This window comes from Lathyrus oleraceus, chromosome 1 (assembly GCF_024323335.1).
Source record: "Lathyrus oleraceus cultivar Zhongwan6 chromosome 1, CAAS_Psat_ZW6_1.0, whole genome shotgun sequence".
NCBI lineage: Eukaryota > Viridiplantae > Streptophyta > Magnoliopsida > Fabales > Fabaceae > Lathyrus > Lathyrus oleraceus.
In genome coordinates this window covers 310,300,634-310,372,722 of record NC_066579.1, presented here as the reverse complement: position 1 = coordinate 310,372,722, position 72,089 = coordinate 310,300,634, and the positions used below count along the sequence as shown (strand labels likewise).

Genomic DNA, 72,089 nt, shown 5'->3' with positions numbered 1-72,089 from the left:
AATTTATGATGAATGGTTGAGGAGATATGATCCAATCATTGTCAAGTGTGCATGGGACTTCAAAAGGCCATATCTTTTGACTCATAACTCCAAATTGAGTGCTCATTTTTGCCAAATTCTTCTCATGACATGAACTTTCCAAATCATTCATCACATTGCATAATAATTCATCACATGATCATATGCATATTCATGCTTATTTTGGAGGGAAATTTACAAATTCAAAATTGGTGCATTGCATGAACTATTTTCCATTACCATTGTGTTGATAAGATGATTTTAAGTGAAAATGCATGGTCATTGGTTACTGTTCACGTGGGAATGCTTCATGCACCTTCCAATTTCAATTTTTGGTCACACACCCTTATTTTCACTAATCTCCATTTAACCATGCTTAATTTTAATTAGAATGAGATTAGGACAGAGTATATAAACTAAATCCTAACAGAATTTCACTTCAGCTTCATCAATTCTAGATCTAGATCTCAAAATTCTTCTTCCCTCCAAAATTTTCTCTCAATCCAAATTCAAAATTCTTCCACATAGCACTGAGTTTTTCTTCCATATTCTTGTTATGTGATATTGATTTGGTGTAGATCAAGCATTGGATCATTGATTTTGGCCAGAATCCATGCATACTCCAAGCAAGAACATGAAGATGGAAAGTGATATTTGAGCTGGATCTAGCACTTGCCAAGCCTCAATTACTGCACAAAGCTTCAAGTTATCATCTCAGGAGTTGATTTGGATCATTTGAAGTCTTGAATCGTGCGTTTCCAGAAGCTGCTCTTCAAGAGGTTAATTTTTCGAATCTCATAATCCTTTAATTCATTCGCATGTTAGTGTAGATCTTTGAATGCTGATTCTGCTGATGCTTTTAGAATTGAAAATGATGAACTATTGGCTGAGATATATGTGATTGAAGTTTTGAATGCATAACTTACTTTGCTTCGATTTGCATAATTTGTGATGAATTAGGATTAGTTAATGGTCGATCTGTGATCTACGTGTTATAAGCGTTCAAATGATATAGCCATGTTGAAATTCTGCAAAAAAAATTGTGCATGCGTATTGTTCCTCCACCGTCTTCGCGAAGAAGACGGTGTTTTCCTCCGCAGCCGCCGCCGTCTGTACACACCTGGTTGGCTAGGGTTTTCATGCCACACAAGCATCCACATGCGCGCCTAATAGTAAAACGATTGGTCACCGTTCCTTTGACCATGCCACTTAAGCCTTGGACCGCTGACTAAGCCTGCCACGCATTAAATGAAGCTGTGCGTTTTGGCCCTCCCTCGGTTCGATTCCCAGTTCCATCGTTTCTGTATTTTATTTCTGTTTTAGCGCATTTTCAAAATTGCAACATGGTTCGATCCTGGCTGACTCCACTTTTTCAAATTAATCTTCATTTAACCTTTCCCTCCAATTTCATGTACATGATCATTTTAATTCAAATAATTTTTTTGCCAACCTCTAAAATTCATATAAAATAGTAAAATCATCCAATTAATTCCAGGTTTTTTGCTACTTGATCCTTGAAATGTCTAGAATTTTATGGTGTTGATTTTATGACTTTGCCATTTCTGGAATTTGAATTGTGATTGGTTGATTGATCATGTATGCTTTTGTGACATTGTCTCATTCTTTCAATCATGAAATGCTTGATATTTATCCAAATGCCATGAAATTTTGCATGATTGTTCCCAACATGTTGATGGATGTTTGAGGCTTGATTGTTCATTTTTCTCATTTTTCATTTCTATTTTATGTACATGATTGCATGGTGTGACAATGAGTGTCACACAATTTGATGTTCAACTTGTGCATTTCCATATCCATATCAAATGAGCTTCTCTATTTATGATTTTTGGCATGATGATTGTGCTTGATGTGATGTATGCTCATAAAAATTTCCAGAATTGTTTGAGTCATTTCTGTTTTGATATGGAATTTTGATTCTTAATGTCCATTTGAATGCTTTGAATTTGCCTTTGACTTCTCTTGCTTATTACATGACTTTGCTTGGTGATTTTGATTTGGTCCTTTTTAGGACATGTTCATGATTGTTTAAATGAGCTTTATGTTGAGTTTTAGTTGTTGTTTTGACTTTTTTCTCCATCTTTGACCCTAGGCTTTGCCTTAGGGGTTTGGACTCACATTTTGAGTTGTGCATTTCAGGTTTTCAAGCAATTAGCCACATTGGTTGATATGATCTCATCACTTGAGATACAAGTTATTTTGGTTGACTAACCTTGCTGTTTTGTAGGTCTTTTGGATGGTGAATTAATTTAGTTTGCTTGCACCTTAGGCCTTGCACTCTTGTTGTCTGATATTGGTTGTCTGACTGTTGTTGATTGTTTGATTTGTCTGAATGTAAATATTGACTGGTTTAGCCTTTCTTACAGGTACTTTAGCCGCTTTAACTCATTGTTTGAGTTGCTTTGCTTGTGGTTGGCATACCACTTAGGTAACTTCCTTAAATTCATGTAGTCTGGAAGACCTGTCATGTTATTTTGGCAGGTACATGTAAAGACCTCCTAAGTGAAGAGGCATTGGCAGATAGAAGGGATGGGCAATCCATCCCCTTCTATTCAGTTGAGTCATTCATCTTGCTCGCACTACGTGCTGATGCATTTTGAATAAACACCCAAAATCTTGTATATAGAGTCAGTCATTGTGGAATAGAGTTCCTCATTCTGAACTCCCACATTTTCATTGATTGAAGCTCATCTAGGCCCAGGTTAAGAGCTATGAGGTCTTACCCTCATTACCTTTTCATCTGCTTCACCCTAACTCTCAATGTTAGGGTTAAGAGCTCAAAACACCCATAACAGAACCGGATTGTTTGTCGAGGTTGATTTGACCCCTTGACTAAAGTCCAACCTTGTATGAGCCACTTGTTTGCATATAGTGTGTGTGCTTGCTCTCCTGTGCTTGTGTTTGCTTACTTGATGCTTAGGCTAACTCGCTTCCTGTGCGAGTTAGGTTATGTTAGATACCTCAACCTAGGACCATTGTGGATTGTATGACAACTTTTAGGCTCGAGTTAGTCTCCCTTTTAGTTTGTTATTTCCCGGTCTCTGGTTAGGAGAAAGTTTCTCCCCTGTTAAGGGGAACTACGTCGCCCTGATCCTCATACCAGATGAGATACGTAAGTAGGAGATCGTGCGAGATCTCTCCGGGCACCCTTTTTGTTTTTTAACCTTTTCTTTTTGTGTGTGTTAGGAGTTGGATGTAAGACCAGCGATTGGCATTCCGTTTCTTATTTGTTATGTGCTTGGAGTCTGATGTAAGTCTAGCAATTGGCATTCGGTTTCCTGTTTGTGTTTCTTTGTTTGGAGTCTGATGTAAGTCTAGTGATTGGCATTTGGTTTCCTGTTCGTGTTTGCTTTGTGAGGAGTTGGATGTAAGACCAGCGATTGGCATTCCGTTTCCAGTTGTGTGCTTGCTCTGATGTTTCAGCGTCTTTGTGTGTGTTTTGTTTCGGCGTGCGTTAGCCAAACTACGGTAGCTCTGATTCTCATTCCATATGAGATACGTAGGCATAGGATGCGATATCCTAGCGAGCCCTTTTCCCATTTCCCCGAACTACGTCGACTCTGATGTTTGTTTCTGACAAACTACGTAGGCCCAGGATGCGACATCCTGCCGAGTCACTCTTCCTCCACCCTCTTCCGCCTGTTTATTCCAGCGTGCGTGCATTCTTTGAGTAGTTATTTAGCAACCTTATTCTATTCTTCTGAACGTGGATCCCGTCGAGTACGACGGACGTGAGGGGTGTTAATACCTTCCCCTTGCGTAACCGACTCCCGTACCTTGCAATCTCTGGTCGTAAGACCATTCCTTTCCTTTTTTCAGGTTTACTTCGAGCATTTCCTTTCCCTCTTGTGGGATAAATAACGCACGGTGGCGGCTCTGTTTGTTTTTTTTTCCCGCCGGTTGTTTTTCGCGTTGCGACAGCTGGCGACTCTGCTGGGGACTATAGAAGTTGACCTCTTGCTGGTCCATCTTCCCTAAGCGAGTCAATCCTAGCGCTCTCTAGGGTAGTTTTGGTTGCTTTTATTGCTCTGTTTATTGCATTTATGATTATTATACTGTGATTAATTGCATATATGTTTGCATGCATCATATTATCATTGTGATGATTCTGTACAGGTTGGTTCCTCTGATTTGGGGTGGGTGTTCTGAGTGGGGCTAAAACTCAGGCCCGAGTATACACCTAGGATTAGTGTGGTCTCACGTTCCTCACATGTTGGTTGGGCATGTTGTTGTGACGTGACATACCACGAGCCGGACGAGGTTCATCTGAGAGAGTCCTTCCGGGTGGAGTATTCCACTTTGGTTGGGTTACCTCTTTTGAGCTATTGACTTCGGTGACCGTTCTTTCCCGGATCTTTGGTTTAGACAATCTTATGAGAGCTGCAACGGCACACCCGAAAGGGCAAACCCGTTAAGTATCTTGTCCGATTGTTGAGACCATTATCCGCCTTAGGATGACCTGATTAGAATTCACCTGTGAGGGGGGGGGGGGGGGGGGTTGATTCCTACGGATGCATGTTCTGATGGTGACTTTTTGTTGGTGACTGTTGGGTCCTATTTATAAGTCGGATTTATGGATATTTATTTTTGAGACGCCGGAGTTCTGTTCGTGCTATTTATCAGTGGGGATCCGTTTATTTCAGGATTCCCTGGGTCGGTACAGATGATTTTGTTGCTATCAGTTCAGTGGATGTTCCTATGATGATGGTGATATATCCTACCATTCCGTTTATTTCGGAACTCTCGAGTTGGGTTTATGGTTGCTCAGTATCTCAGATGGTTGTGATCAGCTCAAAGGCCGTAACTCAGTGCAATGGATGTTCAGATGACTTGGAGGATGGCACAATGCATTGCATTCATGCATCAGTATCATTCTCATTTTGCATTTATCCGCATCTAACTCATGTTTATCCATATGCAGGGGATATTCTTGATTGAGATCCTGGTTGAGAGACTTCTCTACTCAGATATGAGGCCTGGTTTGAAGGATGATGTTGTCTATAGTTTCTTTGATCCAGAGATCGGTGTGCTAAAAGAGATGATAACATTGATTACGCCTGACCATGTGGGGATGTTCCGTGAGACTTATGGTGGTATTCTGAAGATGGTTTTCAGGCTCACTGACAGGGATAGGAGTGTCATCCATACTTTTCTCTAGTTTTATGATCCTGGTTTGAGATGCTTTGTCTTCCCGGATTACTTGTTGGGGCCTTTGATGGAGGACTATGCTGGTATCTTGGGTATTCAGATCAGAAATCAGGTTCCTTTCTATGCTACTAAGGAAGAACCTGATGTTGGTGGGATCTCCCGTGCTCTTTATTTGAGCCCCGAAGTGACTAAAGGAGGTCTGAAGGAGAAGGGAAAGTTGCCTGGTTTTCATCTGAGTTTCCTGGAGGCTAAAGCCAAGGAGCATGCTGTTTTGGGTGATTGGAAGGCTGTCTGTGCTTTGATTGCTGTGAGCATTTATGGAATCATCTTGTTCCCTAATCAGAAGAACTTTGTGGATATTAATGCCATTCGGGTGTTCGTTCAGAGGAATCCTATTCCTACCCTTGTTGGGGATGTCTATTACTCGGTCCATAATCGGAACGAGAAGAGGCGTGGGGGATTGATTAGGTGTTGTGCTTAGCTACTATACAAGTGGTTCATGGGGTATTTGCCTTCCAGGGGTGCTTTTGTTCTTCTTGACCATACTGTGAATTGGGAAACCAAGTTGATGGGTTTGCGAGCCAAAGACATAGCTTGGACTCATAGTAGTGGGGCTGGACAGGATTTCATTTGCAGTTGTGGGAGCTTTCCCAATGTGCCTCTTATAGGAGTTCAGGGTTGCATTAATTATAACCCGACGCTTCTTAAGAGACAAATGGGATTCGCTATAGAGGTTCCTCCTCTCAAGAGTGAGATTCAGGAAACTTTTTACTTCCCAGTTGAGGGTAACCAGTCATCGTTGAGGCAAGTGTCTGATGCATGGCGCCGTATTCAAAGGAAAGGCAAGTTTTCTTGGGGTAGAGCTAATAACAGGTCTTTTCCTCCATTTGATGATTGGCTCAGCAAGAGAGTGGAGCTCACTCGTTTACCATTTCCTGTGGGTGATCCTTGGTATCCGTTGATTGAGAAATCCCATTCTTCTGTCAGTATGGAAGAGTTCCTAGAGATGAAGAGGGAGAGAGATCAGCTTCACGCAGAGAAGACTGAATTGGAGATGAGTGTTGCTAGAATCCAAATGGCTAATCAGGAAATCAAAGGGAAAATGGAAGACCAGGATAAGAGACATGCTCTTGTGGTGAAGCGCTTTGAGATAGACACCGCTTATTATGGCAAGGTCAGCCAAGCTTTAGAGTCATCCACGATGGAGCACGACATCACCAAGGAAAGGTTGGCTAGAGCTTCGAAGGTCATCGAAGATGAGAAGAGGAGACAAATCCTTGTGAGGGATCAGAGGGAAGACTGAGTCAGAATCCTTATCGCCGAGTGGGAGGCAAAGCTGAAGATTTAGGAAGCAAAGAACGTGAAGATTATTGATGAGAGAGATCACTATCTTGCTGAGAGGGATCATTATTTCCGACAGATGAAGATTCACCAAAAGGAGGTGGGAAGATTGCAGCAGGAGAACATTGAGCTTAGGTTCGCCGTGAAGTTTACCAGGATGGTTGATGATGTAGAGCCGTCTGTGGGACCTTCTTCAGTGTAGACTTTTGTTGTTGTGTTGGATTACCGTCAGGCTTGTTGACGGAATTCACTTGCTTGTATTTTCTTTCTGATTCTGGAGAATTGTAATTTGATTTGTATCAAGCCTGATGTATGACTCTGGCACGTGTAGTGCACTTTTGATATACAGTGGTTGTTGTCATTCAGTGATTGATCTTCAAGCTTTATTTGCTTTCCTGTATGCACTCACATAGCACGCACATGGTTGGGTGACATCTTTTCTAAATCATAATTCTCTGCTCTGTATGGTGAAACCAGATGATTTACATCAGAATGTTGCTGTCAAAATTATTATCTGTCTCGATGAAACCAGGATCGAAAGACAGAGTGTTCCTCATATGGATAGACATTGCATTCATGCATGAATCATAATAACTTGTCTTTTATTTTGCAGGTGTTAGTTTCTAACGTGCTTGATTGTTTCAGGAATCATTACTCGCGCACGTAGAATCATTCCCTTGCACGCAGCACGTCCACACAGATACCCTACTAGACGCAACACATCCAGGCTGATGGATCTACCCATTGCGGATATTCTCGAGTTGAAGGAGAAAATGGGTGAGCTGATAAAAGTCATGCAAGGGTTGGCATTGGGACAGAAAGCACTTGCTGATAAGGTGGAAAAGCTCGAGCGGGCTTCGGCTGCCAACAATGGTAATAATTAGGAGGGGGTGTCCAACAATGGTCTCGGTGGATCAAGAGATGGAGGAGATCTCAGAAAGAAGACTATTGCTGGGGTGGTGATCAATAATGGTGGTGGTTTTGGTGCTGCTACAGGCGGTGGACCGGGTCCGGTGAACAACAATCTGAAGGATAGTCTGTTTCCTCCTTTCTTCGGGGATGAGGAGGATAGAGAGGAAGACAAAGAAGCGGATCAGTTCTCCATGCTGAATGAACAGTTTGGTCAGTGGGGTGTCCAACCACCAAACAAAGAAATTCAGGTGCTAGCCGAGAAGATCAGGGCTCTGGAAAGTTATGCTACTCCGGGGGTTGTCAACATGTCGAATATGGGGCTGGTTGAGGGGATTGTGATCCCGCAGAAGTTTAAAGTGCCTGCGTTTGACAAGTATAATGGGAGTTCTTGCCCGGAAAATCATCTCCAGGCTTTCGTCCGAAAGATTTCTGCTTATACAATGGACCAGAAGCTTTGGATGTATTTCTTCCAGGACAGTCTGTCTGGTGGGTCTCTGGAATGGTATACCAAATTGAGGTCATCTGATCTCAAGAGCTGGCAGGATCTCGGAGATGTGTTCTTTAAACAGTATCAATTTAATGCTGATATGGCCCCTAGCCGTACCCAATTGAAGGGTATGTCTCAGAAACCTAGTGAAGGGTTTAAAGAATATGCACAGAGATGGAGGGAGTTGGCGGCCAGAGTCCAACCTCCGTTGGTAGATCGGGAGATGTCTGATCTGTTTATGGGTACCCTTCAGGGGACGTTTGCAGAGAGGATGGTAGGATGCCCGGTTACCAACTTTACTGATATTGTGGTGGCTGGGGAAAGAATAGAAAGCTGGTTGAAGCTGGGGAAGATACAGGGTAACGCTTCGTCGTCTGGGTCGAAGAAGCCCTTTGGTAATGGCCAGAGAAAGAAGGAGGGTGATACAAGTGTTGTGTATACCCAAAGAGGACAAGGTAGGGATCGTTACTACCAGCACACTGCTGCGGTAACAATTCCTGCTGATAATCAACCTGCACAACAACAACAATAACAACAACCGCAACAACAACGACAGCCATTTCAACAAAGACTGCAGAGGGCCGGGTATCAGGTGAGAGGGCGAATGAATGATCGTCAATTTGATAGGCCACCTGTGACGTACTCGTTCTTGTTGAAGAAGTTGAAAGACTTGGGGTTGGTTCAATTGAGGACTTTGGCTCCGTTGAGACCTGACCAGAGGCCGACCAGTTTTGATGAGAATGCCAAATGTGAATTCCACTCTGGTGCCCCTGGACACAATGTGGAGAATTGTAAAGCTTTTAAGCATGTTGTCCAGGACCTGGTGGATTCTAAGGCTATCAATTTTGCACCATCTCCGAATGTGAATGCTAATCCCATGCCCGCGCATGGTCAAATGGGGGTGAATGCAATTTCTGAGGATAAGGGTCGAATCTGGGTGACGGATGTGAACCGGTTAAAGACTTCATGGGCTGAGGTCAAGAGACAATTGTTGAGGAATGGGGTCTTCCCGGGTTGTGATGATTGTTGTGCTGCATGCACTGTTGCTACCAATGGGTGTGTTTTGTTGAGAGAGGTTGTCCAGAGGAAGATGGATGAAGGAAGCCTCAGATTTGAGAAAGCTGATTTGGGGAAGGAGGATGTCTCCACCATAACCATTTACTTTGATCCTGTCGATTTGTCAACGCTGGCAGATGCGGCTCCAGTTACTATCACGGTACCTGGGCCAATTCCTTATGACAACGATGATGCTGTACCGTGGCATTATGGTGGAGAAGTTTATTGTAATGGGGAGAAGTTGGATGATCAGAATGCGGATGAAACCACCGTTTCAAAGGTGGATAATGTCGGACCCAGTGGTTTCACTCGTAGTGGAAGGTTGTTTACACCGGATACTTTAAGGAGTGGAGAGGCAGAAAAAGAAAAGAAAGATAAGGCCGAGGCTTTAGCCAGGGCAAGAGGGAAGCAGGTGGTAAATGAGGGTACTCCTGTGGTGACACCGGCGCCTGTTGGGTCGGAGAAAGAACTTGATGATGAAGTTGAAGAATTTTTTAGAATCATCAAGAAGTCAGAGTATAAGCTTGTTGAACATCTGCAACAGACTCCATCCAAGATCTCAATCTTGTCCTTATTGCTGAGCTCCGAGGGGCATAGGGAGGCTTTGTTGAAAATACTGAAGAGAGCCTATGTTCCCCAGGAGATAACAATCAATCAGTTGGAGACGGTGGTGTCAAACGTCAATGCCAGCCATGGGCTGGGATTCACTGATTTGGATCTGACTGTGGATGGGCGGAATCATAATAGGGCATTATACATTGCAATGGAGTGTAAAGGAGTCGTGCTCTCGCACGTGTTGGTTGATATCGGCTCATCACTCAATGTGTTGCCGAAGAAAGCCTTGGCAAAGCTGGATTGTGAAGGGTTAATCTTGAGGCCCACTGACCTGATAGTTAGAGCCTTTGATGGTTCAAAGAGGGCTGTGTTTGGAGAAGTGGAGCTCCCTGTGAAGATCGGGCCTGAAGTGTTTAAGTCTGTGTTTCATGTCATGGATATTCAGCCGGCATACAGTTGCCTGTTGGGTCGCCCATGGATACACGCTGCTGGGGCAGTGACTTCGACTTTGCACCAGAAACTGGAGTATATCTGGGAAGGGCAGGTCGTCACCGTTTGTGGGGAAGAAGATATCTTCGTCAGCCACCTATCATCGTTCAAGATGTTGAAATGGACGGTGAAATATGGGAAACACCAAGTCAAGCATTTGAAACTGTCAAGGTGGAGAATGCCACTTTTGTCAAAGAAGAGGAGAAGCCGTCCATTTCTTCGTACAAGCAGGCCGCCGAGGTGGTGAAGAGTGGAGAAGCTCCGGGCTGGGGAAGGATGATGGATATCGCCGCCAAGAAAGACAGGTTTGGGGTTGGTTATCAGCCGGGCCGAGGCTCGTCTGGGCAGAACAGGGGTCATCGTCAGCCTTTCATGTTCACCAGTGCTGGAATGCTGGATCTAGATCGCATTTGTGCGGTGGGTGAAGAGGTCGACAGTGATTGCGAGCTAGATCAATGGATAAAACCGTGCGTACCCGGGATGGAGATCCAGAACTGGAAGGCCGAAAAGATCATCACTGTCACTCTACGTGAAGAGTAATATTTCCTGTTTTTCAATTTTTTCTGCATGAAAGCCATACGTTTTGCCCGAAACGTAATGGTTCATTGTAAGGGCCACCTCATATGTTTCATTTTTGCAAAATTTGCATCATTAATAAAAGGATGTTTTTCATTAAAAACGGTGTTCCCTGTTTTTCATTTATTTTTGCAGTTTAATAAAAAACAAAAATAAAAATGGCAATGTTTGTTTTCATTTTCCTTTTAATTTGCTTTGCTCCGGTTCTAAAGCAATGCATGAATCAACATTCATGCAAATGCGATCTTTCTCCGGATCTCATTGATAACAATCCTGTTACACCCTCGTATGACTTCGACAATCCGATCTATCATGCCGAAGAAGAAGGCGAAGAAGATTGTGAACTGCCGGAGGAATTAGCCAGGTTGTTGAAACAAGAGGAGAAGGTGATTCAGCCGCACGAAGAGCAGGTTGAGATTGTGAATCTGGGTACCGAGGAGGTCAGGAAAGAAGTGAAGATTGGGGCCGCTTTGGAGGCAAATGTCAAGAGCAGAATGGTAGCCTTGTTGAAAGAATATGTTGATATCTTCGCCTGGTCTTATCAAGATATGCCAGGGTTGGATACCGATATCGTTGTGCACAAGCTACCATTGAGAGCAGACTGTCCTCCAGTGAAGCAGAAGTTGCGCAAAACTCGACTCGAAATGGCCATGAAAATCAAAGAGGAGGTGCAGAAGCAGTTGGATGCTGGTTTCCTCGCTGTCACTAATTATCCGCCTTGGGTCGCGAATATTGTGCCGGTCCCGAAGAAAGATGGGAAGGTGAGAATGTGTGTGGACTACCGGGATCTGAACAGAGCTAGCCCGAAGGATGATTTCCCATTACCTCACATTGATGTGTTGGTAGATAATACAGCTCAGTTCTCGGTATTTTCCTTCATGGATAGCTTTTCTGGCTATAATCAAATTAAAATGTCTCCAGATGATATGGAGAAAACAACGTTCATCACACCGTGGGGCACTTTCTGCTATAAGGTGATGCCATTCGGTCTCGAGAACGCCGGTGCTACTTATCAGAGGGCCATGGTGACTTTGTTTCATGATATGATTCATCATGAAATTGAATGTTATGTCGATGACATGATAGCAAAGTCCCAGACAGAAGAGGGGCATTTGGTAGATCTGGCCAAGTTGTTTGACCGGCTGAGACAGTTCAGACTGAGGTTGAATCCGAATAAGTGCACTTTCGGAGTGCGGTCCGGTAAATTGTTGGGGTTTATTGTGAGCGAAAGAGGAATCGAGGTTGATCCTGCTAAAGTAAAAGCAATACGAGAAATGCCTGAACCGAGAACAGAGAAGGAGGTTCGTGGTTGTTTAGGTAGATTGAACTACATTTCACGGTTCATATCTCATCTAACAGCCACGTGTGAACCGATATTCAAGTTGTTAAGAAAAGATCAAACGGTCAGGTGGAATAATGATTGCCAAGCGGCATTTGAGAAGATAAAAGAATATTTGCAGGAGCCTCCGATTCTGATGCCTCCTGTGGAGGGACGACCGTTAATTCTGTACTTGACGGTCCTTGAGGGGTCTATGGGGTGTGTACTGGGGCAGCATGCCGAGTCTGGTCGAAAAGAGCATGCCATATACTACCTTAGCAAAAAGTTTACCGACTGTGAAACAAGATATTCATTGCTCGAGAAAACTTGTTGCGCTTTGGTATGGGCTGCTCGCCGACTGAGACAGTATATGCTGGTTCATACCACTTTGTTGATTTCCAAGATGGATCCGATCAAGTATATCTTTGAGAAGCCAACATTAACCGGAAGGGTTGCGAGGTGGCAAATGATTTTGACTGAATATGATATTCAGTATACCTCTCAGAAAGCAATCAAGGGGAGCGTATTGTCTGATTACCTCGCCCAGCAACCCATTGAGGATTATCAACCGATGAAGTTTGAATTCCCTGATAAGGATATCATGTTTCTCAAATCGAAAGATTGTGAGGAACCAATCCCAGAGGAGGGGCCTGGCCCTGAATCCGAATGGATTCTGATGTTTGATTGGGCCGTTAACGTGAATGGTAGCGGAGTTGGTGCTGTTTTGGTTACGCTGAAAGTATCCCACATTCCTTTTGCTGCCCGGCTAACATTTGAGTGCACCAACAACGTGGCTGAATACGAAGCTTGTATCTTGGGGATTGAAGAGGCGATTGATTTGCGAATCAAGAACCTTGTCATTTATGGAGATTCAGCTTTGGTTGTGAATCAGGTTAACGGAAAATGGTATACGTATCAATCTCATTTAATTCCATACCGGGATTATACGAGGAGATTGTTGACGTTTTTCACCAAGGTGGAATTACACCATGTGCCGAGAGAAGAGAATCCTTTGGCAGATGCTTTAGCTACTTTGGCCGCCTTGATTAAGGTGCAGTGGTGGAATCAGTTCCCCAATGTTGAGGTGGGACGTCTGGATAGACCGGCTTATGTGTTTGCTGTCGACACAGTGCCTGATGATAAGAAGCCGTGGTATTTTGATATCAAGCGCTATCTAGAAACCCAAGACTATCCTGAGGGAGCATCCAAGAAGGACCGAAAGACTCTGCGGAGGTTGGCCATGGTGTTCTATTTGAATAATGGATGGGATTTTGTACAAGCGTAATTTCGATTGGGTTTTGCTCAGATGTGTTGATGACAAAGAAGCGAGCCAATTGATGAAAGAGGTTCACGAGGGGTCGTTCGGTACCCATGCCAGTGGGAATGCGATGGTGAAAAAGCTGTTATGGGTTGGTTATTATTGGATGACGATGGAGGCCCAGTGTTTCAATTTCGTGCGGAAGTGTCATAAATGCCAGATTTATGCTGATAAGGTGCACGTGCCTCCTAATCCGTTGAGTTTGATGTCGTCTCCGTGGCCATTTGCTATGTGGGGCATTGATATGATCGGAAAGATTGAGCCTACGGCTTCGAATGGGCACCGGTTCATATTAGTGGCTATCGATTACTTCACCAAGTGGGTGGAAGCAGCCTCTTACGCAAATGTGACGAAGCAGGTTGTTGCCAGATTCCTGAAGAGAGACATCATTTGCAGATATGGGGTTCCCGAGAGAATCATTACTGATAATGGTTCTAATCTCAATAACAAGATGATGGCAGAACTGTGCCGGGAATTCAAGATTGAGCATCACAATTCTTCTCCTTATCGTCCGAAGATGAATGGGGCGGTCGAGGCAGCCAATAAGAATATAAAGAAGATTGTGCAAAAGATGGTAGTGACCTATAAGGATTGGCATGAGATGTTGTCGTTTGCGTTGCATGGGTATCGAACCTCGGTGCGTACATCTACTGGGGAAACGCCATTCTCGCTTGTGTATGGAATGGAAGCCGTGTTACCAGTTGAGGTTCAGATTCCATCGTTGAGAGTCCTGATGGATGTGAAATTGCAAGAGGCTGAATGGGTAAGGACTCGGTACGAAGAGTTGAGCCTGATTGAGGAAAAGAGGATGGCGGCCATTTGTCATGGGCAGTTGTACCAGCAGCGGATGAAGCGTGCTTTTGACCGAAAGGTGCGACCTCGGGTATATCACGTAGGAGATGTGGTGTTGAAAAGGATCCTTCCTCCTCAAAACGATCGTAGGGGAAAGTGGACACCCAATTATGAAGGTCCATTCGTGGTCAAGAAGGTTTTCTCTGGCGGAGCCTTGTTGTTGACGACCATGGATGGCGAGGATTTTCCATCCCCTGTGAATGCGGACGCAGTTAAAAAGTACTTCGTATAAGAGACCCGTTGGACGAAAAGAATAAAATAGTCCAGGCAAAAATGGGCATCCCGGCGAACCAAAGAGAAAAATAAAAAGGTTCGGGCAAAAGTTAGGGAAGAAAAGAAAAATTATACACCCGGCAAGTCGAAAACCCCACAAGGGCGGCTTGGGCAAAAAAGGGTATCCCGGTGGACTGAAAACCCGAAAGGGCGGTCCAGGAAAAAGAGGGATTGAAACGAACAACTGCGTCTAGCATGATCGTCTAGGCTTTGGTTAAGGCACCTGGATAATCTCCAGCAGGGATCAGTCGGAAGCGTCTTGTTCAGAAGGCAGAAAGAGCGGAGAGTCTTGAGGACATATGGGGTGTAACCGAGTTGGAACTCGATGAGATCACGGGTTCACATTGCCATTAGGATAGATTTTTCCTTTTGTGCGCAATTACCTCTTTTCAGGAATTGCTTCCTCTGTATTGCTCAGTTTTGAGCCGCCTTTTTCAATCAATAAAATGCGTATTCAGTCAAATAATTTTGTTTTTGTTTTCATTACCGCTTTGATTGCAAAAACGTCCGATTATTTTGATAAAGAATCTTTGCATTTTGAGACATGGAGATCCCTTCCAATGCATGTTTATAAGATTGAAAGCTTGAAATCTTATTCGGAAGGTGGAGTGACCCAAGTGTTGAAATCTTGGCACGCCTGGGGCATGTTTTTATCTAACGATCTCTTTTGCAGGTGCTTAGATATTTTCACTCACTTGCAGGTTGAAATATGAAGCTTTGACAAAAGATCCCCGTGGAGTCCAATCAGGGACAAGGGATTGAAGAATGGTAAAAGGACAGCGAGAACGTACGACGATCCTGGAAGATTAATCAAGAAGACTCTTCAAAGTCTGAGGACTGGAAAGTTTGTATGAATCCAGGGAGTTCGATCTCCGCGGAGTACGGAGAAGGCAAGAATACAAGGTGATGAATCAGAAAAGTCCAACGAGCCTGGGAGCTCTCAAAAGTGGAAAGCTGACACTGGATTTAGATGTTGAATACCAAGGTTCGACGAGTCGACGGGTGTTCTGTGCCAGACTTTCCTTATTTCAAGCAGAGTCGGGATTGTTACCTCCTCAGCAGATTCAAGGTCTGTGTTTTCCCTAGCAGAGTCGAGATTGTTATCTCCCCATCAGTTTCGAGATCGGTATTTCCCCAGCAGCCAGGCCTGAAGGTTGCTATTTCCCCAGTAGAGGTGTCTGTTGGTAGCTGTTTCCCCTAGCACGGCGGAGCTTGTTAGTTTCCCCCAGCAAGTCGAAGATTGTTGTTTTCCCCGCAGAGGGTGTGGGTGGTTGCTTCCCCAGCGAAGTCCCCCAAGCGGATTGGGTTCAGCGGAGGTCATCCCTGGTGAGGGTGGTCCTTTCCCCAGCAGCAGTGTTATTCCCCAGCAGGGTGGAGATTGGAGTGTTGTCGAGTTCCTCAGCAGAGTGCCTCGAGCTCCCCGGAAGAGTCCCTTGAGGGGGATACTTTTTATGCATTCATCATTTAGATAAGCATGGCATATTGCATAGCTAATTGCGTAGCATTTCTATGATTATGGAGCATTACGCTAAAAAATCATCATGCATAAGCATTGCAAGCATAAACTAGTCTCAAGTCGTGGTTACTGTTTGAGGATTGGTGTCGCCAGATGGTGAAGATGTTACTATGAGGAGTTTATCATCATGATGTCAAATCAATGATATTCCCCAGTAGTGTGATATTGGAGGAAGAGTTTCTGTCGGGCAGAGATGGAAATAATAAAAAAAATCAAGAGAAGTTTCGGGGTTCAAGAAAAGTAAAAAAAAGAGAAAGAGAATAATCCCCAGCTGAGCGCAGATTGTTCATTCACAGTGGATTAAGTAGGGATGGCATGCTCAGGGCTTATTATTCCCAACATGAGTCGTTGGCCCATGTGCCGTCTCGTTCATCACTTTACCTTATTGCTGTCGATATTGACCGACATGAGATTTTTTGATGTTCAGATCGAAGAAGCTTCCGAAGTTCAGATCGATGCAGCTTGCGGCATTCAGGCCAGGTTTCCGGTGTTCAGGCCGAGGTGGGTATTCAGACCAGTTTCCGATTTTCAGATCGAAGAAGTTTCCGATTTTCAGGTCGAAGCACTTGTGGCATTTAGGCCGGTTTGCGATTTTCAGATCGAAGAAGTTTCCGATTTTCAGGTCGAAGCACTTGTGGCACTCAGGCCAGTTTCCGATTTCCATATCGAAGAAGTTTCCGACGATCAGGTCGATGCACTTATGGCACTCAGGCCAGTTTCCGATTTCCAGATCAAAGAAGTTTCCGACGATCAGGTCGACGCACTTGTGGCACTCAGGCCAGTTTTCGATTTCCAGATCGAAGAAGTTTCCGACGATCAGGTCGACGCACTTGTGGCACTCAGACCAGTTTCCGATTTTCAGATTGAAGAGGTTTCCGATGATCAGGTCGAAGTACTTGTGGCACTCAGGCCAGTTTCCGATGTTCAGATCGAAGAGGCTTCCGACGATCAGGTCGAAGTACTTGTGGCATTCAGGCCAAGTTTCCGGTATTCAGGCCGAAGCGGTATTCAGACCGAAGCGGCATTCAGGCCAGTTTTTCGGGCATTCAGGCCAATCTCTCGGTGTTCAGACCGACATTAATACTCTCATATTCCGAGGTTCAGTATTCAGACTGACGAGTGGTGTTCAGGCCGTGGTGGTTCCTGTGTTACCATTTATTTTGGTATCCGGGTCAATATTTCTTCTCGGTACTCAGGCCGAATTTCTCCGTACCAGACGGATTCTTTCTTTTGAGATTGCTCATTGCCGATTCTGACAGGCATTGTTAATTGTTTTCCCAGCGGAGTGCAAATTGTCGTTTGTTCTTGGTATTCAATCATTTTTAACCTTGATCATCTGAAAGCCGAGGTTATTCATATCGACAGGTTCACAGTGGATTGAACAGGGGCAGCTGTAACACCATAAAATTTGCCCTACTCTTCTTGGACTAGTTTAGCATATTGCATTTCATTTTTTAGGACATTAGGCATTTGCATATTGTGTATCATGTGAGAATAGACAAGTCATCCTCCTAAGTCTTTCTCAGAAGATAGAGAGGTTAAGAGATTCAAGCCTGAGGGTCTCATAAATTGATCACTAGCCATCTGAGGGTTTGTGTTCCAATTAGGGTTTTCTTGGTCCCTCAAGGAGGTTGAGCATTATCTTATTGGCAAAGGTACATCATCATCATCATGGTTATGTCAACCTCAAGGGGTTCATTGTTCATGCTCAGATTCCTTGGGATTAGGGCTTTGACCTCTAGTCAACCCTAATCAGTGCCATCCTACCAGTCAGGGTTTCTCAAGGAGATGGGGTTTATTTCTTGAATGGAGATCATATGGTCATTATTATTGAGCTTGTGTAATCTAGGGTTTCATTTTGGAGCCATTTCCCCAAGTGGTGGAGGCTCAAGCTGATCAGAACACTTCTGAGTCATCTGTCAACCAGAAAGTCAACAGAAAGTCAACTGAGGGCTAAGAGGTGGAGAATTGAGTTTCAACATCTTATTCTTGCTCAAAATAGGTTCGTTTGTCATTACAAACATCCACATTGAAGAATTTGAGGTCAGATCAAAAGTTTCCAAAAATGGAAAGTGACCTGTAATTGAAAGTTTCCAAAAATGGAAAGTTTTTGGTTCAAATTCAACTTGATCTTACATCATCAAGGAGGCTTCAAATGAATTTTTGTCCAACATGAAAGTTGAAGATCTTTCTCTCCCATTTCCAAAAAGTCCAAGATCATGAATTTATGATGAATGGTTGAGGAGATATGATCCAATCATTGTCAAGTGTGCATGGGACTTCAAAAGGCCATATCTTTTGACTCATAACTCCAAATTGAGTGCTCCTTTTTGCCAAATTCTTCTCATGACATGAACTTTCCAAATCATTCATCACATTGCATGAAAATTCATCACATGATCATATGCATATTCATGCTTATTTTGGAGGGAAATTTACAAATTCAAAATTGGTGCATTGTATGAACTATTTTCCATTACCATTGTGTTGATAAGATGATTTTAAGTGAAAATGCATGGTCATTGGTTACTGTTCACGTGGGAATGCTTCATGCACCTTCCAATTTCAATTTTTGGTCACACACCCTTATTTTCACTAATCTCCATTTAACCATGCTTAATTTTAATTAGAATGAGATTAGGACAGAGTATATAAACTAAATCCTAACAGAATTTCACTTCAGCTTCATCAATTCTAGATCTAGATCTCAAAATTCTTCTTCCCTCCAAAATTTTCTCTCAATCCAAATTCAAAATTCTTCCACATAGAACTGAGTTTTTCTTCCATATTCTTGTTATGTGATATTGATTTGGTGTAGATCAAGCATTGGATCATTGATTTTGGCCAAAATCCATGCATACTCCAAGCAAGAACATGAAGATGGAAAGTGATATTTGAGCTGGATCTAGCACTTGCCAAGCCTCAATTACTGCACAAAGCTTCAAGTTATCATCTCAGGAGTTGATTTGGATCATTTAAAGTCTTGAATCGTGTGTTTCCAGAAGCTGCTCTTCAAGAGGTTAATTTTTCGAATCTCATAATCCTTTAATTCATTGGCATGTTAATGTAGATCTTTGAATGTTGATTCTGCTGATGCTTTTAGAATTGAAAATGATGAACTATTGGCTGAGATATATGTGATTGAAGTTTTGAATGCATAACTTACTTTACTTCGATTTGCATAATTTGTGATGAATTAGGATTAGTTAATGGTCGATATGTGATCTACGTGTTATGAGCGTTCAAATGATATAGCCATGTTGAAATTCTGCAAAAAAAATTGTGCATGCGTACTGTTCCTCCACCGTCTTCGCGAAGAAGACGGTGTTTTCCTCCGCAGCCGCCGCCGTCTGTACACACCTGGTTGGCTAGGGTTTTCATGCCACACAAGCATCCACATGCGCGCCTAATAGCAAAACGATTGGTCACCGTTTCTTTGACCATGCCACTTAAGCCTTGGACCGCTGACTAAGCCTGCCACGCATTAAATGAAGCTGTGGGTTTTGGCCCTCCCTCGGTTCGATTCCCAGTTCCATCATTTCTGTATTTTATTTCTGTTTTAGCGCATTTTTAAAATTGCAACATGGTTCGATCCTGGCTGACTCCACTTTTTCAAATTAATCTTCATTTAACCTTTCCCTCCAATTTCATGTACATGATCATTTTAATTCAAATAATTTTTTTTGCCAACCTCTAAAATTCATATAAAATAGTAAAATCATCCAATTAATTCCAGGTTTTTTGCTACTTGATCCTTGAAATGTCTAGAATTTTATGGTGTTGATTTTATGACTTTGCCATTTCTGGAATTTGAATTGTGATTGGTTGATTGATCATGTATGCTTTTGTAACATTGTCTCATTCTTTCAATCATGAAATGCTTGATATTGATCCAAATGCCATGAAATTTTGCATGATTGTTCCCAACATGTTGATGGATGTTTGAGGCTTGATTGTGCATTTTTCTCATTTTTCATTTCTGTTTTATGTACATGATTGCATGGTGTGACAATGAGTGTCACACAATTTGATGTTCAACTTGTGAATTTCCATATCCATATCAAATGAGCTTCTCTATTTATGATTTTTGGCATGATGATTGTGCTTGATATGATGTATGCTCATAAAAATTTCCAGAATTGTTTGAGTCATTTATGTTTTGATATGGAATTTTGATTCTTAATGTCCATTTGAATGCTTTGAATTTGCCTTTGACTTCTCTTGCTTATTACATGACTTTGCTTGGTGATTTTGATTTGGTCCTTTTTAGGACATGTTCATGATTGTTTAAATGAGCTTTATGTTGAGTTTTAGTCGCTGTTTTGACTTTTTTCTCCATCTTTGACCCTAGGCTTTGCCTTAGGGGTTTGGACTCACATTTTGAGTTGTGCATTTCAGGTTTTCAAGCAATTAGCCACATTGGTTGATATGATCTCATCACTTGAGATACAAGTTATTTTGGTTGACTAACCTTGCTGTTTTGTAGGTCTTTTGGATGGTGAATCAATTTAGTTTGCTTGCACCTTAGGCCTTGCACTATTGTTGTCTGATATTGGTTGTCTGACTGTTGTTTATTGTTTGATTTGTCTGAATGTAAATATTGACTGGTTTAGCCTTTCTTACATGTACTTTAGCCGCTTTAACTCATTGCTTGAGTTGCTTTTCTTGTGGTTGGCATACCACTTAGGTAACTTCCTTAACTTTATGTAGTCTGGAAAACCTGTCATGTTATTATGGCAGGCACCTGTCTGAAGCCCTCCTTAAGAGGCAATGTTTGTGCTTGTTTATCTTTGTGCCTGGTACATGTAAAGACTGTAACACCCTTCTAAAATACCCCAAATATTTAATTAAAATAACAATATATCAATCAGAGTAAATATGCATTCAAGGGTGTCACACAACTACTTTACAATATATCAATCAGAGTAAATATGCATTCAAGGGTGTCACACAACTACTTCACACCATAATAACTGTCATGCTCTTTATTTAATCAAAATAATAGTTTTGCATAATTCGCAGCGGATATAAATCAACCAACCATTCAAAACATACAACATTTTACAGTTAAAAGGTTCAACAACCAACAATAAAACAATTAAAACATCCCGTCCCGATGTCACATCTATCAGAGCATGACCCACTAAAGCGACTACACTAGACTCCAAGCATTAGCTTCTACTCAACTCATTGCTCGTTACCTGAAAAATAGTTGTAAGGGTGAGTTCCTCAATCGATAACAAACATTATAAATTATCATGTTATGTTAAGTAAATTTACACGTTAATCACCCTAATCATATCATGCATTCAGTAACGGCACATCAACTCAATTCTCATACTCAATAACAACGTAAAATGCAACTCAATAACGACACAAAATGCAACTCAATAACAACATAAAATGCAACTCAAATGAGACTCGACTCATCATGCATGTGGTACCATTCGGAGTAAAACTCCCAACTTAAAATCATTGCCATTTTAGTGGGCATCAAGGCATAAGCCTTCAACTTTCAACTTAAAATTTTGCCAATCCAGGCCAACGTGGTGTGAGCAAAGCTCCGATTTTTGCCAATCCAGGCCAACGTGGTGTGAGCAAAGCTCCGACTTAATGCATATGAATGTACATGGCATACACGACTTTAAATTCCGACAACATAATAATAACAGCAACACAACAATGCTTTCAACATAATCAACTTATAATCAACGTTGGCTCATCAAGCCTACAACTCAGTATTTTCAACAAAATCAACTTATAATCAACTTTGGCTCACCAGCCTACAACTCAGTATTTTCAACAAAATCAACTTATAATCAACTTATCAACATATTTGTATCAACACTTCATAACATAAACTCAACAAAATTACTCATCACAATCAACGAGAATAGGCCAATCGCCACTTATGTTCACAACATTAAAATATCAGTTTTTCTGATTTCCAACAGTGTTAACCGGTTAACGCCCTGGGTTAACCGGTTAACGCAGGACAAAAATACATTTTCTGGCAAAACGCAACAGTGTTAACCGGTTAACGCCCTGGGTTAACCGGTTAACGCAGGCAAAACAGCACATTTTCACAAAATATAACAGTGTTAACCGGTTAACACCCTGGGTTAACCGGTTAACGCAGGCAAAACAGCAGTCCCTGCGCTAACACAAGGCAGAATGCAGAGTTCTCCGCATTTTCCGCCGTTGGAGGACTTCCGGACCTCCGATTCAACTTCCGTAAAAAGCTACATTATCGGAAAATCACGACACATACAATTATCGATTCAATTTCAGTTTTCATACAACTTATTCATCACAATTTTCTCAGCATTCTAAATCCCAATTAGGGTAATTCAACGGCTATCACTACCCATGACATGTTAATCTATAACACCCATCAAACGACGATAAACCCCCCTTACCTGAACAATCCGGCAAATCTTCGAGCTCCAAGCTTTTCCGTTCTTCAACCTTTGCTCTCTAGCTCTTCCTCTTTGCCCTTTCTCCACTTTCCACTTTCCAGCCGCTTCTCTGTTTCACGTGAAAACTCTTTACCAACAATTGAAACCCTTTTTTCCTTATTCCAACTTATATATATTTTCCAAATAATTATTATTCCAAATAATAATAATAATAATAATAATCCAATAATTCAATTTATTTAATTAAATTATTAAATATATTATTAACTTAATTTAAATAATTCTCTTATTTAATTCGGGGTGTTACAACTCTCCCCTACTAAAAGAGTTTTCGTCCTCGAAAACATACCTCAAGCAAATAACTCCGGATAAGACTCCTTCATCTGACTCTCCAGTTCCCAAGTCACATTGCCACCTGCTGGTCCTCCCCAAGCTACCTTCACCAAGGCAATCTCTTTACCCCGCAACTGCTTCAACTCTCGATCCTCAATCCTTATAGGCGATATTTCAACAGTCAGGTTATCTCTCACCTGTACATCATCTACTTGGATTACATGCGACGGATCATGAATGTACCTCCTCAACTGAGACACATGAAAAACATCATGCAAATTCGCAAGTGACGGCGGTAAAGCGATACGATAGGCTACCTCTCCTATCCTCTCCAAAATCTGATAAGGACCAATAAATCGAGGTGTCAACTTCTTTGACTTCAAAGCTCGACCAACCCCAGTTATCGGAGTAACACGAAGAAACACATGATCTCCCTCTTGGAACTCAAGTGACTTCCTCCTCTTATCATGATAACTCTTCTGACGACTCTGAGCAATTCTCATCTTCTCCTGAATCATCTTAATCTTTTCCGTAGTTTGTTGAACAATCTCCGGTCCAACCACAACACTCTCACCGGACTCATACCAACATAAAGGTGTCCGACATCTCCTACCATACAAAGCTTCAAACGGTGCCATACCAATACTCGAATGAAAACTATTGTTGTAGGTAAACTCAATCAAAGGTAAATAACAATCCCAAGCACCTCCCTTCTCCAGAACACAAGCTCTCAAAAGATCCTCTAGTGACTGAATTGTCCTCTCAGCCTGACCATCAGTCTGCGGATGATATGCAGAACTCAATCTCAGCTTAGTTCCCAAAGCCTTCTGCAACCCTTCCCAGAATTTCGATGTAAATCTAGGATCTCTGTCCGAAACAATACTCGACGGAATACCATGCAAACTTACAACCTTCTCAATATACAACTCGGCTAATCTCTCTAACGGATAATCCATTCTGATCGGAATGAAATGAGCCGACTTTGTCAATCTGTCAACAATCACCCAAATAGCTTCAAAATTCTTAATTGTCCTTGGTAAACCAGAAACAAAATCCATACTGCTACTATCCCACTTCCACTCTGGAATAGCCAACGGCTGCATTAGCCCAGACGGCTTCTGATGCTCAATCTTTGACTTCTGACAAGTCAAACAGGAATAAACAAAACTCGCAATTTCTCTTTTCATTCCCGGCCACCAAAATAACTTTTTCAAATCATGATACATCTTCGTAGCTCCAGGATGAATACTCAGGCCACTACGATGTCCTTCTTCAAGAATACTCTTCTTAAGTTCGGTAACATCCGGAATACACACCCGATTACCAAATTTCAGAATACCATTTTCATCAACTCTGAATTCACCACCTTGACCCTGATTCACCAGAGTCAACTTATCAACCAAAAGCACATCGGATTTCTGACCCTCTCTGATCTCATCCAGAATACCACTTGTCAACTTCAACATTCCCAACTTAACACTATTGTGAGTACTCTCACACACCAAACTCAAGTCTCTAACTTAAGTTTCACAGCACAATCCAAAGATATAAAGGAATGAGTCGCACCTGTGTCAATAATAGCTATAAGGGGAAAGCCATTAATATAACACGTACCTCGGATAAGTCTGTCCTCACTGGAGGTTTGAGTTCCGGTCAATGCGAACACCTTCCCAGTCTGAGATTTCTTCGGCTTCTGACACTGACTTCCAATATGCCCTTCTTCGCCACAATTAAAACAAATCACTTCCTTGTGCTTGCAATCAGCTATTGCATGACCAGTCTTACCACAACGAAAACATCTCTTTACTTCAACAGTGCATACATTACTCTTATGACCAGCCTGACCACATTTGAAACAAACTATACCAACAGGAGCACCTCCCCTACTAGTCCTCTGAGCCGGAGCAGCTCCTTGTTTTCCTTTTCCAGCTGGAGCATCATACGGCTTGCCACGGTTTTGATGTTGCTTGCCTCTGCGGTCACTGACAACCTTGTAATGAGCATTATTGTCTTCTTCAAATATCCTGCAGCTATCAACCAATTCGGTAAAAATGCGTATCTTCTGATACCCAACAGCCTTCTTAATTTCAGAGCGCAGTCCGTTTTCAAACTTGATGCACTTTGAAAATTCAGCACCAGCACCAGTGTAATGAGGATAAAATTTGGACAGCTCCACAAATTTCGCAGCATAATCAGTGACAGACATGTTTCCTTGCTTCAGTTCAAGGAACTCAATTTCCTTCTTACCACGGACATCTTCCGGATAATACTTTCTCATGAATTCCCTGCGGAATACATCCCAAGTAATGACTTCACCTGCCACGGTCAACCTCTCGTGAGTCTCTAGCCACCAGTCATCAGCTTCGACTGCTAGCATGTGAGTACCATACCGAACCTTCTGAGCTGGAGTGCAATCCATAACACGGAAGATTCTCTCAATCTCTTTCAACCATCCCAAGGCTGCATTTGGATCATGCTTCCCTTTAAACACCGGCGGATTCTCTCTCTGAAAAGTCGCCAAGCTACGTGATCCAGCATCACCACCAGCATTTGGCAAGTTCTGCACAGCTTGTGCCATCGCTTGCATTGCGGCAGCCATTGCAGCGTCATTCCTTCCAGCCATTTCAACTTATCACTACAACACAACTTAAAAGTTAGACTAGTAACAATTACACAATTGTTAGACAGTAACGACACGACAACTGGCCGGACAGACCGACCTGCTCTGATACCACTAATGTAACACCCTTCTAAAATACCCCAAATATTTAATTAAAATAACAATATATCAATCAGAGTAAATATGCATTCAAGGGTGTCACACAACTACTTTACAATATATCAATCAGAGTAAATATGCATTCAAGGGTGTCACACAACTACTTCACACCATAATAACTGTCATGCTCTTTATTTAATCAAAATAACAGTTTTGCATAATTCGCAGCGGATATAAATCAACCAACCATTCAAAACATACAACATTTTACAGTTAAAAGGTTCAACAACCAACAATAAAACAATTAAAACATCCCGTCCCGATGTCACATCTATCAGAGCATGACCCACTAAAGCGACTACACTAGACTCCAAGCATTAGCTTCTACTCAACTCATTGCTCGTTACCTGAAAAATAGTTGTAAGGGTGAGTTCCTCAATCGATATAACAAACATTATAAATTATCATGTTATGTTAAGTAAATTTACACGTTAATCACCCTAATCATATCATGCATTCAGTAACGGCACATCAACTCAATTCTCATACTCAATAACAACGTAAAATGCAACTCAATAACGACACAAAATGCAACTCAATAACAACATAAAATGCAACTCAAATGAGACTCGACTCATCATGCATGTGGTACCATTCGGAGTAAAACTCCCAACTTAAAATCATTGCCATTTTAGTGGGCATCAAGGCATAAGCCTTCAACTTTCAACTTAAAATTTTGCCAATCCAGGCCAACGTGGTGTGAGCAAAGCTCCGATTTTTGCCAATCCAGGCCAACGTGGTGTGAGCAAAGCTCCGACTTAATGCATATGAATGTACATGGCATACACGACTTTAAATTCCGACAACATAATAATAACAGCAACACAACAATGCTTTCAACATAATCAACTTATAATCAACGTTGGCTCATCAAGCCTACAACTCAGTATTTTCAACAAAATCAACTTATAATCAACTTTGGCTCACCAGCCTACAACTCAGTATTTTCAACAAAATCAACTTATAATCAACTTATCAACATATTTGTATCAACACTTCATAACATAAACTCAACAAAATTACTCATCACAATCAACGAGAATAGGCCAATCGCCACTTATGTTCACAACATTAAAATATCAGTTTTTCTGATTTCCAACAGTGTTAACCGGTTAACGCCCTGGGTTAACCGGTTAACGCAGGACAAAAATACATTTTCTGGCAAAACGCAACAGTGTTAACCGGTTAACGCCATGGGTTAACCGGTTAACGCAGGCAAAACAGCACATTTTCACAAAATATAACAGTGTTAACCGGTTAACACCCTGGGTTAACCGGTTAACGCAGGCAAAACAGCAGTCCCTGCGCTAACACAAGGCAGAATGCAGAGTTCTCCGCATTTTCCGCCGTTGGAGGACTTCCGGACCTCCGATTCAACTTCCGTAAAAAGCTACATTATCGGAAAATCACGACACATACAATTATCGATTCAATTTCAGTTTTCATACAACTTATTCATCACAATTTTCTCAGCATTCTAAATCCCAATTAGGGTAATTCAACGGCTATCACTACCCATGACATGTTAATCTATAATACCCATCAAACGACGATAAACCCCCCTTACCTGAACAATCCGGCAAATCTTCGAGCTCCAAGCTTTTCCGTTCTTCAACCTTTGCTCTCTAGCTCTTCCTCTTTGCCCTTTCTCCACTTTCCACTTTCCAGCCGCTTCTCTGTTTCACGTGAAAACTCTTTACCAACAATTGAAACCCTTTTTCCTTATTCCAACTTATATATATTTTCCAAATAATTATTATTCCAAATAATAATAATAATAATAATCCAATAATTCAATTTATTTAATTAAATTATTAAATATATTATTAACTTAATTTAAATAATTCTCTTATTTAATTCGGGGTGTTACAAAGACCTCCTAAGTGAAGAGGCATTGGCAGATAGAAGTGATGTGCAATCCATCCCCTGCTATTCAGTTGAGTCATTCATCTTGCTCGTACTACGTGCTGATGCATTTTGAATAAACACCCAAAATCTTGTATATAGAGTCAGTCATTGTGGAATAGAGTTCCTCATTCTGAACTCCCACGTTTTCATTGATTGAAGCTCACCTAGGCCCGGGTTAAGAGCTATGAGGTCTTACCCTCATTACCTTTTCATCTGCTTCACCCTAACTCTCAATGTTAGGGTTAAGAGCTCAAAACACCCATAACCGAATCAGCTTGTTTGTCGATGTTGATTTGACCCCTTGACTAAAGCCCAGCCTTGTATGAGCCACTTGTTTGCATATAGTGTGTGTGCTTGCTCTCCTGTGCTTGTGTTATCTTACTTGATGCTTAGGCTAGCTCGCTTCTTGTGCGAGTTAGGTTATGTTAGATACCTCAACCTAGGACCATTGTGGATTGTATGACAACTTTTAGGCTCGAGTCAGTCTCCCTTTTAGTTTGTTATTTCCCGGTCTCTGGTTAGGAGAAAGTTTCTCCCCTGTTAAGGGGAACTACGTCGCCCTGATCCTCATACTAGATGAGGTATGTAGGCAGGAGATCGTGCGAGATCTCTCCGGGCACCCTTTTTGTTTTTCAACCTTTTCTTTTTGTGTGTGTTAGGAGTTGGATGTAAGACCAACGATTGGCATTCCGTTTCCTATTTGTTATGTGCTTGGAGTCTGATGTAAGTCCAACAATTGGCATTCGGTTTCCTGTTTGTGTTTCTTTGTTTGGAGTCTGATGTAAGTCCAACGATTGGCATTTGGTTTCCTGTTCGTGTTTGCTTTGTGAGGAGTTGGATGTAAGACCAGCGATTGGCATTCCGTTTCCAGTTGTGTGCTTGCTCTGATGTTTCAGCGTCTTTGTGTGTGTTTTGTTTCGGCGTGCGTTAGCCGAACTACGGTAGCTATGATTCTCATTCCAGATGAGATACGTAGGCATAGGATGTGATATCCTAGCGAGCCCTTTTCCCATTTCCCCGAACTACGTCGACTCTGATGTTTGTTTCTGACAAACTACGTAGGCCCAGGATGCGACATCCTGCCGAGTCACTCTTCCTCCACCCTCTTCCGCCTGTTTATTCCAGCGTGCGTGCATTCTTTGAGCAGTTATTTAGCAACCTTATTCTATTCTTCTGAACGTGGATCCCGTCGAGTACGACGGACGTGAGGGGTGCTAATACCTTCCCCTTGCGTAACCGACTCCCGTACCTTGCAATCTCTGGTCGTAAGACCATTCCTTTCCTTTTTTCAGGTTTACTTCGAGCGTTTCCTTTCCCTCTTGTGGGATAAATAACGCACGGTGGCGGCTCTGTTTTTTTTTTCCGCCGGTTGTTTTTCGCGTTGCGACAGGGTTTTGCTCAGAACAACAAGGTGAACATTATGGTAATGAGAAATCAAGGAAAGGAGGAAAGCTTACAAGATCGAAGCTAGTCCGATAAGAAATTCTGGCGAGGTAAGAAACTTAAATCCCTTTGTTTTATTTGTATCTCAGTTCAACTTTTCCTTCTTCTTATTTGTGGCTCTATGGTTTCTGGCTATGTTGACACTGATGTATTCCGTGAGAGTGTTGAATATTTAATCTTACCTTGTTCAGAGTTCTAATATGAGCTCTAAGAAGGTTTTGAAGAAAAAGCTTTAGTTAGGTGGAGTATAGATTTTGGCAGGGTAACGATAGGACCTCCTCATCCTCCTCTTTCAGTGATTAGGTGTGCTTCCTTTATATAGTGAGGTGTGTGGTCCTGGTTATTATGTATGAATCAAGAGCTGTCAAAATGTGAAGGATCATTCTGTTGGAGAGGAAAATCTCCTTATATTTGGTGGGGACCAATTGTACGTTCCCCAATTTATTGAGGGCAAATCGAATTTCTTTTGTCTGTAGTGAGTGAGAGTCTTTTCTTGAAAGTTATGTGGACCCTTAACTTGGTATGTCGTCATCTTATGAGTAAAACGTTTGATGCCCTCAAGTATATGAGTTTTATGAATAGAACTTTCTTGATTCTTAAGTATCGCAACTTCTATGCATTGTTCTGTATTTTGTGGGAATCTTAACGTGTGATATCTATTGCTAATATTTGCTTGATGATGTGATTACATTCATTTTGTCTTGGCCCTTTGGTGTTCATCAAATCAATTATTTATGTTAATGGATTGTAGATACTCTGAGTAGCAGCTGCTATGATGTGACCTTAACCAACTTTTTCTTGATTCTGCAGGTTGCAATTTTAGCCTTATTTTGCAGTTTGGCAGTGTTTGATGGATATCAGCTTGCAGGTTTAAGGTTGTCACGGTTATTCTTGCAAGATGGCATTTTTGCAGAGTGACCTTTTGATCTATTATTCTGACCTGAATCCTCACTTTTGGATAGGTTGCAACCAAAGTCCCCTTGTGCTATTATGCTGAAGTAATTTTGACCTTTGTTTGGGTCGAATGGGGCAAAGGTACCTGGAAGAGAGATTTGAATAGTTGAAGCATTTTTGAATTTTATTGAATCCCTGTACTTTCGTAGCAAAATTATATTTGTAACTTTGTACTACTATTTGGCTCTTTGCATGGTCTTCTCTTAAGTACAAAAACAAGTCATATATCTTACCATTAACCTTCACTATGCAGGCTACAATTGGCTTCGAGTTTCCAGTTTAAGGTGAATTTGAAGTAACTTGAAAAATAAGTGTGAAAGGCACCCTAGGGAGATATCATGCCAGGGTGATTTGTGGCTGCAAGTTTGAAGCTTCTTCCTTCCACTTGGCTTGATTGTGATGTAATAAATCGTGTAATTGCCATGTAAATGACAGATTTATATGTTACACCTTTAATAATGGAATTGAAACACTTATGTTTGTAAATCATATTTTGTGGTTCAACCATGTATACCAAAGTTGGTGATTCAAACCTTTAATTCAAGTTTCTCTCTTCATTAGACCAAATTAGGTGATGCTACGTATGGGGTTTATATGGACTGACCCAACTGTCACTTGGAATAATCCAATGCAAAAATGAATACCTAATCTTGAATTAATGGAAACTCTTCATGTTATGACTTAAATAACTCAGAATGATAGTTGTCAATTGAAATGGAATACCAAAAGTCTATCCTAGACCATTCACCATTAGCTTGTTGACTTTGGTCAACTGATTGGCCAAAAATTGAATAGTTGATCAAAAGTCAACTTAGGTGGACAAGATGCAAATTCAACATAAAATGCTTGAAATGAGATTGTAATGGACCAAAGATGATGCACCAAACTTGTAAGTAAAACCACTCATAGGATTTATTTGTAAGATGCACCTTGTACTCATGAACCATGTGATGCTTTTAGATGGTCTTAAATCAATGAGTTGCAAGCTTCCAAGGTAACTTGTGAATGAAGTAAGTGATGGCACACACTATGATTATATGCACCTCAGTGAATGGATGTCCAACAACCAATCAAGCCTATGCAACATCTAGTCAAGTTTTAATCAAGTACACACCAATACAAGGACCCATGTGATCACTAAGTATATGTAGAATGAGCTTCTTATTTATCATAGAATATTGATGAATTCTAGATTCCTAGATGCAAGCTGGCCAAAATCCAAAATGCAAAGAGATATGGGAATTAGGGTTTGATGCTTGGTAAAACCCATGTTAAGGTAGTAACAAGGCAAACCTAATTTCCTCCTCAAGTGAGATCCCTAAGCCATAAGTCTGTGCATCATGCTCTTCTAGTTATTAATGCTAATGAAAATTTCAAACTTCCCGGACAAAATTGGTGTATGACACTATACATCATACCTCTCACTTATTTTGTGGGCGAAGGATAATACAAAGTATCACTCCTTTCACCATCCAACAATGAACAACCGCTCTATTTGGTTTCCCAATTTTTCCATACAACGGTCTCTTTTCTTATGCTATATAAGCGAGACTTGGAGACTTGAAGAAAACGTCGGTGCTATAACAATTTGACAAGTCTGTTTCTTTGTGAAAAGCTATCATTTTGTACACAGTTTTTCTTTAAGTGTTTGTTTATCATTTGTGTAAAATCTTCTTGTGTAGAAGTAACTTGTAATATACAAAATATTATTCAAACTGTTTGTTTGACTCCTTAAGGAAACTAGGGTATAGTAGGATCCTTTAAAATACAAAGAATGGTATTCTTTGTGAATCCTCAAGGAGACTAGGGTATAGTTGGATCCTTGAGAAGACAAAGAAGGTTATTCTTTGTGATTATTGTAATCAGTTGATTATAGTGGATTAAATCCTTGTGTATAAGGAAAAATCACCTAGGTGGGTGGACTGGAGTAGGTTTGAGTTTCAAGTGTACCAGGATAAAAATACTTGTGTTTTTATCTCTTTGTTATTAACATTTAAATGGTGTTCTTGAGTTGGTAAAAAGCTTTTGTTTTATAAAACCCAATTCAAACCCCCCTTTCTTGTGTTTTTCACACCTTTAATTGGTATTAGAGCTTCAATTCTGATTGTGATAAAAGATTTATCAACACTTCATTGTGTTTAGTACCGATTCAGTTTTATGTGAGAAATAATGGTGTATGCTAACATTGTCACCAACAACGAGAGAGATCACTATAATGCAAAACTATTAATCTTTGATGGTGAGAAATTTGACTATTGGAAATATAGAATAGAAAGTTTCTTTCTTGGTTACGATGTTGATCTCTGGGATCTTGTAGTCGGGGGCTACTTTCACCTAGTTAATGTTGAAGGAAATAATATAGCAAGAAGTGCTATGACTGATAAACAAAAGAAAGATTTCAAAAATCATCATAAGGCCATAACTATATTGCTAAATGTTATCTCTTATACTAAATATGACAAGATAACAAACATAGATTCTGCCAAATATATTTTCGAATCTTTGAGAATGACTCACGAGGAGAATGCTCAAGTAAAGGAGACAAATGCCTTGACCTTAATCCAGAAGTATGAAGCATTCAGAATGGAGGATGATGAAATAGTTGAGACTATGTTCTCAAGGTTTCATATGCTTGTTGCAGGACTGTAAGTTCTAGATAAAGGATACTTTACAGTTGGCCATGTCAAGAAGATTATCAGAAGTCTTCCTAAAAAATGGAGACCTATGGTAACAACCTTGAAGCTAGCAAAGGATCTTAATAACATTATTCTTAAAGAACTTGTTAATTCTTTAAGAAGCCAAGAGATTGAGCTCGAGGAAGATGAACCTCAGAAGCAAGGTAAATTTGTGGCTTTAAAGTCTAAGCCTGAGAAGGCAAAAGCTTATCAAGTTGAGGAAAAATCAGAAGGTTCTGACGAAGACTCAGAAGATGATGATGAGTTGTCTATAATTTCAAAGAGAGTTAACGGAATCTGGAAGCACATGCACAATGATCAAGGGAAGTTCAGAGGAGCCAAAAGGACTGCTGGTCATTTTGATTCTTCGTCTGGATAGAAGAAGCAAGGTTGTGGAAAATAAGTTATCTGTTTTGAATGCAAGGAGCCAAACCACTACAAAAAAGAATTTTTCTAAAGGCAATAAGGGGTTGATGGCTACATAGGATGACTCTGAATTCGAAGAAGAAGATTCAGACGAAGAAAAAGCCAACGTTACATTAATGGCAACTACAGATGATCCAGAAGGTTCTAAAGAACCAAAAGATAAGGTGCTGACAGAATCAGAATCACACTCCGATTCTGAAGAGGTATTTTCTAACATATCTCGTTCTCATCTTGAATCTTGTCTCTCTAAAATGTTGGAAAAGTACCAGAGTCTTCAAATTAAGTACAAGGACCTTAAACAAGTCTAAGTAGTTGCTTCTGAAACTCGCAATGAGCTTGAGAAAGATATTTCCTCTCTAAATGAAAAATTATTTTCTTTAGAAAGTAACAAATCTGCTTTGAAAACAAAACTAGAGGAGGAAATAGTCTCAAAAGCTTTTGGCACTGATTGCATCCTTAGATATGACATAGCATTCTAATACTTTCTGGCTAAAATCATAGATATAAGCAAAATGACTTCTTTGATCTATGGAGTTAGCAAAAATGGAAAGAAAGGTTTAGGTTGTACAAAAACTATAAAATCTGACGAAAGTTAGAAGGTAAAACCAAAACCTCTCTATGAGCATTTCATGCTTGCTGACACTAAACTGATGTTTCTGTACAAACACACAAACATACAATGGGTAAGAACTCAGTTCTGAAACCTAAGTATCATGCTCAAATCCCTTGTGATTGTCCTTCTTCTAAAAGACCCAAAATTGTGAGAAACTCTGGGAAAACTAACAAAAGTGGACACAAAAAGTGGGTACCTAAGGATAAAATAAATTATGTTGCATATATACTTAGCAGCTTAGCTGAAACACCAGTCATGGTACCTGGACAGTGGATGCTCACGACATATGACATGCAGAAGGTTTATCTTCCAAGATTTGGAACTTAAGCCTGAAGGCTTCGTTGGTTTATGAGGGAACCAGAAAGGGAAGATCATTGGCTCCTAAACTATTGGTAACAATAAACTTCTTTTTATTACTAATGTTCTTTTGGTTGATGGTCTGATGCATAACCCATTGTCTATTAGTCAACTTAGTGACAATGGTTATGATATCATTTTTAATCAAAAGTCATGTAAGGTTGTTAGTCAGAAAGATGGTACAATCCTTTTTAACGGGAAGAGAAAGAACAACATTTATAAAATCAGACTTTATGATCTTGAGGATCAAGATGTAAAATGTCTAATGTCTGTTAATGAGGAGCAATGGGTATGGCACATGCATTTGGGCCATGTTAGCACAAGAAGGATTTCTCAGCTAAATAAGCTTGGATTAGTCCGAGGTTTACCCAACTTGAAGTTCAATTCAGATGCTCTTTGTTAAGCATGTTAGAAAGACAAGTTTTCTAAAACATATTTCAAAGTGAAAATTGTTGTTTCTACCTTTAGACCGTTAGAACTTTTGCATATTGATTTGTTTGGACCAATGAAAACTATCTCTATCAATGGAAAGAAGTATGGATTGGTATTTTTGATGACTATAGTCGATGTACATGGGTAAAGTTCTTAAGCATACAAGGATGAGTCACATTCTATGTTCTCTACTTTCTGCTCACTAGTGCAAACATAAATTAATTGCAAAATAGTCAAAGTCAGAATTGATCGTGGTGGCGAATTTGAAAATAAACATTTTGAAAATATTTTTGATTCAAATGGTATTTCCCATGATTTCTCTTGGCCTAGAACTCCACAACAAAATGGAGTTGTAGAAAGGAAGAATATGACCCTACAAGAAATGGCTTGCACCATGATCCAAGAAACTGACATGGCTAAGCATTTTTGGGTAGAAGTTGTTAACACAACTTGTTATATTCAGAACATGATTTTAATTAGACATATTCTAGGTAATACTCCCTAAGAATTGTGGAAGAACAAAAAGCCCAACATTTCTTACTTTCACCCTTTTGGTTGTAAGTGTTTTATGTTGAACACTAAAGAGAGTCTTGGCAAGTTTGATTCTAAAGCACAAAAGTGTTTATTGTTAGGATATTCTGAACACTCTAAAGGCTACAAAATCTTTAACACTAAAACACGAGTTGTTGAATAATCAATTCATGTTTATTCAATGATAAGCTTGACCCTGAAAAGTCAAAGCTAGTTGAGAAATTTGCAGATTTGAAGATCAATCTTTCAGAATCCAAGGATAATGATTCTGGAGAAAAAGACTCAAAAGGAAAAGCTAAGCAAACTGAAGCAAACGACTTAGAAGCGACACAACCAGAAGTTGTCATTGGTCTAACTCATCCGAAGAAGAGTAGACCAAGAACTTCTCATTCTGAAGAATTGATTATGGAAGATAAAGACGCTCTAGTCGGAACTAGATCTTCATTCAAACCTTCTGAAGAGACTCTTCTGGATTTGGTATATCTTGTAGAGCCCACATCTATTAATGAATCTCTTTTGGATAATGAACGCATTATGGCTATGCAAGAAGAACTGAATCAATTCATAAGGAATGACGACTAGGATCTTGTTCAGAAACCAAAAGGCTTCCATGTTATTGGAATCATACATGTCTTCAGAAACAAGCTCAATGAGAAAGGCAAAGTTGTAAAAAACAAGGCTCGACTGGTAGCACAAGGTTATAGTCAGCAAGAAGGTATAAACTATACAGAAACCTTTGCTCTAGTTGCCAGGTTAGAGTTTTTTTGTCTTTTAATTTTGTTTGCAGTCAATCATAACATTATCCTTTATCAGATGGATGTTAAGAGTGCATTCTTAAATGGGTATATTTCTAAAGAAGTATATGTGCATAACCTCCTAATTTTGAAAGCTCTTAAAATCCCAACTTTGTTTTTAAATTGAAAAAGTCGTCATATAGTCTGAAACAAGCTCCCATAGCTTGGTATGATAGACCAAGTAACTTCCTTTTGGAAAATAATTTTACCAAAGGGAAAGTGGACACAAATCTATTTTGCAAAACCTTTAAGAATGATATTCTGATTGTGCAAATTTATGTTGATGATATTATTTTTGGTTCTTCTAATGCTTCGTTGTGCAAGGATTTTGCTAAGTCAATGCAGGCAGAATTTGAAATGAATCTGATGGGAGAACTCAAGTTCTTTCTAGGAATTCAGATTAATCAACGTTCATAAGGAACATACATTCATCAGAGCAAATATACAAGGGAACTTTTGAAGAAGATTAACTTGTCAGAATGCAAGCAAGCAAAGACTCCAATGCATCCTACATATATTCTGGAGAAAGAAGAGGTAAGTAGTAAGGTAAATCAGAAGCTACTCAGAGGTATGATAGGCTCTCTCCTTTATCTAACCGCTTCTAGACCTAATAGTTTATTCAGTGTCTACTTATGTTATTGCTTCCAATCAGATCCTAGGGAGACTCACTTAACTGTTGTTAAGAGAATCTTTAGGTATCTAAAAGGTACTACTAACCTTGGTTTGTTTTATAGAAAATCAAGTGAATATAAATTAGTAGGCTATTGTGAGGCTGATTACACTGGAGACAGAATAGAAAGGAAAAGTACTTCTGGAAGTTATCAATTTCTGGGAGACAATCTTATCTCATGGTCCAGCAAGAGACAATCAACCATTGCACTTTCAACAGTCGAAGCTGAATATATTGCAGCTTCTGGATGCAACACTCAGATACTCTGGATGAAGAGTCAGCGGGAAGATTATCATATATCTAAGAGTAACATTCCTATTCCATGTGATAATACATTTTTTATCTATTTATCTAAGAATTATATCTTGCATTATAGGGCTAAGCATATCGAAATTAAATATCATTTTTTACGTGACTACGTTCAGAAGGGTATTTTTCACCTAAATTTTGTCGATACGGACCATCAATGGGCTGATATCTTTACAAAACCTCTAGCTGAAGATATATTTGTTTTCATTTTGAGAAACTTATTTATGGATTTGTGTCCAGAATGAAAAGATGAATTTCAGAATGTTTAAGTCTTCAGAACTCTATATTAGAATCTGAGAATTTATTTGTGGACACTGAGACATGAGCTTTCTGAAGTAAGGAAGTTTCATGAATTAGAAAGGTTTGGATCAAAAGCAATCTTATCGGTCTGCCTTCCTTATTCTAAGCAGTCATTACATTAAATGGTTGTCATATCGTGTGATATCATATGGTTCTAAGTGGTAACAGATTCCCACTTTCTGAGTATGCGTGATAATAACGTGACATGTTGGGTTTCATAATTCTTGGAATTAGGTTAAAATCTCTTACGCTTCCCCTCATAACTGCATAAGTTTTACCTTGTCATCATTGCAAGCAATTTCTATTTAAACCTATGTCACTCACATTTTCACACTACACACAATATTCCCGCACTTTCTTATTTCAAATCTAAAACACCCTCTCTGCAATGTTCATCCTCTCCTTTAACTTGAACAATGGCTTCTCCTCAACAACATATTCAACAACAACATTCTCCCAGTCGTTCCATTGCTGATGAAAATCATCCCGTTATGGAAGGGATTCATGAGTTAACTTTAAATACTCTAGTTTATGAGTTAATGGTTCTTTGTGATACTATCGTGGACTTCAAAAATCTGAAGGACAATGGCTTCAATTTTTCTGAAACCTTGGAAATCCAAGGATGGAAGGTTTCTTTGAAAGGTTAATTGGTCTTGTTTATCTAGTGCTTGTGAAGTAGTTTTGGGTGTGTGCTATTGCAGAAAAGGAAATGGTAACTTCCTATGTTATGAACAGGAAGATCGTAATCATTGAGAAATCCATTGTTGATTTAATCTCGCACAATGGAAGAGGAAAAAGAATCCATGGTTCCAAAATTAATGCTAACAGAGAAGCAACAATAGCTTCTGTCATCTTCAAGGCTGGAACTAATCTTGATGATGATAAAGATCCTAGTGCCAAGGACTTGACAAACAACCTAAGAGTTTGGTTCAAGACCTTTTTGGTTTTCATTCACCATAGACCTAGCACCAATAGTTTTGACTATGTCAACATTCGTCAGAAGTTTATGTTGTTCTTTATGGAAAAGGGTCTCAAGCTAGCACTCCCTTCTATTTTGTTCAAATTTATGAGGGATTCAATTATAGGATCTAGAACTGGTAGTTCTTCAAAGAAAAGCAAAAGTAGGTTCATTCCTAATGGAAGGATAATTTATGATATTCTTGTTGAGAATGGTTTAGTGGATAATCTTCTGATCAATGGTTTAACTGATGAGTTAGTGAAGGATGTTGGAAAGATCTTATGAGGGAAGAATCTCAAGAGCATGAGTCTCATCTCAAAGGAAGTAAGGCCAAATTTCATTCCCTTAAAGGATGATATATGTGGAATGAGGATTCCGATTGATAATTTTCCAATCTTTACCAAGATTGATCCTCCGGAAGTTATAAAGTATTATCTCGAAAGTTATCTTAAGGATGGAATTGATACACTGGTTGATCCTTTCAACTTGCTAGACACTTACCCTGATGTGCATGGGAAGAGAAAGAAAGAGTATATAGAAGAAGGTTCTTCGAGACCTCAGAAGAAGAAAAAGAAGGTTGCTACCTTTCTAGATGAAAATGAGGTTCCTCTCAGTGAACACCAGAAAGAAATTCTTTTGAAGGACATGTCTGGTGTTGTCCATTAATCTTCTAAAGCTTCTGACACAACTACTTATGGTAAGCTTCCTAAAGCTAGTAATCTTGTCGTTTCTGATTCTGTAATTTCTGAAAGAATCTTACCAATTACACCACCTCCCACTTCTCAACCAATTTCATCTATCTCTAAACCAATTTCTTCCCAACCAATCTCTGAACCTATTTTACTTCCACCTCCCACAGAAACTCCTATCTTAGAACCTAAAAACTCCTAAAGTTTCTGAAACTCAATTGCAACAACAATAACAACAGATACCACCAACACCACCTCTTTCACAGTTACTTTCTTCACCCATTACACCTCCATTTGTTTTCGCTCCCCAATTTGAAAATCTAAAGATAACAACCCCTAGAGCATCTCCCTAAAGATATTCTGGATGAAACTAGAAACACCCCCGATCATTTCCCCACTCTTCCTACTCTTTATGGTCCTGATCATGATGAAACCATAATAGACCTTTCGTTCATAATCCCCAAATCACCTAAACCTAATCCCAATATTGGTAAGATTTTGAAGAAGTTTGATTCAGATTCAAGAAGCTGTATGCATGAAGCTATGACAACTAGTCGTTCTTCAGCTAATCTGGCTGAAAGTGATTCTGCTTGGGAAGCCTATAGAAGGTGGATTAACTCTAAAATCTCCAAGCTAAAGAACTTTGGATATGACGTATTTGAAAGAAACTTCTGTTCTGGGTTTGTTCCCTTAATGAAACTCCTGAAGTTAAGAACTGCTCCATTATGTCTTCCTGCTCCGGAGATTAAGGAAGTTGTTCAGGAAGCTGAGGTAGATTTTGGGCATCCATAATATGTTATGGAAAAAGCTGTTGCACAACCGGTTGTTTCTGAAGACCAACAAATTGAAGTATCTCTTCATCAACAGTTTGCTGGAACTTCTTTTGGAGAAATTCCTGACGCGCTTCAGAAGACTATCGAGGAAATCAAAGTTGATAATGCTCTGGTCAAAGAGCGTCTGGACAAACAGAATATGATGTTTCATCTGATACTATCAAGACTTCCTCCGCCTCCTCCTCAGAACCCTTAGCATTTTTTCAAAGTTTTCAGTTTTTTTTTTGTTTTAAAGTCTTTTTCTATTTTTGATTGTATCATTTCTGCCTTTTGGCATTGATAAATGAAAATAATGTTTGTTTGTTTCCATTTCCTTTTATTTTGTCTATGTCTTTTTGATTGATGAAAAAGGAGGAGAAACATATCTAACGGGAAGAATCGTAAATTAATTTTGACATGCCTATATTCCTGAATAAGAACCTAAACATTGTTTAATGTTTCTGCTAACAACTAATTCGAATAACAGTTTGTTAATTATTTTTGCAGGGTTAAGTTCAAATATCAGAAGCTCTTTTGAAGTTTCAAAGATCAGAATGTAAGTTACCAGTTTTTGATGAAATGGTCTACTATCTGAGTCTTCAAGGAATTAAAAACCAGGCTCTAAACTTGGAACTTGGGGAACTTGGCATCAAGTTTTCAATTCGACATCAAGCTCTGAGGAAGTGCTACTTCCATAGTAAGTAGACTTGGCAATCAAGATTTTGAGAAGAATTCTTAACTAGGTTCTGAAAGTTTTTTTTCAAGAGATATGTTCTTCAAAGGTAATCAAGCTTTGAAAGAGAGTTTGAGACAAAATTCAAGCTTCTGAAGATAACAAACTCTAAAGCTTCTTCAAAAAGAATTTAATTAAGCTTTTGAAGTAAAGTTCATATGAATGTTGATGTTAGCAAACTAGTGTTCTGGACAACATCAAGTAACTTTTTAAGATAAACCAAATTTTAATTGAAGATCATTTTGGTACTTCAAAAAGGTTAATCAGGAAAGTGTTCTTTTATTCTGATTTTAACTTTTTAGGATTATACATCTCAGGGGGAGCTTTGTGCTTCTGTAAGATATATTATTTTGTGATTACCCTATAGAAAATTGTTCATTAAAATACATGTTTTGTCATCATAAAAAAGAGGGAGATTGTTAGAACAAGATTTGGTTCTGCATTTATACCTTGAGTTTTGATGATAACAATGTTGTATTTGTGTGAGAAAATTTTCGGGACCCTAATGGTTTGTTATTATGTACCTTTAACATCCAGTTTTGATTCTGAGTATATGACGTGCAACATCATCAGTTTCTGAATGATGAGTTCCAATTCTGCTATTGCGCCAGTCATAAGAAGTTCTGAAAGATGTTCAAAGTTGTTGCTGCAATGATCTTTCTGCTTCTGTGATTATTCACTCTTGAGAAGATTTTGAGGAGATGATATGTTTCTACTACAACATTCTCTCAGTCCATGCTTCTGGACGTGACTCTGATTACTAAGCTTCTGAAGAATGGCAAGCTTCCGAAGTTGTGTTACTTAGCTAAAGATTCTGAAGATCTTAAGTCAGGCGTTAAGGTTATCAAGGTTCTGATAGTAGATTCTGAAGATACTAAAGATCTCAAGCCAGACTACAGTCTACTCACGTTGTCAAGGTTCTGACCAAAGATTTTGAAGTTTTTGTATCTAGCTTTATGTTTCTTCATTTCATGCTTCATCAACTTTCAGCATAAGCCAATGCACTTGAAGATAAGATCAAATGTGCACGTGATCAAATAGTACATAGTACAAATTAAATATTCTTTCCACTACCTGATTTCTTGGACAAGGATAATACTATACATCACACTTGTCTATTTGGTTTCTCCATTTTTCCCTCCAACGATCTCTTTTCTTATGCTATATAAGTGAGACTTGGAGACTTGAAGAAAACGCCGGTGCTACAACAATTAGACAAGTCTGTTTCTTTGTAAAAAGCTATCATTTTTTATACATTTTTTATTTAATCATTTGTTTATCATTCCTATAAAATCTGCTTATGAAGAAGTAACTTGTAACACACAAAATATTATTCAAACTGTTTATTTGATTCCTTAAGGAGACTAGGGTATAACTGGATCCTTGAGAAGACAGAGAAGGGTATTCTTTGTGAATCATTAAGGAGACTAGGGTATAGTAGGATCCTTGAGAATACAAAGAAGGTTATTCTTTGTGATTATTGTAATCAATTGATTATAATGGATTAAGTCCTTGTGTATAAAGCAAAATCACTTTGGTGGGTGGACTAGAGTAGTTTTGAGTTTCAAGCAAATCGGGATAAAAATACTTGTGTTTTTATCTCTTTGTTATTAATATTTAAGTGATGTTCTTGAGTTGGTAAAAATCTTTTGATTTGTAAAACCCAATCCAAACCCCAATTTCTTGTGTTTCTCACACCATTATTTTCTTCTCTGGCGCAGACAGTTATATAAATTTTTGCGTTTTAAAGGTTAAAAGGTGCAGTACAAACGGGCTTTCCGCGCTCCGCCATCATTTTCTATGGGGCAGTCATAGGTTTTAGGCCCATGTCTTCAACTATGTCTGCCCCGTCGCCCTATTTTTTTGCGAGCTTTTGCGGGGCGGGTCTAAACAGGGCGGGCATGCGGGTTTTCCACCCCTATTTTCAACTTCCTTATAAAAGCTTATTACTTCCACCTTATTTTCTCTATTTTTGTCCCTACTTTTGCAAGCTCATCACTCATGATTCTTCGTTCACAACCTTCTTTCAGATATGAATTTCCCTTTTTTTTTGCTTTTTTTTAGTGAATAGGGTTGATAAAGAAACATTCGAAATGGGACTTGGGTTAGCATAGAGTAATAGTTTTTAGGGTAATAATTACCCCCCTTTAACAGTTATGTCGATGGTGGTGATTAATTTTTGTCCTAATATATTCCTAAGAATAAAGAGACAATGGCTACCCCTCTGTTGTGTCTAAGGACATCGAGGATATTAGACCTTATTATACTTATGACAAACAGATCCTCTATTTTCAATCAGAAGTGAAGGTTTACTCTCTATAAGATTAATACAAGGTTAGTATGGAGGCTTGTTCACCATCAGAGAGGGATACCACGCTCGTGTCCTCTGATCCTCCTTCTCTTTACTTTTACTTCTACCTTCCTTTTATCAAGGACATGGGGGTAATTTCCCCATTTCCCCTTTTTCCATTGAGATCTTAAGGGTTCTCAACATCATGCCCTCCCAACTTTTGTCTCACAATTGGGGTTTTATCAAGGCCTTTGAGATGGTATGTGAGGACCTGGACGTTACTCCCATTGTAAGAGTATTTTTCTCTTTTTACACCGCCAGATCGATGAAAGGTAGATAGGTGTCCTTAGGTGGTCTGTCAGGGAAAGCCTTTTTTGCATCCCACTACAATCACTACAAATACTAGAAGGACAAGTTCACTTGTGTGAGGGTGAGAAGACTCTCTCAGAGTGTTAGGGGATGATGTTGCCCCCTCTTCTCCCATCATAGATTAATGATCTTGTGGTGATCATGGGATATGAAAAGGATTACATTATCCTTGAGGAGGTGAGGATCATTTAGCTCCTAGGGAAGTTTGAAGTCATGGACACGAGTATAATAGTTAATTTATGGTTAGAGGGCGGAAACAACCTTGCGGTTTACTTAGATAAATTCCGCATACCTTTTTTTCTCTTGTATTTTTAGACAACATGTGTGACCTGTGTGCATTATTTTGAAAATTAGATGGTAGATGGTGAGTATTACTACTAAGGAGAAAATAAGAAGATGGGAGAAGATTTAGGTTGTCCATGGGGAAACTGATAGCCCTATAGTCACCCAGAAGGCTTCAACATTAAAGGACAGAAGATGCATGTCGAGGACCCAACTCTAGGTTCACCCAACACGAAGGCTCCAAGGTTAGAAGAGGGTTGTTCCCCTACTGTTGATACCATCTTGCCTAATTCTAGAAAGGTGAGCATGCAGGCGCCTTCTGCAGGCGAGGCTCCTCCACCTCCTGCTACACTATGGAGTGACGTCAGTTTTGACATTCTCGATTCAAGAGTTCTCACCTTCCTTTTTCCAAGAAGTTTCCTACTAACTATCAAGCTCTCTATTCTAAATTGAATCATGTCATTGTAAGCATGAAGGATAACCTTATGCTGAGGGAAATAATGTTGCAGAATATCGACCAAAAAAGGCAAGATAATACTGATAAAGAGATTGAGGCAAAGCTCTATAAGTATATGGATGCTTATATGAGAGCTAGAGGTTGTTGAAGATTCTTCAGAAAGACGGGGAAAAATGGGAGGAGAAAATGGAGGATGTGAAGGCCGAGGATGAAGAGATCTCCAATAAAAATAAGTCCTTGCATGAATCCCTGGATACCGCCTTCCTTCACCAACAGGAGCTGGAGGAAGAGGTCTCAGAGCTTACTAACGAGGTAGTATCTACTTTTGGCGTCTACTTTGAGCATTCCAAAGAATAAGATTCCTTCCTCTACCCCAATTTGTATCTGAGCCAAATGGACTTCCTTAAAGATGTTTGTGATGGCCATCTAGTGGATGAATAAGAAGCAGCCCCCTAAGAGCCTTATAATTCTTCTCCCGCGAGGACACCCATGACGAGGGCAAGGCGACAAGAGATGATGAATATGGAGTCCTTCATCCAAAAAATTCTATCGGGAAGGAGATAGTTCGTGAGGATAATTGATGTTCTGGTTTTCTTGTAATGTTTCTTGGCCCTTAATTAATGGCCTATTGTTGTATTTCATCGCCTCCTCGTGGCTTTTTTTAATTGTAAGAACAACAACGCTCCTTGGGGAAGCCTTTTATGTTAATCATATTTATTGTGATTCTCTTTTGTAGTCATTTTTGTATGATTGTTCTTTTAGCCCTTGGTTGAGGGCGTCTATTATCATTGTTCCCCTTTCAATAATTTGACTGTTTTAAGAATTGAAAAGGGACCCAACATTTTGTTTGTCTCATAGGGTGACAAGGATCCTGCTTAGGGATCCAACATTTAGATCGCCTCATGGGGCGGTAACGATCCCACTTAAGGATCCATTCTTTTGATTTCCTCAATGGGCAGTAAGGATCCTGCTTAGGGATACAACATTTCGATCGCCTCATGGGGCGACAAGGATCCCACTTATGGATTCAGTCTCTCGATTGCCTTAATGGGTGGTAAGGATCCCAGTTAGGGATCCATCCTTTTGATCACCTCTATGGGCGAGAAGGACCCCACTTATGTATCGAACATTTTGATCACCTCTATGGGCATCAACTATCACACTTAGGGATCTAGCGTTTTGATCGCCTCATACGGCGGAAAGGATATCACTAAGGGATCCAACATTTTGATCTCCTCTATGAGCGACAAGTATTTCATTTAGGAATCCAACATTTTGATCACCTATATGGGCAGCAAGGATCCCACTTAGGGATCCATCATTTTGATCGCCTCTATGGGCGACAAGGATCCCACTCATGGATCCAGCATTTTGATTACCTGTATGGGCGACAAGGATCCCACTTAAGGACCCATCATTTTGATCGCCTATATAGGCGGCAAGAATCCCACTTAGGGATCCAACGTTTTGATTGCCTATATGTATAACACCGTACTTCCCGATTCGATAAATAATCTATTGAAGTATATATATATATATATATATATATATATATATATATATATATATATATATATATATATATATATATATATATATACTTCAATAGATTATTTATCGAATCGGGAAGTACGGTGTTATACATATAGGCAATCAAAACGTTGGATCCCTAAGTGGGATTCTTGCCGCCTATATAGGCGATCAAAATGATGGGTCCTTAAGTGGGATCCTTGTCGCCCATATAGGTAATCAAAATGCTGGATCCATGAGTGGGATCCTTGTCGCCCATAGAGGCGATCAAAATGATGGATCCCTAAGTGGGATCCTTGCTGCCCATATAGGCGATCAAAATGTTGGATTCCTAAATGAAATACTTGTCGCTCATAGAGGAGATCAAAATGTTGGATCCCTTAGTGATATCCTTTCCTCTGTATGAGGCTCTAACTATAAACTCGATCGATATGAAACTAAAGATGCACAACACCACCCTCATCATCAAGCTCCTACTCAGGTACCTAATTTCCTGTACTCCAGTGGAGCGCAAATGCAATAACACAAAAGGGGTGAGAATACATTCAAATAACAAATGGTGCACAAAACAATCAAGATAAATTCCCACACCACAAATCATACACATATTAAATATGCACCATGATAACACGTATTTACGTCTCACCCATATCACAATAAGACTCGCACAATCCCATACAAGAGTATAACACTCAAACTTCTCATTTGCACAACCTTTATGTAATGCAATACAACATCGATTCAACTCATGCATATGGTACCAACTTAACATTTGGTTCTTCATATGAATCGGGTCCCTTCTCTGAACCCCGAGTCCCCACTCTGAGCTCGAAGCTCCCACTATGAGCTTGGGACAAACCACTAGTCCCCTCTCTAAACTCATGAGTCACCTCTTTCATAACAGCAACAATATATGATGCATGACACATATATTGCAATGACAACAACACAGCAATGAATACAACCCCACTCTGAATGTAAATAATCATACAACGAAATCAACTTAGTAATGAATACAATCCCACTCTGACTGTAACCAAGTATGCATTTAGTGCATCACCAATAGTTCTCACTCTGAACTACTCACTACATCTCTTCATCAACAAGCATGTATAATAACTTGCACAATATTAGACTTGCATTTTCACCACATATATTCACAATTACACATAATACTCATTTATGCATCATATCAATTAACTATATAATTCAATTAACAACCTAATATTCGTCAAAACACACCAAACAACAGTCCAATATTAACCGCACGACAAAGCCACACTAAAAATATAACTCAGCAGGCCAAAACACACCCATTAATACGATAACGGGTAACCCGTCACTAGGGTGACGCCCGTCATCACCAATATCCTTCAATTGTCACCCCTGTGACAATCGACAAGGCCCTACGCTTTCTTGGAGACGATGACAATCTCCCCATTAGGCAGTTGACTTATATCTTAACGCACATGACGACCAGGTCATCATTCAGGTGACGCCCCTCACCCGGTTAACAGAAGCAAAAATTGTGTTCTTCCATTGCGGAACCTTTAAACACCTCCAATTCAATTCCAAGCATCCCAAACAACCCATAATTTATACATACATGATTACCACATATTAGCATAATATATCCCATTAAATTTAACATTTTATTCCATTGATTAATCACCAAAAATTCAGAATTATATTCATGTCATAAAACCCTCAATTTCATATCAAACATGATGCTTATGAATAGTTTAACATAAATAATAATCACCATATTTATAGAGCATGAATTCCAATCAATCCATTGCATAAAAACAACATCACATTCATGTATTTCATCAAATAACCAATCAAATGAGAGGGAATAAAATCCTACTAGAGGTTAATGGAAACCTCTATACCCTTGGAAAATCAGGAAAAAGCACAAGCAAACACTCCTAAGGTCTCCCCTCCCAAAGCCCTAGCTCTTCAATGTCATTGCTCACATTCTTCTCTTTTTCACGTTGTAGCGGTGTATTCGTCACCATCGGAAATATTAATTAGATCCGAGGTAAATCATACAAAGATAGAGTCGCCACCGCACTTCTATTTATCCAAAGGAATGGCTAGAAAGCGAACAAAAGCCTAAGAAGTTTTACAAAGAAAACTAATAAAAGGGTACAGAGATCTGGGTAAGGGGGTAATTATGTTGTGGGAAGGTGTTAGGCACCCACAACATCCTAGGTACTCCTAGGGAACCCTTTTCACAAATGTTGTATTATGTTATTGTTTATGAAATATTTTTGTGCAAACACGATTGAAGAGATGGGAAAAGAATGTACAAGTTTATTTACATTTTTGTGTTTGGATGGATGAACCCATTGCCTACGTACCTTTTCATGAAAGATAAGGATCAAAACGCCGTAGTTCGGCTAAAAGATTTCCAAAAAGTGAGTGGATTGATTTTAGACAAAAGCCTTAAGGTCTTTCATTATCAAAGGGAGAACACTCGACCTGAACAACCACAAGTCCACCATGTGAGAACAGCTTCGACATGCTAGTGAGGGATTATGCCCTATAATAAGCATGGAAGTCTTACAATTCAATCACTAAGGACAAAGGTGAGATTCACATCAACCACTAAGATAATTCAGATCTATGGCTAATGCATGAAAACTTGATTAAGAAGTGGACAAGAGCCACAAAAGCAATTGAGTGAGTGGAATTAACCAATTAGAATTATTCACAAAGATAGTCAAAGTTGACATTAAAGTTCAATTCAAGAGAAGTATTGTGAAAATGAAGTTTGAAAATCAAAGGCCTGAGGCCTAGGTTTCTAGTTTTGAAAACAAGTGAAAATGTTTGCATAAAAGTTTTCTGGTTTGGGTTAAAGATGAAAACAAGGTTCAAGGTTAAGCACAAAAGGGTTAAGGGATGCAACCACAGATAGGAATTCCTTTCTCAAGATCATAGAAATGATCCAAGGAAGTTCCTTTGGAATTAGGCAACACAAAGCAATAAGCAAATAAGCAGGCTCAAAGGAGCAACAAAACTGGAAATGGATTGCCAATAAATGGTCTTACATCCAACTCCGAAAAGAGATGGGAAACGGAGTGCCAATAAATGGTCTTACGTCCAACTCCACAAAGCAACATGGGAAACAGATAGCCAATCACTGGTCTTACATCTAACTCCACAGAAGAAAATAGATAGGAAACAGATAGCCAATCCATGGTCTTACATCTAACTCCACAGAAGAAAACAGATAGGAAATGGAGTGCCAATAAATGGTCTTATATCCAGTCCCCAAAAGGAACAGGAAACAGATAGCCAATCAATGGTCTTACATCTGACTCCTCAAACAAAGCAAATAACAAATGCAAAGACAATATGCCAAACAATATGCAAAGCAAACACAATCAATCACAGCAATCAATTATCACACACTATACACAACCAAGAGGCTCATACAAGGGGTCATATCAACCTCGACAAACAAGCCAGATATGTAAGGGTGTTGAGGCTCTTAACCACTGACAATGACCGTCAGGGTGAGCAGATAAAAGGTAATGAGGGTTAGACCTCATAGCTCTTAACCCTGGCCTGGGTGAGCTTGAATCAAAGAAGGTGTGGGAGTCCAGAATGAGGAACTCTACTCCACATGACTGACTCTATACAAGATTTTGGGTGTTTATTCAAATGCATCAGCACGTAGTGCGAGCACATGAAAGACTCAGCTGAATAGCAGGGGATTGATTGCAAATCCCTTCTATCTGCCAATTGCCTCTTCACTTAGGAGGACTTGAAGTACATGGCACAAATATAAACAATCACAGACATTGCCTCTTAAGGAGGACTTCAGCCAAATGCCTGCCAAACAGAAACGACAGGGCTTCCAGACTACATGGAGTTAGAGGAATTACCTAAGTGGTAAACCAACCACAAGAAAAGCAAAGCTCAGATAATGAGCAAAAAGCTACTAAGGTACCTGTATGAAAAGCCAAAACAATCAGTATTCACATTCAGACAACCAAACAATTAACAACAGTCAGGCATTCCCAATATGCACAAAGCAAGTCCTACAAGGCAATCACTCAAGTGAGTTCACCACCAAAGGACCTACAACACAACCAAAATTAGTTAAACAAAGTAAATTGCATCTCAAGCAAGGAGATCACATCATCCATTAGAACTAATTGCTTGAACCTGAAAGGGAAAGCTCAAATTGTGAGTACAAACCCCTAGGGCAAAGCCTAGGGTCAAAGGCAAAGCAAAAAGTCAAAACAGTAACCAATATTCAACATGAATCACATTTAATCAAGTAAGAACATGTCCTAAAAAGGACCAAGTCTAAAGCATCAAGCAAAGTCATCACATGAGCAAGATATGGCAAAGGCAATTACAAAGCACACAATTGGTCATCAAGAATGAAAATTCCATATTAAAACAGAAATGAATCAAACAATCATGAAATTTTTTGTGTGCACACAACATGTCAAACACAAGCATCATGCAAAAAATTGGAATCAGAAAGGATCAATTGACATGTATATGAAAATGAACAAGTATGACATCAAATTGTGTGACACACATTGTCACACCATGCATTCATGTGTCTAAAACAGGGATGAAAAATGCTAAAAATGCACAACCAAGCCTCAAAAATCATGCAACATGTTGGGAATCAGCATACCAAATTTCAAATCAATTGGCCAATGTATGAGCATTTCACAATATGATGAATGAAGCATGTCACATTTGCATACATGTCCAAAGAAGCCAACACAATTAAAATTCCAGAAATGATAAAATCATGAAATCAGCATCACAAAATAATAGACATCCATATGAAGATGTAGCCAAAAATTGGAAGTGATTTGGAGTCATTTTCTATTTGTTATGATTTTTCAAAGTTGGATAAAAATATTTGAAATAATGTGAATCATGCACATGATAATTGGAGGGAAATGATAAATGGTTTGAGTAATTTGAAAAATGCTGGAGCGGAGGATCGAACCATGTACATGCAAAAAAAAACAAGCGTCGGAACAAAATAAATCCACAATTGGCACCGCTGGGAATCGAAGGAGGTAACGCGCTATACAGTAAAACGCAGTCGTTTAAGGCATGGTAAAGGAAATCAAATAAATTTCACAGACGCTCATGCATGGTATCGAACACAGGACTCGAAGGCTAAAGGCGTCCAAACAGTAAAATTGGAGCGCTGAACCAGACAAACCCTAGACTGTTCATGGCGCGGCGGCCAGCGGTGGTTTCCACCGTCTTCTTCATGAAGACGGTGGTGCTACAGTAGCACGCAACAATTTTTTTCCAGATTCATGCAAATTATACATCAATGGAAAGCTTATTCAACAAGGAGCACGGATCTACCATTAATTTCAGCTAAAAGTCCATGAATAATGAGAATCGAATGAAAACATTTTTGACATTCAAACTTTAATTCAAGATATCTCATGCAATTCTTCACCATTTCAAATTCTATTTACATCAGCATGCTCAGCAGTGAAGGATCTACAACATTATGTGCATAAAATGGAGAATTAAGAGGTTCGAAATCCTAACCTCTTGAAGAGCAGTCAATAGAAACTGTAGATTCAAGGCCTTGCAAGTGTCCAGATCCAATCCTGAGATGATGACTTGAAGTTTGATGTATGAATTGAGGCTTGGCACGACCTAGATCTAGCTCAAATGGCAGTTTCCATCTTCATGTTCTTGAGCTTGCACAGCTTGATTTCTGCTTGAATTCTTCAAATCAAGGCTTGAATCTTTATCAATTACACTCCATAATCCAGAATATGCAAGAAAATTGCTATGTTATATGGAGAATTTTGAAGTTTGAGATGAGAGAAATTTTTGGAGGGAACTTGAATCTAGATCTAGAATGAGCCAAAACTGTGAAATTCTGTTATGATTTGATTTATATATGGTCTCTTAATCACTTCCAAATCAAAATTAGGCATGAGTTAATTAGGATTAGTGAAAATAAGGTGCATGACCAAAATTGGAAAATGTGAGGTGCATGGCAAATTTTGGACGTGAACAGTAGCATATGGAGATGTAAACTCACTCAAAATCTTCCAATGAACACAATGGCAATGGTATTTAGCTCATGTAATGCACCAAATTCAAATTCTTCATTTTCCCTCCAAAATGTACATGCATGGGCAAATGATCATATGAATAAATTTCATGCAATGTAATGATGGATTTGGAAATTATAGGTCATGAGAAGCAATATGCAAAAAGAGTGACTCATTTTGGAGCTTTGGATCAAAAGTTATGGCTTGTTGAAGTTCCATGCACACTTGGCAACCATTTGGCCATATCTCCTCAACCATTCATCAGATGCTCATGATCTTGTACTTTTTGGAAATGGGAGAGAAAGATCTTCAACTTTCATGTTTGACAAAAATTCATTTGAAGCTTCTTTGATGTTGGAAAGTCAAGTTGAATTTGATCCAAAAACTTGCCATTTTTGGAAACTTGAAATTATAGGTCACTTTCCATTTTGGGAAACTTTTGCACTAGCTTCAAAATCTTCAACATTGATGTTTGACATGATGAATAAGCCTTGTTTGAACATGAATGGGATGAAGAAATTCAATTCTCACACTCAAAGCCTTCAGTTGACTTTCAGTTGACTTGCATTGGTCCTTTAGATGACCTGAAATATTCTGATGAATTTGGGCCTCAACCACTTGATGAATTTGCTTCAAGATGAACCTCTAGCTCACATAAGCTTAATATAATGTCATGAGGTCCTCATACCAAGAAAATACCATCTGCTCTTGCTCATAGGAAAACCTTGAATTGCCTTGACCTGCTGACTGCTTAGACTGCAAAACAAATGTTAGATGACATATTTTTGGTGCTTTTGGTTAGTGATTAAACAAGAAAAGCAATGATATACAATGCAACCAATGCGTGGTGATCTAGAACCACTCTCAAAAAGATCCCACCCACAGGGAAGGAGGCAAGGTGCTCAAAGATCCTTGAGACTGTGCAATGCTATGATATGATGCCATGAGGGATCTTAGGGACAAAATTGGGGTCTTACACACGTTACTGACAAAATTCTCTAAACCCCTATTTCTTATAATTCTCTAAATATATAATATAACCTAATTAAATTTCTTTTAATTATAATTTTGGCCCAACTAAACATAAACATCTCTCCACTAACCATCTACTTTCCATTATTTACACATTAAGCTCAGCTCTTACTATTATCTTAATCTCTCATATTCTAATTAATTAGATTCCACTAAAATCTAATTAATTAACACATTTCCCTGAATTTTCCATTCATCGGCCAAATCACAAAAAAAAACACAAAATAATATTTAATTAAATAAATCAATAAATAATTAAATAAACAACTAATTAAATCGGGGTGTTACAACTATCCCCAACTTAAAGAATTTTCTCCTTAAAAAATTACCTGACGGGAAAAGCTCTGGATAAGACTCTTTCATCCTACTCTCGAGCTCCCACATCACACTGCTACCAGCAGGACCTTCCAAAACAACCTTCGTGAGGCGATCTCCTTGCCTCGCAAGTGCTTCACTTCACGATTCTCAATCTGTAATGATAAATTCTCAATTGTCAAGCTCTCTCTAACTTGTACATCATCCAACTGGATCACATGAGACAGATCACGAATGTACTTCCTCAGCTGAGACACATAAAACACATCATGGAGATTCGAAAGACATGGTGGTAACGTAACTCGGTAGGCCATCCTTCCTACTCTCTAAAGAATATGAAATAGAACAATAAAATGCGGCGTAAGCTTCTTAGACTTTAACACACGATGAATACCAGTTATCGAAGTAACTCTCAAGAACACGTGATCTCCCTCCTGGAACTCAAGTGTTTTCCCCCTCTTCTCATGATAACTCTTCTGACGACTCTATGAAGCTTTCATTTTCTCTTGGATCATTTTAATCTTCTCGGTAGTCTGCTAAATAATCTCAGGTCCAAGCACGACATTTTCACCAAAATCATACTAACATGAAGGTGTCCTAAACCTCCTACCATATAAAGCTTTGAACGGTCTCATTCCAATACTATAATGGAACTTATTATTGTAAGTGAACTAAACCAATAGTAAATAACTGTCCCAGTTATCTCACTGCTATAAAACATAAGCTTTAAATAAATCCTCCAAAGACTAAATAGTCATCTCTATATGTCCATCTATCTGCAGATGATAAGTAGAACTCAACTTCAGGTTAGTACCTATGGCTTTTTGCAAACTCTGCCAAAACCTCGATGTGAATCTCAGATCCCTATAAAAAATAATACTTGAAGGAAAACCATGCAAGCTAACAATCTTCTCAATATACAACTCGTCCAACTTTAGTAAAGGATAACTGATTTTAATCAGAATGAAATAAGTCAACTTAGTCAGTCTATCAATAATAGCCCAAATGGAATCACATCCTTTTGTCATCTTCATCAAACTCACCACAAAATAAGTGGAAATGATATCTCACTTCCACTCAAGAATACATAACGGTTGCATCAGACTCGACGACTTCTGACATTCAATCTTCGACTTCTAGAAAGTGAGACATGCATAAACAAACTCGATTATGTCCTTATTCATTCATGCCCACCAAAACATATTCTTCAAGTCTTGATACATCTTAGTATCATCAGGACGAATACTCAGACCACTACCATGACCTTCCTCCAGAATACTCTTCTTATGTTTTGGTACACTAGGTACGCAAATTATGTCTTTGAATTTCATCACACCATTCTCATCTATCCTAAAATCGTCTCCTTTTCCTTGATTAATTAATACTAGTTGGTCAACCAATTCCAAATCGACTTTTTGACATTCTCTTATCTCTTCAAGGATACCATTAGTCAGCTTTAACATACCCAACTTCACATTGTTCTGAGTCCTTTCACACAGTAGACTCAAATCTAGATTCGCTCGATCAACTCCAATTCTCAAACCATAAGCATTGACATATGCAACGACTTCATGGTCAGGGCATCAGCTACATCATTGGCTTTACTAGGATGGTAACTCAATCCAAAATCATAATCCTTCAAAAACTTGAGCCACCTTCTCTGCCCCATATTCAACTCCTTTTGATCAAATAGATACTTTAAACTCTTGTGGTCACTAAATACCTCAAATATGGAACCAAATAGATAATGCCTCCAAATTTTTAACACGAACACCATGGCTGCTAACTCTAGATCATGTGCAGCATAATTCTTCTCATGAACTTTCAATTGTCTAGAAGCATAAGCCACCACCTGGAATTCTGCATTAACACACCACCCAAACCCATCTCTGAAGCATCACAATACACAACAAAGCATTCACTTGGACCTGGCAAAATCAAAACTGGAGCTGATGTCAACTTCTTCTTGAGTTCTTGAAAACTCTCTTCACACAGAACACTCCATATGTAGGCTTGACCCTTTCTACTCAACTGAGTTAAAGGTAACGCCATCTTCAAAAATCCTTCGATAAACCTTTTGTAGTAACCAACCAAACCAATAAAACTTATGATCTCAGTAACAGACTTTGGAGTCTCCCACTGCAACACTGCATCTATCTTTGATGGATCTACTACGATACCACCACTAGATATCACATGACCAAGGAACTCACTTATTTCAACCAGAAATCACACTTAGACAACTTTTCATACAACTTCTTTTCTTTTAAGGTTTGCAATACAACTCTCAGATGCTCCACATGCTCGTCATTAGACTTAGAATATATCAAAGTACAATCGATGAACACAACCACAAACTAATCTAAGTACGGATGGAATATTCTATTCATGTACTCCATGAACACTCCAAGCGCAATAGACACACCAAACAACATCACAAAGTACTCATAGTGACCATACCTCATTCTGAATGCAGTCCTCAGAATATCTTCTGACTTCATACGAATTTGATGATAGCCTGAGTGCAAATCAATCTTGTTAAAGACGCAAGCACCATCCAATTGATCCATCAGATCATGAATTCTCAAAAAATGATACTTACTCTTGATAGTAACCTTTTTTCAGTTGTTGATAGTCAACACACAACTTCATACTACCATTTTTCTTCTCAACTAACAACATTGATGCTCCCTACTGTGAAACACTAGGTCAAACAAAATTCTTCTCAAGAAGGTCCTCTAACTGTTTCTTGGCTCACTTCGGTATGAAACATAAATTTGATGTTCAATAATCAAAAGTAAGTATTTTGTTATCGTATCCACAAGGACTAGTATGATATTAATGTCATTCAACGGTTAATAAAGTTTTAAGTAAAGAATTATAAGATGTTTTGATTGTAAAAATAACTGAATGTAAAAACGATAATTGATAAATGAAGTTTTAGAGATATGACGACTTGATGGGATTGGGTTTCATCCAATGAATGTGTACATAGTTTACTAATCACTTATACATAACCTAGATATTAATCATTATCCTCACATATCACTTACAACAATGTTTATGTCTAAACTCCTGATGAGATTTCTACCAAATTGTTTAATCGATGATTTCTCAATATATTAAACAATCAAGTAACATTAAAATTTGATACTTGATGTGAACTTTTAACCCTAAATCTATGTCTAAAATTTAGAGTTTAACAAATTCTTATCTTAGATCAAGATTCGAACTGTATTTATCAATAACAATTCTAATATATGAAGTTAAATGATAGAACAAAGATAACATCGATAATTTGATGAATAACTAGATTAGATATAATGTTGTAATAAATAAACGTACATACGGTTATGATGAATTACATCCAATCCCAACAAGAAAGAAGATTTAGCTACTCATTCTCATGGTAGCTGTCATACCCCAAAATTTGTCTGTTAATTTTTATGATAAATTGATTCATGCATGGCATTCATTTCACATTTGCATTCATTCATTAGCATACATTCTCATATAAATTATAAATTTTAATTTATTTATTATGTGATACAGATATAAAAAATAATAATAATTTTGGTTATCTGTATGATATAAATAAATTATATATATATATATATATATATATATATATATATATATATATATATATATATATATATATATATATATATATATATATATAAATAAATAGTTTTAATTTAATGATAAATAAAAATATATTTGAATTTTAATTGTATAATTAAAATTTTAAATTAATTTTATTTGTTAAAGCTCATTAAATTATAATAACTATTTTTTATAATTTAGTGACTCATGTTCCATTTATTCATTATTTATAAATAGTATTTATTTAGTAATTCACGTTTTTTACTTAATAAAATTTATTTATAAGAGTAACATTTTTTTAAAAGCCCATAAATTATAAAATAATTTTGGTTGATATAAGTAAGAATAATTTTGATTTTTTTTAATGATGAAGGTAAAAATAGAAATAGGTTTAAATTTTAATTCAATTATGTAACTAAAATTTAAATTAAATTTTTTTTTAATTATTCATTATTTATAATAATATTTGTATTTAATAAATATTTAGCAAGGTTAAACCCTAACTCTCCTAAAGTATAGGAAGGGATCCAAATATTTAGCAAGGTTAAACCCTAACTCTCCTAAAGTATAGGAAGGGATCCAAATATTTAGCAAGGTTAAACCCTAAAGTATAGGAAGGGATCCAAATATTTAGCAAGGTTAAACCCTAACTCTCCTAAAGTATAGGAAGGGATCCAAATATTTAGCAAGGTTAAACCCTAAAGTATAGGAAGGGATCCAAATATTTAGCAAGGTTAAACCCTAATCCAAACCATTATAAATACTTCATATGGCTGCAGCGAGAGGGAGAAGACGAAAAAGAGGAGAGATACCGCAGAAAAAGATACACAAGACAAGGCAGAAGCAAGAAGATTCACGGGCAGGGAAAAGAGAAGCAACCATAAAGCACTCATAGCCTGAATAAGAACAACACACATACAGTGAGCAAGCTAGAAGAATCAAATCCCCAATGAAGTTACAGGTTTGTTGTATTCACATGAAAGAAACCGCTGAGAAAAAATAAAGTAGCTTGCCGTAAGAGAGAAAGCTGTAACATGCATGGTGGTGTTGTGTCAAAAATGGAAAAATCCATGTAGAATTAATATATATATATATATATATATATATATATATATATATATATATATATATATATATATATATATATATATATATGTAGAATTAATATATATTTTAATGAAGGCGAATAAATAACGAATGGACCAACATGGCTCGTTGGTAGCTCCCCCCTCACTGCAACGTAGAGGTCCTTCAGTGTTTTTAGTATGTTTCCTCCCTTTCCACTATAATTAATTCACCACTATTTTTCTATTATTAAAATAAAACCCATTAATTAATTTTCTAATTAATATATTATATTAGTTATTTAAACTAGGATATAATTTAATCTAGTTTATTAACTAAATTTTCATATATCACTTAATTAATTAAAATGGGCTATTTTGAATAATAAAAATCTAATTATATTTTTTTTCTCTTTTCTTTTAAAATTTTTATCAATTTAGTCTAAGTTTTCCCATAAATTCATAAAAAAAGTTTCTATTATTATAGACTAAAAATATTCTTAATTCATTCTTAAATTTTTTTTTATTTCTTTCTTTTTAGTTTAATTAGGTTTTATTATTTTGTATGCCCTTTTAATTTTGTACTCGTTAATTAAGATTTGATATTTTATATCCCCTTTTAAATTATGTACCCCCATCCCGAAGCCATGTAATAGCGTAGTCTTATTTTTTCGCACTTTAATTTTTCCGTACTGTGAATATAACTGTCTAGATGTATGCTAATAGGATTGCATGGAAAGATAAATAATTGAACTTAGATAAATTAATTCAAGATAATATATCCGAATCCAATCATTTCCACACTTGCACCTCTAGGGTAACCCTCTCTTTGTTGCCTTACGATATTACGGTCATGTCCCGTGAATGTGGGGATACCCTTAGCAAAGACCCTTTCGATTAAATCATCATCATCCCTAAACAGATAAGTCATAGTCCCTTCGATCAAAAGGTCAATGTCCCTACAAGATAAATCATAGTCCCTCGAACGTTGCCTTCGAATATATGACCTTGTCCCTCGAACGTTGCCTTCGAATATATGACTTTGTCCCTCGATGACCCTTCGTTGTAGCCTACGATTAAATGATGATCGTCCCTGTAGCGGGGTATTCGTTACCATTAGAGATATTGACTAAATCCAAGGTAAATCATACAAGTTGAGTCGCCACCGCACTTCTATTTATCCAAGGGAATGGTTAGAAAGTGAACAAAAACCTAATAGTTTTAACAAAAACTAGTAAAAGAAACAGAGATCTGGGTAAGGGGGTTGGTTATGCAATGGAAAGGTGTTAGGCACCCAAAACATCCTAGGTACTCCTAGGGAGCCCTTTTCATACTTGTTGTAAAGGTTGTTTGTTTTTGTGAAAATTTTTGTTTGTGCAAACATGATTGAAGAGATGAGAAGAGAATGTACAAATTATTTACATTTTGTGTTTGGATGGATAAACCCATTGCCTACGTACCATCTTATAAAAAAGATTAGGATCAAAACCTCGTAGTTCGGGGTAAAAATCTCAAAAGAGTTGGTGAATTGATTGGTCTAAAGGCCTTAAGGTCTTTTGTTATCAAAGGGAGAAAACTCAACCAAACCACAAATCCACCATGTGAGGATAGCTTTAACATGCTAGTGAGGGGTTAACCCTATAATAAGCATGGAAGACTCATTGTCCATCACTAAGGATATAGGTGAGTATTACATCTACCACAAAGATAACTCAAACCTAGTGACTAAAGGTTATGGAAAATTTTATTAAGAAAGTGGCCATTGGAACCACAAAAAGAAATTTGAATGGGTTATATAATTAGAAGTATATACAAAAATGGTCAAAGTTGACTTAAAGGTTCAATTCAAAATAAGTGTTATGAAAAGAAAGTTTGAAAATCAAAAGCATAAGCTTAGGTTTCTAATGTTTGAAAACCATGGTTAAATGTTTGCACAAAAGGTTTTGGCTTGGGTTAGAATGGAGAGAAGAAGAAGAATGGCTAAGTCCTAAGGAAAGCAAAAAGAGAAGGGATGAAGAAATAAAACCACAATGGAGTTCCTCTCTTGAGATCATATTGATGATCCAAGTAGCTCCCATCCTTTGGAATAAGCAAATCACAAAGCATAAGCAATCAAACAAGTATCTTAAGAGATCCTCAATGTGTCTTGTATCCTTCACTTTGGATGAACATGGCAATGGTCTTTCAATTGAGCTCATAGAATCCCTAGCACAAAAGCACACACATCAAAAGTTCCATGAAGTAAAACAAGAATGGACAAGAGTGAGTTTAGAGATTTGGTCCTTCTAATCCATCTTCATCATTAAGATCCTTTTACTCCAACTTTGCACAAGGAAAGTCCTAGAATCTAAGTCCAATTCTCCATTTCTTTGCATAGGGAAAGTCCTAGAAACTAAGTCCATTTCTTTGCATTTGGTTCACAACAATCAAAACAAAACACAAACATAATAATATATACACAATTATGTGCTCAAGTGAGCAAAAGGCAAATGGAATTAACATAAACATGTGCTCAAATCAGCAAAGAGAAAAGCAAATGGATAATATGTACAAGAATAGTAAATTGCATAAAAGTAAAGTGCATAAAGTAAATGTTAATGGTTAATGGTTAGTGTTAGTAGTTAGTGTGCCATAAGGCAAATTTAGCGCTATGTTAAGCAATCGTAATTGGACTTATGTAGAAGTCACAACTATCTGAGGCCGGTCAATAATAATGTAGGCAACAACACAAGTTAGAAGTCTTGATTAGTGAACCAAGTTCCAACAACTTGCCATGCCAAAAAGGAAAAAGAGAATTGATCTTGTATTGGTTTAAGCCTTTTGCATGATTTAGAAAACAACCTATCCTTAATGCAAAGCCATTCACTTGATCAATTGATCAAGATGAATTAGATTTGAATCAAGGAAGAGTAAGTCTCCCTAATCAATGCTAACTTATCAACCTTCAACTCATTGATCAAAGAGAAAGAAGAAGAAGAAGAAGAAGGAGATGAAGAATGGATAATGGAAATGGAAAGATCAAAATGCATAAAGTGAAATAAGATGTACCAATCCAAATGTATTGACCAAATGACATTGAAAGTCAAAGTCACACAATGATAAATCAGAAATGAGATGAAGATTGGAGATCAAAACAATAAGCAAAATATTTTTGGCATTTTTAATATTAAAATAAACTTGAATTAAAAATAATGGAAAGGTCAAACTTCAAAATTACTTCAAATCAACCTTGAAAGGTCCAAGTAATTTATCCCAAGTCCAATAAGGTCAAACTAAGTTTGACAAAAAATTTCAGCATTTTTAAAAGTCAGAAACTATTTTTAATCAATTAAAAATGAATAAAAATAACCTAATTGAACTAAAATCTCAAATAAATCTCAAATCAATTTGAAAATTGATGAGAATATTTTTCATAGATCCATCATCATCCAAATAGGTTAGGAAAATATTTTTGTATTTTTTAAATATCCAAAACTAATTAAAATGAATTAAAAATAACCAGAAAAGAGAAAATTCACAAAAAATATCAAATGACAAAATAAAAAATATTAAAAATCAGAAATAGAAACTAGAATTTATTTGGAGACTAATGCAATTGGTCCCATAATTTTTGGGTTAAAAATGAAAGAGATATTGATTTTTGAAATAAAATGGAATTAAAGAAAATAAAATGGAAATTAATAAAATCAGAAAAAGCCTGGCGCGTTGGATGAGATTCATTAAATGATGTGGCATATCAGATGGCTCACAGGCGCACGCGTACCAAACACACTAGTCAACTGAAGCGCAGGGTGCATTAAAAAAAGTCATAACAACTGAAGGTCCAGATTAGATCTGGAAAAGAGATCACACGGTCCAGATTTGATCTGGAGTTGGGACGGCCACCGAAGCCACCGTCTTCTCCGGTGAGACCTCCAGTTCCGGTGAGAATTGCAGACATGGCAAACTCAACCAAATGGAGCGATCTATATACTAATCGAAAGAGGAAGTGATGTACATCACTCCTATACCATGCACTTCCACTCTAGATCCCTATAAATGGAGAAATCAAAGCTGGAAGTATGATGGTGTTCATCATGAACTTCATGTTTTTGCAAAATTGAAAGCACAAATCAAATGCCTCTATTGAGAGGACTTCAGTTAGACCAAGGAACACAAGAAATAAGCAAGGATCAAAGAGTTTCGAAGAGAAAAAGTTCTGTTATCCACCTTCGAAATGCAGGTCTTGTAAGCATGATTCTTCACAACCAAAGCTTGCAATGAGATCTGGTGATGAAGAGGAAGCAAGGCTGAGGAATTATAGGTCTGAAAATCAACCAAGGAAGTTGAAATTCAGATCTGAATTTTTAGAAGAAAAATTGAAATTCCTTTAGTGATGGCTATGGAGAGAATTCTGCAGCATTTCAGGTTGAATCGGGGATGAATTTTGAATGGCATAGGGTCTCTATTTATAGAGAGAGTGGCAAGGAAATGATGAACAAAGTCGTGTGCATGAGATTGGATAATCCTTGCATGGGCTTGCATGATCATGCACAAGACCCAAAAACAATACCAATTGCAAGCTGAACTCAAATGCCAAAGGTTTGGACGTGTAGTTTGCTTTGAATTTGCTTGTGCATCAAGATTTCAACATGAATTCCACAATTGAACCTAAACATTCACCTCTTCGAAAATACCATTTAGAAAATCCAAACATAAGCATGTGGGTAATGGTTGGAAAGGTATTTGTATAAGGAACAAATGTTATGTTGGACAAAAACTCATTTGAAGTGTGGAAATTAGTGAATTTTGAGTTTAAAGTGTGATGTGCAAAAAATGTCAATGCAAGGTTTCCAAATTTGGCCAATGCTCAAGCCCTTCTGTTTTGATGATGCAAGCCTCAAATGAAAACACCTCCAACATCAAAGTTGTAGATATTTTCAAGAAAATTAAAATGGACTTAAATTTTGCATCATTTGGATTTTTGATGAAGAAGTTATGGGCACTTGAAGTTGGACCTTTTTGCTTTTTAATGCATTTGGTCAAAAAGGACCTATAACATTTGAAGTATACATCTTAAGCTTTCCAATGCATTTTATCCCACCTCAAAATCATAAAAAATGAATGAGTTATGTCCTTGGGAAGTTGACCCACAATTAGGGTTTCAATCAAAATGACCTATAATGTATTGGAATAGGAGATGGCCTTCCAAGCTTCAAATCAATTTTTGATGAACATGAAAGTTGTTCACATTATCCTTAAGAACATTTTTTCTTTTGGAACCATCTCCATTTGACCAACACATAAAAAGTTAGGTCTCAGTGCATTTCAAAATAGTCAGATGAATTGATTGATCAACTTCTCAAGTCCATGACTCATATCTTGAGGAATTAATGATTGAGGACACTCAAATAAGTTCAAACATGCATGAAATGATGAACTAAAGAACTTCCCTTAATTGTATTTGACCATGGGCTGAGGTTGCTTCAAGAGCAAGGCATTGTGGTGCACAGATGAATTAGGGTTTCCTTGGGGAACAAACCTCAAACCCCTTGACTTGCTTTGATCAAAAATGATGAATTAAGATACTTGGGAGGCATATTTGATGGATGAGAGATTTTGGAACCATTACCATGCTTGCTCTCATCTTCTCTTGGCCTTATCATTGCACAGATGATCTCCTAGGAGCTTTGAACCTTGTGATTGCTCAAGCTACAAACAAAAGATGTTTGTGACATATTTTATGCTTTTGGTTAGTAAACAAAATAAGAAAAGCAATGATATACAATTCAAACATGCTTGGTGATCTCAAACCAACTCACAGAAGGTCCCACCTAAAGGCAAAGGGGACCAAGATGCTAATGATCCTTGAGGCAATGCAAGTGCAATGTTATGATGCCATGAGGGATCTTAGGGACAAAATTGGAGTCTTACAGATGCCCCTATTTAAGGTCATTCTAGCCGGAGAAGTGAAGGTTAAAATCTTCGTCTCGACGGGGTAGAATGGGCTTAAATAATAACAAGGAGACGAATTTCGGTCCCTAAGAGACCTCATGATGCAGATGTATGCATGCAAGTGGTAACACTCAGTGGGGGTATGTGTCCACAAAGGAAAAGATTAGGAGAAGAATTAACAATTCCCATGAATAATTCATTCTATTGGGCAGAGACTCTAACGGGGAGTAAAGGGATGAAAAAGCGTGAGCAGGTCACGACTCAAAGCTTGGGGAACAGAATTCCAAAGGGAATAAATCCAATGGAAAGACTCGAGCTGACTCGAAGACGTCCGTATTGAGGAATATGGCAATACAGCCAAAATTATCCACAATGGATACTTCAGATAAAAATCCGGACTTAGGTGAGGATGTCCACTAAGGACTCAGCTGAGGAAGATCCCAACAGCACTCTCCTGGGGAAGCAAGGGGATGAGGTATTACCGGTTACTGGGTAATAAGCTCAAAGAGACGTGTGGTCTGAACACCGGTATAAGGGTGAGAGAACAACACGCTCGGGGAGAATGAATATCTAAGACCGGTATAAGGGTGATAGATATCAATCAACCAAATCATCTGAGGAAGACCTAAAAGGTATATCTCAACTCAGGAAAATCTGACTCCACAGGGGACAAAAAGTCATAATAGGGAGCAGAAGGAAGGAACACCAGGGATACCGGTTACTGGGCATATAATGGGTGACCAACCAAAGCGTGAACTGGGGAATATTCCCAAAACACTCATCATCCGAAAAGAGGGCAAAAAGCAAACTCGATTATGGGATGGAAATTCGATTCCAAAACAGGGATACGAATCTTACTCAACTGGGGAAGAACAAAAAGCTTCGACCAAAGAGTGCATGAGATATATTATCTATTACCGTCATAACGTAGATAATATACTCGCATGGAAGATTATCCACAACCGGTTACTGGGTTAATAAAGGATAGATCGACCGAGAGAGAAAGGCATCGAGATACCAAAACTAGGTAGATAATGATGACCACTCAAGGGGAGCAACAAACATTACCGACAATCGGTAAATGAAAGAGGGCTTGTTGGGGATAAAATTGCCTAATCAGAGCAATTATCCAAAAGAATGAGGGAATATCACCACCGAATATTGGATAATGATAACCGTCAAAGAGGGGATTACATCTACCGGATATTGGGTAGAAAACCACGGAAGAGTAACCGTCATCGATTAGGATGAACAAGGAGGTTAACTCTGCAAAGGGGAGAAAACAGGGGACAACTACCGGTATAAGGATAGAAAATCACAGACTCCGCCGGGGATAAGATGAATGATTACTGATTGCTGAGCAATTATTCATTCATACCACGGGGAAGTACATGAAACAGTCACAAGAGGCCAATTTAGGGTCAAGCCAAAGAGGCAAACTGAATCAAGACTCGTCCTAGTGAGGATATAACTCAATAAGGAAACCCATCCCAATATATGTGTTGGGAGGAAGCGAAAACAACCGTCGTCCACGAGGATATAACTCAGTGGGGAATGCGGAAGGAAAGATAAACACTTTCTGCTTAATGGGCTGACTCTACATTGAGGGATCAGACACCGACATCTGCTTGGGAAATGTATTACCAACTAGCAGAGGACAACAAACACAGATATATGACAAAGAATGCAATATGAATATCCGAATGTTTGAAAGTTATATGCACACATGCGTGGTTTATGTATGATGAATGCTGACAAACAAACATCTCTGGCACAATCGGGCTTCACAGGAATAAGCACACAAACATCCGGTACTACATCTCAAGAGATAAAGCCAAAATCACCAAAGAGTATCCAATCTGCCGGGAATCAGAGATACCAGGCAGCAAAGACCTCCGCGGGGGATGAATCATCAGTCATTCCAACTGGGGAAAGGAGTTCATTGTACAGATAAAATCTGCCATATAAGCAACTCCACTGGGGAATCTATCCAAGGGATAAAGGGATTCCGGGGATTAACCACTAAGTGCAGTACCCACCAAGGAGATCACATCTGCTGAGGAGGAAAGGTTGCTACCCCGCTGAAGGGGAGAGTGGTGAATATCTCAACAAGCATACCACTCAGTAGGATAAACCACAAAAAGGCTCCGGAGGAAGAAGATACAGTCATGCTAGGAATATGAACAACTGTCTTACCCTGTTGGAGATCATACCATCCTTGGGAGAGCACTGAGGATCTCCTAAGTATCCTTTCGTCATTGTGAATGTTCATTTTGTTTAAAAACAAGTTATGAAAAATTCGTTTTTTCGAAACAATGATACTTTCTCAATTAAAAGCAATGCAAAACGTTTGTTGAATAGAAATGAATAAGAGTGCAAATAATTGGATAAAAGGCTCAAGTTTATTTGATGGAATGGTAGTCTGCAAATGGCAGGACTCCATAGATCTTTACAAATTTGAAATTGGTGATATATATTGGAAAAGGGCTACATTGAACATAATGACCATTTCTCCACCAATTCTGAATTCGATGTATTCGAAGCTTCGGTTGATGACGAATGAGCAAGAATTTCCGACGGATGACAGTTGTAGAACAAAGTCTTGTCAGGATGTAGTTACTTGCCAAATCCCTAATTTTGCCTAAATTGCCCCAGGATGAGGTACTCAATCTAGCGGGATACAAATATTCATTCATTTTTTCATGTCCCTAACTTTTTCCTGGACCGCCCTTTCGGGTTTTCAATCCACCGAGACGCTCATTTTTGCCTAAGCCGCCCTTTCGGGTTTTCAACTTAGCGAGCTATTCTGTTTTTATTTTTAGGCGAAGTATTTATTGACTGCATCTGAATTCACAGGACGAGTGAAATCCTCCCCATCCATAGTTGTAAGCATCAAAGCACTTCCTGAAAAGGCTCTCTTAACAACATATGGACCTTCATAGTTTGGAGTCCACTTGCCCCTGGAATCGGGCGTGAAAGACAAGACTTTCTTGAGCACAAGGTCACCTTCTCAGAACACACGAGGCTTGACCTTCTTATCAAAAGCTTTCTTCATTCTTTGTTGATATAACTGACCATGGCACATGGTAGTCAATCTCTTCTCTTCTATCAAATTCAGCTGGTCATAACGACTCTGAACCCATTCAGCATTGGTCAACTTGGCTTCCATCAAGACTCTCATTGATGGGATCTCCACCTCTACTGGGAGTACAACCTCCATGCCATAAACAAGAGAGAAAGGGGTTGCCCATGATGAAGTGCGGACAGACGTACGGTATCCATGTAAAGCAAATGGCAACATCTCATGCCAATCCTTATACGTGACAACCATCTTCTGGATAATCCTCTTGATATTCTTATTAGCAGCTTCAACAACCCCATTCATCTTGGGTCTATAAGGAGAGGAATTATGATGCGCAATCTTGAACTCACTACACAGCTCTTTCATCATTTTGTTGTTCAAGTTAGATCCATTATCAGTAATGATCTTATCTGGCACACCATAACGGCATATGAGTTTATTCTTGATAAACTTCACTACCACCTGCCTGGTCACATTTGCATACGATGCTGCTTCAACCCATTTGGTGAAGTAATCAATTGCTATGAGAATAAATCTGTGCCCATTAGATGCTTTTGGCTCTATCATGCCAATCATGTCAATTCCCTACATGGAGAAAGGTCATGGTGACGAAATCACATTCAAAAGTGTCGGGGGAATATGAATCTTATCCGCATAAATCTGACACTTATGGCATTTCTTTACATATTTGCGGCAGTCTGACTCCATTGTCAACCAATAGTAGCATGCTCTCAACATCTTTCTAGCCATGGCATTTCCATTGGGATGAGCACCAAATGAACCTTCATGAACTTCAGTCATTAACAGGTCTGCTTCGTGTCTATCCACGCATCTGAGCAGAACCATGTCAAAATTTCTCTTATAAAGCACTTCGCCATTGAGGTAGAAACTGCCTAACAATCTCCTCAAAGTCTTCCTATCTTTCATAGATGCCCCAGACGGGTAAACCTGGTTCTGAAGGAAACACTTGATGTCATAATACCATGGCTTATCATCTTTTACCTCTTCTACTGCGAACACATGAGTTGGTCTGTCCAAGCGCATTACAATGATATTGGGGACTTCATTCCAAAGTTTAACCACAATCATCGAAGCAAGTGTAGCAAGAGCATCTGCCATCCGATTCTCATCTCGAGGAATATGATGGAAGTCAACCTCAGTAAAGAACGTTGAAATCCTCCTCGCATAATCTCTATATGGAATGAGGCCAGGCTGATTCATTTCCCATTCACCCTTAATCTGATTGACGACGAGGGCCGAATCACCATATACATCAAGATGCTTGATCCTTAGATCAATGCATTCCTCCAATCCCATAATACAGGCCTCATACTCAGCCATATTATTCATGCATTTGAAAGTTAGCCTTGCTATAAAAGGAATATGGGTGCCCTGAGGAGTAATAATCACTGCCCCAATACCATTTCCATACTGATTTACAACGCCATCAAACACCATACTCCATTTGGAACCAGGCTCTGGCCCTTCATCGAGTGTAGGCTCATCACAATCTTTCATTTTCAAATACAGAATCTCCTCATCTGGGAAGTCATACTGAACCGACAGATAATCCTCAATAGGCTGATGTGCCAGGTGGTCAGCCAAAATACTACCTTTAATAGCCTTCTGAGCTTGATACTCAATATCATACTCAGACAACAACATTTGCCAACGGGAAATCCTCCCTGTTAAAGCAGGCTTTTCGAAGATATACTTGATTGGGTCCATTCTGGATATCAACCAGGTCGTATGATTTATCATATACTGGCGTAAGCGCTTAGCAGCCCAAGCCAAAGCACAACATGTCTTCTCAAGCATTGAGTATCGAGACTCGCAATCAGTGAACTTCTTACTTAAATAGTAGATGGCATACTCTTTCTTCCCTGATTCGTCTTGCTGACCAAGGACACAACCCATTGAGTCTTCAAGAACAGTTAGATACATGATCAAAGGTCTTCCTTCCATGGGCGGAGACAGGATCGGAGGTTCAGACAGATACTCTTTAATATTGTCGAAAGCTTTCTGGCAATCCTCGGTCCAATCATGAGACTGATCTTTCCGGAGGAGCTTGAATATTGGCGCACATGTGGCAGTCATGTGGGATATGAATCTGGAAATATAATTTAAGCGGCCAAGAAAACCTCGGACTTGCTTCTCAGTTTTGGGCGCAGGCATCTCTTGTATCGCTTTGACCTTTGCAGGATCAACCTCAATACCTCTTTCACTGACAATAAAGCCCAATAACTTGCCGGAACGGACTCCAAATGTACACTTGTTAGGATTCAGACAAAGCTGGTACTTTCTCAAACGTTGGAAAAGCTTCAACAAGTGCTCTACATGTTCAACTTCCGTTCTTGACTTGGCGATCATATCATCAACATATACCTCGATCTCCTTGTGCATCATATCATGAAACAAGGTGGTCATAGCTCTTTGATACGTGGCTCCGACGTTCTTCAAACCGAAGGGCATCACTCGATAACAGAATGTTCCCCAAGATGTGATGAATGTTGTCTTCTCCATATCCTCGGGTGCCATTTTAATCTGATTATATCCAGAAAATCCATCCATAAATGAGAAGACATTGAATTTAGTTGTATTATCTACCAACATATCAATGTGTGGTAGAGGAAAATCATCTTTCGGACTAGCTTTGTTCAAGTCTCTATAGTCCACACACATCAGGACTTTTCCGTCTTTCTTAGGCACGGGCACAATATTGGCCACCCATTAAGGATATGTAGAAGTCACCAGAAACCCTGCATCAATTTGCTTCTGAACCTCCTCTTTGATCTTCACTGCCATATCAGGATGAGTTATTCTGAGCTTCTGCTTTACAGGCACGCACTCAGGCTTTAAAGGTAAGAAATGTTGCACAATATCAGTATCTAGACCTGACATGTCTTCATACGACCAAGCAAATACGTCGACATACTCTCATAGCAATTCAATCAACCCCTTCTTAACAGACTCTTCCAGGAGTGCCCCAATCTTCACTTCACGAACACAATCCTCAGACCCCAAGTTGACTGTTTCCAGATTCTCGAGATGCGGCTGAATGGTCTTCTCTTCATGCTCAAGTAGACGGGTAATCTCGTCAGGAATCTCTTCAACATCATCTTCTTCCGCCTCAAATACAGGGAACTCAAAATTGGGAGATGGTGTTGGATCATTATGTTCAATGGGTTTGATCAACCTGCATAATGATTTTGGATATGAAAAGCTTTAGAATTCGAACAAGGCAATCATTATGCAGATGAGAAGATTGATTTTATTATGTTTTTTAGGGTTTTATGTGATCACCAATTTCATGCAAAAAGCGAAAAGGGAAAATAATTGGAAAAACAAACATTTAACATGAATTTATTGAATGAAAATATCATTGTATTTATGTGCCAACAATGTCATCACTCCTCCTTTTGGCATGGGAGAAGGGTTTTTAAACAAAGTGATCATTACGTTGACTTATGGATAACTGTTGGAATATCCACAGCGACCCAATTGTTGCAGACCCCTCCAGGGATGATGAAATTGCTAGAATCCTCTGTATCCTCTTCCAGAATGGCACCAGCCTCTTCGTCCTGACTGGTGTGAACAAATCCACCACTTTTGAACAGCCCTTCCTTGTTGAAGACCCCAGAAGAATAACCGATGCCAGCCCGAGACTTGTTGTCTTCTAGCTCAATCATTTTTCCTAAACCAGCAGTTGCACCACACTCGATGGCCAACTTTGCATCTTTATAGGAAGCAAATGAAGGAGCTCTCTTCTCAATAGGCTTAGCAATAGATAAAGCTTGGAAAGGAGTTCCAACTTCATCCTCAGCATCTATATATGAGAAGGAAGACAAATGGCTGACCAGGAGAGCCTTTTCTCCCCCTACCACCACCAGCTTCTTATTCTTCACAAATTTCAGTTTCTGGTGTAGGGTGGATGTCACGGAGCCTGCCTCGTGAATCCATGGTCTGCCTAAGAGACAGTTATACGATGGGTGAATGTCCATAACCTGGAAGGTAATCTGGAAATCACTTGGTCCGATTTTGACTGGGAGGTCAACTTCCCCAATCACCGTTTTACGCGACCCATCGAAAGCCTTCACAACAACTCCACTCTGCCTCATGGGAGGCCCTTGATATGACAGTTTTGAAAGAGTGGTTTTTGGCAATACGTTCAGTGATGACCCAGTGTCCACCAGCACATTGGACATGGCGTCGTCTTCGCAACCCATTGAGATATGTAAAGCCAAGTTGTGGTCCCTTCCCTCCTCGGGGAGATCAGAGTCATAGAAACTCAGGTTGTTACAAGCGGTAATGTTTGCAACAATGTTATCGAACTATTCTATTGTGACATCATGATCCACATATGCCACATCCAAAACTTTCTGCAGAGCCTCTCGGTGTGGTTCTGAATTCAACAACAAGGATAACACCGATATTTTGATGGCGTTTGTAGAAGCTGGTATACAACATTGTACTCACTTCTCTTGATGAGCCTCAGCATCTCATCACAGTCTTCTTTCACATTGCCGCTTGGGCTAACAGAAGCAGGAGTTATCAATGTAGAGGAGGGCTTAACAACAGGTGCCGGATTCGGAGTGCTCACAGCATTCCCAATCGGGCGTTCAACAAAATCAGCATTAGCCTGGGGCTTGGGAGGTGCTGAAAACACACGACCGCTGCGGGTCAAACCACTAACATCCGCAGTGTTTACAACAGACGGAGAAGGCAAGGATACCTCTTTCCCATCCTCCACTGCTACAGCATTGTAGCGATAAGGAATTGCTTTTTTGGAAGGGTATGGTACTGGACCGGCAAGCTTAATAATAAGAGCAGGAGAAGCCTTCTGCTTTCTACCATCATACTTGATGATAACAGGCTCGGGTATCCGGAATACTGGGGAAATTACATTGACCTCAGGCTCATCTTCGTCAACATTCCTATTCTGAAGAATCTCAATGACTCCTTCATCCAGCATTTCCTAAATATCCTTGTGCACCTGGCGACAACCCAATCGGTTAACAGAGCATACTCGGCATCTATCATGGTCGTGCTCATAGTGACTGTAATCACATAGCAAACGATGCATTTCGGCAAGAGACTGTCGATATTGACTGACATATTTGACTTTGTACTTGCCAGGGCAGCCCTGGACCATGTTGACAGATTTCCCATGCTCGGGCAATGGGTTCTTCTTCACATTAGGACCTACGTCCTCAAAACACAGAATGACACACCTTACAAGGTCTTGAACCTTGGTCTTCAAAGGGTAACAATTCTCCACGTCATGACCGGGAGCACCAGAATGGTAAACACAATGTAATTCAGGCTTATACCACCACTGGGGGTTAGAAGGTATAGCCGGTGGGTCTCTCGGAGTAATCAACTTCCTCTCTATCAAATAGGGATAAATCTGCATACGTCATTGGAATAGGATCAAAGGTGACCCTTTTCCTCTCGTAACTCGTGCTGGTTTGATTACTGTTTCGAGGCTGGTAGGCCTGCTGCTGCGGTCGGTGTTGCTGATGTTGATATTACGGATGTGGTTGCTGATTGTTGCTATATTGCTGGTACTGTTGATTGTCTCTAAAGACAGATGCTATATGAGCCACCTGGTGCTGGTTACTGGCGGGACGCCCAGTCTTCCTTCTCATAGAGGTTCTTCTTGGTTTTATATGGGAGGTCATAGCATGTGCCTCTCCATCTTTCTTCTTTGCAAACGTCCCATAACGTTTGACAGAAGAGCCTTCTTCTCTGGTTAGACGTCCTTCTCTAACCCCTTCTTCTAGACGCATCCCCATATTCACCACCTCGGTGAAGTCAGAAGGAGCGCTAGCGATCATCTGCTCATAATAAAAAGAACTCAATGTCTTTAAAAAGATCTTGGTCATCTCTTTCTCTTCCAGCGGGGGCACAATCTGTGCTGCTAACTCTCGCCATCTCTGGGCGTATTCTTTAAATGTTTCCTTGTCCTTCTGGGACATGGCCTTAAATTGATCCCTATCGGGAGCCATATCCACATTGTACTTGTACTGCTTGACGAAGGCCTCA

At 39.1% G+C, this 72,089-nt stretch overlaps 1 long non-coding RNA gene across 1 annotated transcript; it reads left to right on the top strand.

Annotated features, from left to right (window-relative positions):
- Positions 1-29,569: 29,569 nt before the first annotated feature.
- Positions 29,570-30,252, top strand: LOC127115710 (uncharacterized). The gene is made up of 2 exons (XR_007800849.1): positions 29,570-29,794; positions 29,967-30,252. It is a non-coding gene; the product is annotated as an uncharacterized LOC127115710 (long non-coding RNA).
- Positions 30,253-72,089: the final 41,837 nt, after the last annotated feature.